Here is a 72,089-nt window from a genome sequence, read left to right as displayed (position 1 = left end):
ATTGAATGGCACAACACATGAAAAATACATCGTTAACTATTATTGATAAATTTTCTTAGATTACAAATATTCCAGGAGTGAGGAATGACTCGGCCATCTAGCTTGGCCAGCTTATAAGACCCTGGGTGAATAACCTTTGGGACCCTAAATGGTCCTTTTCAATTTTCGTCCAACTTACCAAACTTAGCATCTATTACGTCTATTCTTTTAAGGACTGAGTCTCCTACATTAAAGACACGTGACCTTGCTCTACTACTGAATTGCATTTCTTTAGGACTTCCTAAGATCTCGAGGTGCTTACATGCGCTTGATATTGATGATACCTCTAGGCAAGTTCTTTTGCATCATGCATTATCATGGGCCAGTAGTATCCTTGTCCTAATGCTTTTTAGGTGATCGTCCGATCTTCTTTGTGATTTCCATGATTACGTTCATGAATGTTTTTAAGGATTTCTCAGCCCTCATCTTCCATTATGCATCGTAACCACAATGAGTTGGGGATCTCCTGTACAACCGACCATTGATTAGTACATATTTAGAGGATTTATTTATTACCTGTTTAGCCGACCATTCATCAGTTAGCAGATTATCCTGTGTCAAAAACTTATACACGGGTGTCATCCACAATTCTCCTTCCTCTGCCGTCGCCATTTTAGCTAAAAAATCGGCCTTTGTTATCACCTCTAGCCACCTGGTGAAGTTCGCAGTTGCTCTTATTGGTAGTAACCTTAGTAGTAGCTCATGAATCGCTAACTGTTTTGAGAGAGAGAAAAGAAAATATTTCTTTTTAAGAGAAAGGGAATAAGAGACCGGTTTTAGTTCAAATGAACATGAAAAATTCAATTGGCTTTCCGGGAATGGAGCCAAATGATGCAGCTGAAAATAGAGTTGTACTGTAATTAGTCAATCCTGCAAGAAAGAGAAAGTGATGTGGTTGGCGCCTACGATAGCCACTCCAATGCTCAAATCAGTAAACTGGAGAGAATGAAAAATATAATGTAATACTCTGAACTTAAAAATAGTTGTGTAAGAATCATGTACATTTGTTTGTGTACTCACTAGTTTTTATACTGTAAGAGAGAGTTAATTATAATATTTTATGCTAATCTAGCAATGATGTGCTCGGCTAATTGATGAGGAGTCTTGCCGATTAATCGGCTGGGGATCCGCAATTATAGGCGTAATGGAGATCTACTAGATTACCTCTAACTGTAACCTTAATTTATCTGAATGAACGATCAACTCTATTAACTCTTCAACTATCAATTCTGACTTATTGATTTTCTCGTGAGGTCAAACCTTGATCCAAGTGTCCTCTCCTATTGCACTCAATGAATCTCAGTTCGTGAGTATTCTTTTTTATATAATAACATAGACTGAAAAGCCTTTTTCTCCCCTTCTCTTCTCGCATAGTTGCGGTTTTTAGAACTTTTATTTGATGTAATGATAAGAGAATCACAGTTGATGGATTGAAATATATCATCAATACTGTCCTTTGCACCAATTGATTATTTAGAAATATTTTAATTTTAAATGAATATTTATGTAATTTTATAATATAATACCCTAAAAATAGATTATAAGGAGTATATTAAGTCAAGAGATGACAATTGCATTTATCATGGCTAGTAGAAATTAAGTTTGAAAAGGAAAATTTATTATTTAATTTTTATAATATTAAAAAACTCATTAATTAATATATCAGTGTTAAAATATATTAATATATTTTAAAAATTTTAAAAAATCTATTAATTACACTCACAAATTTAATTTGGTAATAAATACATCTGAATAAATATGAGAAACTTCAGATTCTATTTTCCAAATTCTTAATTTTCAGATAAAAAAAATTATTAATTATATTTATTATTAATTTTAATTATTAAATATTTAAAAAAAATTTAAAATATAAAATAATTAATAAATATTTTTATAAAATTAATTAATCAACTAATGATTTTTTTTTTTACATAGTACGGAGGGTATGTATGATTAGAATTAACTATTAAAATTATAAAGTAATTAATAAATATTTTTATAAAATTAATTAATCAACTAATGATTTTTTTATATGATTAGAATTAATTATTAAAATATTTAATAATTAAAATTAATAAAATAATTAATTAATATTTTTTAAAAATTTAAATATATTTTAATATATTTTTTAAACCGAAAGATTTCACGTACTATAAAAGAAACATTTTTTACAAGATATTAAGGAGTTGGTATGGATGAACCGTACCCGTACCGAACCCGACACCCACATAATCTTTTATATTTTGCAGTTCTCTTCCCCACACGCACACCATTCCTCGTTTCTCCGTTGGACTAGATCGGTTCAAGCCATGGCAGACGAGGTAAGATTTTGATTCTATCTCTGAACGCTTCGTTCAGTTGCCGAGAAAACGCTGAGAAAGAAACGGTAATCGAAAGGAAAGTGAGGGAAAGAATGTTGGGAATCCTCACCCGATAGATTTACGTAAAGCATAAACTATTTTTGCGAGATTTCAATTTTCTCGTTAATTCTCTAGCGGTTTCTCAAAATGATGCAGTCTGATATTTAAAAGCTATTTAAGTTACTTGTACACGATAGGTTATTGGGATCTTTGGTGATTATTGTGATTCTGTTTATCTGTTATTATCATTATTCTGTTTATGTTTTAATGTATAGTTTGCCCTCATATATTTTTATACATTCTTTTTCACTATGTTACTGAAAATTTTGTGTGAAAATTTTGTTATTGGCAGTTATTAAAAATTGATTTTAAGTTCATTTCAATTCAATTATACTATTAGAATATAATGTCTTTAAATCCTTAGTAATGTCTTTATTTTGTTATTTAAATGGACAAACTCATCGCAAAAAGGGGTATTATTTATTGCTTGATCATATTGAACTGTATATCATTTAAATTAATGTAAACAATGATTGAACTACTATACAATAATTTTGTTGGTGTGACATTAGATAGTTGATTAAAACGGATAATAGCCAAAGTAATGCTTTAACTTGCAAAAAGCTTTTGAAATATCTATTGTAATTTCAAGTGTTCTGATCTCAAGGTAAATGTTTTTGATAAAACTAGAGTCTAATTTCTAAAGGGCTGAAAATTGGGGGGGGGGGGGGATGAGTATGTCTTTGACAGCTTTTGAGTAAATGAGGATACTTTTTTGGCAAAATAGAAAAAAGTTGAATTTTTTGATTTCTGGTTGCTGAATTAAAGTTGTTAGAGGTCTTTGAGGATAATGGATGAGGCAGTAGTAGGTGAATTAGTAGAAGATTGGCTACTTATTACTGGTATTGTAGTGGCAGCGGCAGAAGGTTTGTTTAGCTGGTCAGAATTGGGTGGTCTTGGGGGATATTGGTAGGGTTGATATGGTTTAGAGTACTGATGAAAGGAGTTGGAATATGCCAATAAGGATTGGATGATTGGTTATGGGTGAAACCTTGAAAGTTTTAAGAGAAGCATTAGAGTTTTTTGGTTTCTTGCTTTCTAGTAACTGTTCTTGTAGTCTTGCTACCTCTACCTCTTGAGAAAGGGAAACACGTTTCATCATTCTCCACATCAATCAATTTCATCTTTCAATTCCTCTAGTACAACCAAAACGGAAGTATAGTTCCCCTAGCTCAGGCATCAACCTTTCCATTCTTATTCTCATATTCTCAAACTCATCCTGATACCCCACAATACCTTCTTTCCTCAGTTTCATAAACCTTTCCACAATATCATCAAATCTCTCATCTCCAAACCTACTACAAATGCCCTTCTCAAGCTCTTCCCAAGTGTGAGTTCTTCCTCTGTTTCAATTATGAAACCAGGCAACTACCCTATTTGAAAGAAATAAACTTGCTAACTACATCCTTTGATCATTAGGAACCCTATAAACTAAGTATTTCACACATTTTCTCAACCAAGCTTTAGGCTCCTTACCCTCCAAAGTCACATACTCAATCTTAGGCAAAGTTTGAGCTAATACAGTGTTAATGAGGTTCCATGGTTATCTTGATTCTTGGTTTGATGATTCTGAGCATCTTGGGTTTAGGCAACTATTCATATTATCCATTGAAGCTGACTGAGAACCTCTATCATCAGCTCTGTTCCCTCCATCACTAGAACTGTTGGATCCTTTGTTCTTTTCAGCTACACAATGATATTTGATAATGAAGGCTCATGCTATCCCTGGAAGACTTCCTCATTTCCTCTTTGAAATCTCTCAGCTCCTCGACATTCTTCTTATTGGATTCATACTACATTCTAACTTGCTTCTCCACTTCAGCGACCCTCATAATCTCCTGACTAGCAATTGCATGATCTAGTCATGGTTCTGACCGCCAAGGACCAGCTATCCCCTGTTTTTCTTGGATAGAAGCTCTGACATGAAATGTTAAGGTTGCAGAAATCCGAATAGAGATTAGAAAGGGAGAAGCTCTAGAAGAAATTTATAGAGAGAGAGATCAATAGAAGGGAATATTAGTTTTAGCGAGAATTGAGTATTCTTGATAATTATTGGAATGAATTACTAGCTGGATCTCTACTGAGATTTGTACAAACTTCAGAAACTGCCTCTAATGTCAAGCAAAGCAGTTATAACTGAGTCAACTACTCTACATCTATAGCCACTCAACTACAATTCCCACCAGTCTTCCACTATATCTTCTAAACCATTATCACTAAATCTTTTACAGATTCCCCTTTCAAATTCATCCCAGTTACGCTTGCTCCCTTTTTTTCCAATTATGGAACCATGCATCAACCTTTTCCATTAGCTAATTGTACCCTTTGTTTAGCAGGAATCCTATAAATCTCAAAGTACTTTACAAACTTTGTTAGCCAAGCTCTCGGCTTCTTCCCCTCAAATGTGGCTAGCTCTATCGTAGGGAGCATTTATGTCATATCATTAAAGAGAGAAGTTATGGAAGGAAACACAGGTTGAAAGCCCAAATTACCTTTCTCTTTAGCTTGAGTGGACTGATTTTGTGCTAACAACACTACTTTGTCATTTCTAGAAATAGCTTGCGATGCTCTGTTCCCACCTTCACTGGAACTGCTAGCTTCTTTACCCTTTTCCGCTAGATGCTTCATCATCAAGGATCACAACTCAACCATGATCACATTAGTATCCCAAGAGTTCTTTCTTACTTCCTCTTTGAATTCTTTTAGCTCTTTGATGTTCTTCTGGGTATTTTCATGTAGCACTCTGAGCTGTCCTTCTATCTCCGCAACCTTAACCATCTCTTGACTCACTACTGCTAATCGAGTCATAGTTCTGATCCTCAGGAAGCAATCACCCATTGTCACGCTAGCACTGATGCCAAATGTTAGAGCAATAGTTCCAACGGGACTGAAATAAGGATAGAAGAAGAAGAAGAAGAAGAAGAAGAAGAGGAGAAGAGACTGATTTGGATAGAGAAGAGAGTTTTAGAGGGAAGCCTGCTATATTTGTATTAATGAATTGGAATATCCTTTATTGTGTATTGTGCTGAGATATATACTATTTCTTAGTAACTAACTTGACAGCTATACACTCGTAGTTGTAACAACCTCACTAACAGCTAATAACAGCCTATACTAGCTATAATATTTCCTGCTATATATTTTAGTCTCTTTTATTTCTATATTTCTTCCTAAAATACGTGACAAGCTATACATTTTAGTCCCCCTTATTTCTATATTTCTTCTTAAAATATGTGACAATGTATTATAAAGTTACCAAAACCCAGATTTGTGAAGGGTATATACATATGCAAAGGGCACAATGTATTATTTACCCATTTCATTTTTGTAAGAGGGATTAACTTTAAGGACCTGTTTAAGGAATTATGTTGGTTAGCAAAGATAAAGCCTTTTTTTTTATCAAAGTACAAACAGCCAAGATAAAGCTGCTGCGATGAAATCCTTAAAGTGTCTTCGCCACTTCTTTGAAACAATTAATGACAAATTTATAATGAGTCATATTATACATATTGTTGTCTCAAATTTTACACTTACTAATTATTTCACCATCTTTTCTGTTAGATCGAGCTGAAAACTGCCCCTGCTGATTTTCGTTTCCCTACGACAAATCAAACTCGGCACTGTTTTACCCGGTACATTGAGTTTCATAGGTAAAGCCTTAATTGTTCTAGATTTGCGTACTTCTACAAAATTGTTTATTAGGTTTCTACCAAGCTGATCCACCACCAAAACAAACAAATAAATAGATAAATAAATCTAAAGCTGAACTATTCATTGCAGGTGCGTGGCAGCGAAGGGTGATGAATCTAATGAATGTGAACGATTTGCCAAATACTATCGTTCCCTTTGCCCTGGTGAATGGGTGAGTAATCCTAGCCCTTTTATATAGTTGCAATTGACTAATAATAAGTGTATTTTAGTTGTGTGATTTCATTACGCTCTATTGTAGCTTATGTTCACTTGAGGACACATAGGCCATATTTTATCCTTGGAAAACATTTTCTATTTCCATATTTTAGTTTGCCGTTTTGTAATTTTCTAAATTTTAATTTTCTGAATTACAAAATTGGAAAAATTAGAGAACATGTCCTTTTTTTTTTCTTCAATTTTCTATTCTTACATGTCCACTTTAAAAATTATATTTTTAGAAATACAAATTATTTTATTGAAAATATAAATTATTTAAATTTAATTATCCACTTGTAACATACATAAAGTGAGGGGTGGGGGGAGGAGAGGTAATAATGGAATTGCCAAAGCCATTGAAATTAATAATAACAACTTGCTCTCGATTTTGATTGGTCAATAAAATAATATAGCAATTTATTATTACTTAAAATACCTTTAATTTTATTGGCTAGATTATTTGAAGAATTCTATTATATTAAAGAATATAATAATATTAAATTTAGATGAATTACACTTTAGTCTCTGAGTTTTAACGTAATCAATGGATTTGTTTCTGTATTCCTAAAATTGAACACTTAAATTTTTATATAATCAGTCCGTCCAAATTGGAGGTCTTGCCATCCACAATTCTGTTAGTCAACCAGTTAAAGGGATAATAAACATTTCAAATATCTAAAATACCCTCATGAACACTTGAATCCTTTCCAATATAAGTGAATAATTTTATATTGTATAAACTATACTTTGGTTCCTAAGTTTTAGCATAATTGACGGATCAGTCCTTATGTTTTAAAATTAAATTATTAAATCTCTTTATATTTAATCAGTTTAAAATTATAGTTTTCATCTATTATAGGCATTAGTTCAAGTTAGTGGATAGTCAAACTTCTTTTGGTAGTACAATTTTTTCCTAAAATACTCTTTATAGAAGTTTATAATCTACTTAAAGATTACTTGGTACCATTTAAAAATAGCTGAAGTTGTAAGTATTTTCTGAAAGTTTTGAAATTATAGTTATTGAATTATTTTAATGAATGGAAATTGAAGAACAAAAAGCGTTAAAAATTAGTTAAATGAGATATTATATATAAAAGTTAATGGGAATTTAAGTGTTTTTTCAAATAAAAAATGAAATGAGGGATCAAAATGTTTAAATTATAATAGATGAGGAATGACTGATTAGAGGGATTTAAGTGTATGATTTTAAAAATATAGGAATCAATTCATTAAATCATGCTAAAACTCAAGGACTCAAGTATAGTTTATCCATTTAAAAAGTGTAATAAAGATATTTTCATACTTTTAACGGCAAAAATGGATGGAGAGACCTCTAATTTGAATGAACTAATTGTAGAGGGATTTAAGTGTTCGGCTTTAAAAATATAGGAATTGATCTGTTAAGTATGCTAAAATTCAGGGACTAAATTATAATTTACCCATTAAATTTTAAATTTCATTAAAAATTAAATTCATCAATATTTATAATGTAAAATGCTGAAGTATAATTATTATGTGCATATTTGTAAATTTGTATTTAAGTAATTTTTAATTATGTAAATTTATTCATATTATTAAATTATTACACACGCACACATGTACATATTTTCCAATATATATAAATATGGAAAATAATAAATATCTAAAAAATATGTGATTAAATTAACAACTAAGAATCATAATACTTTTAATTAGAGAAACTACAAAGTATAACCCCAGTTAAAATCAATAAATTGTAATAAATTATATTGAAATAGTATAAAAATAAAATAATCTAATATATTTATGGCTGAAATTACTTAAAAAGTATAAAATAAAAGATAATGTTCAATTATGTACATTCATATGTAAATATAACTTAGGTTATATATGTGTATGCAATTTTAATTACATATAAGTATATGTATAATTTATTAAATTTATAAATACATCTAAAAACAAATGTATAAAATCGGTTTTTTGATTTGCTTTTGGTTTGTTACAGTTTCGGAACAGTTTCGATTTAGTTCTTGATAAAGAACTGGAACTGAACCGAAACAGTAAATGTAAGTTTGGCTTGGTTCTTATGGTAGCAGTTCTTTTTTCGACTTGAAATGCCTCTAGTCTTCTTATGCTTCTCTTCACATTTCTCTCTCTCACTCTCTTGCTCCGTGCCTCATCATTGCCTCCATTGGCACTGCCTTTAAATTCCTGAAGCCCCTTTCATGTGAAGATCTGTACGCTTCTATGTTTATTTCATTAACTTCAATAGAATTCTCAAATATCCCCTTAAATCTCGCGACATTTTTCTCTTTGAAACATATCTTTGTTTGCTCAATCGCAAATTTGCATTTTTCTTTTACATATTGAATTTAAGTTCTTATGTTTAAAATTCATAATTGGTAGTGGCGTATCCCTTATTTGTTGTATCTTATACTCTTTACTATTGAGAGGAAATGACAAATTTGTAAAAGTTGAAATTTTGCTAAAATCCTTATGGGTACTGGCTTCGAGATTGTTACCATTACTAGCTTCTATTAAAGTGTGAATTAACAACGTTGAATACTTTGCAGAAGGCCTATCTTTACAATTCCCAATTTAGAATAAGGAAAATGACACAAAATTTTCCCCCTCTAGCTCAAGCTAGCAGCAGCAATAGATAATACAAGAAAATAACAGTCTAATCCCCCCTCAAAAAGAAAACAAATTATTCACATACCAGTGGAGCTCCCTCAGCTCAAATGGCTACCTGAGAATTCCTCTAACAGCTTAACCTCCTCCTTTGTCTTTTCTACAGCTTACATTTCTGGATTCTTCATTCAGATACCTCATTCCTTTTGCCCCTCCAATTTCTTCTATAGTAAACCGGCTGAGGTTCTCGGCTCAAATTGGTAGGAGTCTTTAATGGGCTTTTGCTATAAACAACTATGGTATAGACATGGGAACAAATGGGACTAGTCAAAATTGTTATCTAAACCCACCAAGAAAATTAAGGTAGAAACCAACACTTTCCATTCTAAATTCAAATTACTGAAAGCGGATATAATCTGAGAATTTAAATTCAGGTATGTTGTAGCTGAGAATCCTGATTTGTCCTAAAACTATTTAATTTTTTAAGATTAAAAATATGCAATAGGACCCCACAAACACCACCACAACATCTAAAGCCCTAATCCCAAACTAGTTGGGGTTGGCTCCATTCTTTTCCACAGAAGAACCCAACTTTGCTCTTTACATTCGAAAAAATAGATTATATTGACCATTCATATTTTGAAAAATAGATCAATAAACCTTACTTTCAAGTCATATCTTTTCATTATGTTCTACTTTATCTCTATGTGAATAGCATTCTTTCGCAATATTTTTGAGCTTTCGATGCCTATTCACCTCTCATAGAATAATTAGAATAATGTCTCTAGATCATAGGTAAATTGATAACAGTGAGTATGACAAAGACATTGAACTCAAATTAGCCTTTTGAACAATTCAACCAAATAATTTATCAATTTGCCCTAGGATGGAATAAATATCTATTATGATGTTGCTTGATATGCATGATAGCCGATGAGGACCTCATGCACTAAACCATTTCTGTGCAAGGACTTGACCGAAGTTATAATCTACTTTCTTTTGACATAATTTTAAAAGCTAAAGGATTTATTTGTCCTATTTTAAAATTTGAAGCACTTATATGTCTTTATTGGGTATATTTGATATATTTTTAAAATTTAATTTGAAATAGTTATTTGTTGGAGGACTTATGCTAGGATCCTTAGAAATGGGATCGAGTTATGGGACGAGGTTGAGGAATTAATGGTTCAATAGATGAAGAAGAAAGCTGTTTCTTTTTTGACCTATGATGAAGGTTGCACAAACTCATTAGGAGAGAATTTGAAAATATTTTGAGTTAAGTACTTAACAACTTTTGACAAATTAATCATATTTCTTTTATTATCTCAACTGAACTTAAATACAAAAGTAACTTCTTTCTATGAATAAGAGAAGCTATTAGTATGATCAGAACATGGAGGATCACCCTCCTACAGCTAAAAAAGTGAAAGAAAATAAAGCAAAACACTAACACCACTACTAACAACACTATTAACCACTAACACCACTATTAAAAGCACTATTAACCATTAACAGCACTGCTAACAGCACCATTAACCACTACCAACACTACTAACATCATAAGAGACAACACTACTAGCAAGTAGGATATCATGGGTAGTAACAACATATGGAGCTAGTTTTTCTCAACTGCATTAGTGATTTTGACTTGATCTTGCATTTCAATATTTTTATTTCTCCATGTGTGAATCTCTTATATATTAGCAAGGGTTTGCTAACAACTTATTTGGACTTCAAAAAGATTAAGAGCTTATATGACTATTTAACCATACTTTAAAAGTCAAAACAAGACTTTTGCCTTTTAGAACTTGCCAAAAAGAAAGTTTCTGCCATCAATGATCCAAACTTAGATTCAACTTGAAATTTTAGAATGACTGCAGATGAACCGACCTAATCTTTCTAGTTTAACTACTATCTTGACAGGTCTATACCTTCTTATATATAAATATCTATCTATATATATACATATATATAACCCTTGATCAAGTAGAAACCTTTTCAGTATCAGTTTGATGGATCATCACTTTATGTTTCTGTTTGCACATAATATTAATGTTAGCGTGGGATATGTTTGCAGGACTTCTTCAATGAAGTTCCTTGTTCAGCAGTCGGATTTTACTTTTCATTTGGTTGGAAATTTTGAATCTTCTCACATGGATAATGAATTGTAAAGCATGGAGATTGTGGTAGTGTGATGTGATGAAGATACTGATGGGTGGAGGGGATGAATTTGGGCATTTATTGAGTTTGGAATCTATCTCTATTTAATTGCACGTTGCATCCCGTGTTTAATTCGTGTCATTGTGTTCATTCTCCCATGCAGTAGTTTTATCATTGGATTTATTGCAGAAAAAAAAGGAGAATCTATTCCGTTATAGTAATTAATCTGATATTTAAAATTGTAAATTGTTGCAGATTGAGAGGTGGAATGAGCAAAGGGAGAATGGGACTTTTCCAGGTCCTCTTTGATCTTCTTTCAGAAGCACCTGAGCTCGATGTCTTTGTCAACGTTGGTCCTGTCCTTTAGATATTTTCATTTAATAAAACTGCGATGGGATGCGGGAATTCACTTGGGCTTATGAAACTGACAGTTTTATTTTGGATAAATTGCACAAATATCTGGTTTCTGGTTGTGATTCCTTTTCAGGTCGTCTCATACATTTAACGAGTGCAGGGCTGCAACCTTTAGGTGAACTGCTAATTTGTGCATTTTTTTTTACTGTCAGCATTTGAAGCCCATATAGGGTAGATTACATTATATTCGGGGAGGGAGATAGGAGGCTCGAACTCAACACTCTCTGATTACGTGATACCGTTGACCATTAAACTACGAGATCGTTGGCATAATTTCTGCAAACTAATTTGCTTATTATCAATTTATATTAAAATATATTGAACATTTATCATGATATCAAATTGAATGCACAAGATAATTGATAAAAACTTCATGCTATAGAAAATTTTCGTGCGTGATCATGGTTGGGCTAGCTTTAATCATAAGCAAGTTATAGTCTAGTATCTTTTTATTTAGGTTGAAAAGTGATGGGACTTATTTTTTTCAATTTAAGTGAACTGCTAATTTGTGCCTATTTTTTTTCACTGCCCATATACAGTAGATTACATTATATTCGGGAAGGAAGAGAGGTGGCTCGAACTCAACACTCTGTGATCATGTGATACCCTTAACCTTTAAACTTCGCAAACTAATCTGCTCCTTATCAATTTATATTAAAATACATTGAACATTTATAATGATATCAATTAATGCACAAGATAACCGATAAAAACTTCATGCTATAGAAAATTTTCGTGCATGATTATGGTTGGGCTTTAATTAGAAGCAAATTATAGTCTAGTATCTTTTTATTTAGATTTAAAAGTTAAGAGGGCTTATTCATTCAATTTTAAAAATTTGAAGGACTTGTTTATTAAATTTTAAAACTTTAATGGCATTTATGTCTCTTATATTATATTTGATATATTTTAAAAATTTTAAAAATTTTGTTGGAAATTAAAATGGATCGATCAGCCTAATTTTATCAAAACACATTCTTATTGAGGGACATGCTTAGGCTAAACATAAATGTTACATTTTTCAATAAAACTCTTGAATTATATATATGATTAAGATGTTATATCATTTCACTAAAAATAAAAATACATGAAAATAAAGTAAAAATGACATCGTATTTGATTTTTGAATATCTTTTGAGTTTCGAGCAAGTGTGTAAGAACACGTAGTTTAGTAAATAAAATATATATCTTAATTAGAAATATTTATATAAATTATATTAAATGTATGTGATTATATTTGATATTAGTAATATAAATGGTGGTATTAGAATATGATGTTTTGAATATAAATTATGATCCATGTATTCAAATGCATGTGTTGAATAGTTTTTATGATTTTATTCAGATTTATTTAAATTATTTTAATAATTAAAGTTTTTGTTTGAATTAAAAAAAAAAAAAGGTTTTGACTCATATTTTGATGTTCAAAATTTACCTTTTAATTAATATCACAAGTTAGAAAATAATTGAATTTTAATCTCAGAAAAATTAAAGCTTGAACTTATATAGATATACACACTAAAACTTCCCTTTCTTTGAATTTTGGCAGAAGTATCCATATTTTTAAAATTAATTTTTATCCAATTTTGCAATTCAACTCGGGGAAGTACGTATAAATCGACATATTAAAATGACCATCATTCTTTATCCTTTATATATGTATATATTATTATTAAATTATTTGTTTGTGCACTCACAAATTTAGTTTAATGGTAAATGTATATGAATAAATTTAAAAAATTTCATATTTTATTTTTTAATTCTCTATCCCTATTTCAAAAAAAAAATATTTTCTTGCATTATTATTAATAACGCACTTATTATTGTTTTTATAAATAATATTAGCAGCGCATCCATTATTTTAGAGTTTGACCTACTTTTTATTTCAGAATATTTTTATTTAATTGCATGTATTTTATTATTTAAAAATTTTATTATTTACCTTTTGTGCTATAATAAAATAAATTAGTTGATTATTTAATTTTAAAAAATATATTAAAATATTTTAAAATTTTAAAAATTTTACTAATTAATTTTCATTAATTTTAACTATTTATTATTTAATTTCTATAACATGAAAAAATTTATTAGTTGTTGTTTTATTTTTTTAAATATTTATTTTTTAGTCTTTTTATGTTGAAAATGTTTTAAATTTTTTATAACACTTGACGATTAAATTAACGGATAAATTAATTAATATATTTTTTTTAAATTAAAAACGTCTCATATATTTTTTTAAAATTAAAAAATTAATTAAAATTTTTTTATATATTATAAACACTAAATAATAATTTCTTTTCTATGTAAATAATATTAATAAAGTATATTAGTTTAGAATTTTTATTTTGTAATTTTAGAATAATTATATTTACTTAAAATATATTAATTTTTAAAGAAGTTAATAAATTTTGGGTTTTGTTGTTATACTATTAAATAACTTAATATTTTTGTCTATCTTATTATCTTCTCTTTTCCAAATTTTATATAGTAGAGATTTGTATTTAGAAAAAAATTCATATAAATAATTAAAACAATATATATATCAATTTAATATTGTAAATCAGTAGATGATAAATTACATTCTATTACATAATGCTATTTTATCTTCGTAAATTATACTAAATAATTTATTAGATAATCAATGCCAATTAGTTTTTAGGTTTTCAAGTTAATATTGCATTATGAGTAAATCACAATCCACCTTAACCTGTTAGTTTCATATTTCTTTACTTTTATAGTATTTATATTTTTCTTAAAATATTCTATTTAGTATCTAATAAAACTCGAGTAGTTATAAATAATTTTTATAATAAATAATATTAATAAATAGTGATGTGCTCGAAATGAAACTATGTTATAATTGGTCAATTTGCAAGAAAGAATAAGACAACCACTCCAATGCTTAAGTCAGTAAGTTGAAGAAAAATGTGAATATAAAGAATTATTTAGAATTCAAAAGTAGTTATGTAAAAATTGTGTACCTTAATCTTTGCGATTGTTAGTTTTTATACTATAAGAAAATAGAGTTAATTATAGTATTTTTTGAAAATCCGATTGGTACCGACTAATTGATAAGAGATCACTCCGACTAATTGATAGGAGATCTCTCTGCCTAATTGATTGGAAATCCTGTGATTACAGGCATAACAGGATCTACCTGCTAACGACAACTTTATATGAAGACTCGACCTATTCAAGAGAGGGTAAGTCTTAATGAAAAATTGAGTGTCTGGATCTTCATTTCTATAGGTGGGACCATGTATCGACTTATTAGACTCTTGTCATATGGCCCTGTCTTATGGTGACAGCTCACGACTTACTTTGAGCGATTGTTATGTTACATCAAAAGTCCTCCTGTTGATTTTTTATTCTTTAGATTCGAAGATAACAATTATCTTCACGTTATAGAGCACGTGGCTTATTTAGATTGGTTTTTTACTACTCACGTTACTTTGTCTGCTCTTACCTATAAATAATGACTGCTCCGTTTCTTGAGCTGCATTTAAAACTTGCAGGTAAAGCCGCCATATAAGAATCCATCTTCTCCTCTAAGTATCACTTTTACTCTCAACTGACTTCTATGCTTTAGAAAAGATTTGACCATGCACTTTTTTTTCATTCTTAAGGTAATTCCTATTTATTTTCAGTTTCGTAGAAATGAATAGGAACACTTCTTCTTCTTCTTCTTTTGGTAGAAGTTTTACCTCAAGCTTCTCCTCCAACAGTCCTATTCGTGCTGCAGTTCATGAAAGTGAAGGCGGCCTGATCAGCGACATCCCTTCCATACTAACTGAGAAATATGTAGACCGCTTACACGATCAATACCTCATCTCTTGAGAAATCTTCTGCATATTTGCTCCATCTATGAGCATTCGTGTAGATGACCAGATCCCTGCGGAGGATACTATCATGGTCTATAAAGAGCACCTGAAGGCGGGTCTTCGGTTCCCCATGGATCCTTTTTTCACTGAGGTTTTATGATTCCATAAACTGTCAGTCGACCAGCTGCACCCCAACAGTTGGAGGATCTTGATGGCCTTCCGATTCATTTGTTTTAACAACAATATTGAGCCGAGTGTTGCGCTATTCTCCAAGCTGTACTAGCTAGGTACCCAAGGGAACGAAGAATCCTGATACTTCAGTGAGAGAAAACATCATATGCTCTTCGATCGGATCCCCTTGTGATGTAAGCTTCCGCATCACCTTGTCTTTGAAACGCTAGAAGAATAAATTTTTCATTCTCTGCATCGGGTGTCTGGAGTTTTGGTCCTCTTTGAATGAGCTGGAACATATATGTGAAGCTGAGAAAGAATGGGATCTAGCCTCGAAGGAGTGAGGAAGAGGCTCTAGGCTTCCTCCATACGATGGCCAAGTCCTAAAAGATAGACATCCTCTGGCCAGCGAGCGTGATATTTCTCTTTCCAACCCTTCTTGTATTTCAAACTTTCTTACTTATTCACTTTTTTGTTTTATGCAAATATGGCTAGGTCAGGAAAAAAATTTACCGAAGTGGTGCGTGTTGCACGTAAAGACAAGGCTATTGCTAAAGCTACCGCGCCTCCACCTAAGTGTGCTTGTTACACCGAGGAGATCATCATGCTTCCTCCTCCTTCACCCCCTCTTATAACAGAAGAAACGATCCCTACTCAGCTTGATTCTTCTACAAGGGGTGCCTCTACAGCAATCCCTGTCACTATTGAGCCCAACCAGTGAATGCTAGGATCGTGGCCTCGTAGCATCCAACACTTAGTTGGCACTGATCCGAATGACCTCTCTTCTTGAGGAACTCCACCTGTCATTCCTAATAGCTAAGAGTGCTTTGAGGCTTGGGGACCGTCATCGTCTGAATGAGGTCAAGATAGACGACCTCTTCGACAACATCATGCACTCAGCCATGGAGAATCCTCTGCGTATACATGGCCAAAGAGCATAATAAGGCTCTAAGGTAAGAGTTTGGGGCTTATGTAACACTCCCTAATTAGCTAAACCATTAGCTAACTAGAGAGTATTACCTAATATAATTACATGTAACATTTAATTTCTCCTTCTATTATTATTTACTTTATTTATTTTAATATATGTACAAATTTACACTTTCAATATTCCTATTAGAGTAGTGATCCTTTTAGAATAATACAATACATAATAGGTTAATTAAATATTAAATTGACTCCTACAAAATATAATATTTTAAAGTTACTATATAACATCACATGTCATATTACATTATTTATAAAAATATTGTCACTGTTATAAAATCTAACCAACGATGATCTGATTATTGTGACTTGATGCTTAGCAGCTCTGCAGATCCAATCTAACTTTATCTACTTCATGACCTGCGCGTAGGAAAAAGACAATCCAAACGCGCTAAGTTCATGCTTAGTGGTGCACACTTTCCTTTAGATGACTAATATCATCATTGTCTATAAAAAAATTTCATAAAATAGGAAATAAAGTAATAACAATACAATACAAATAATGGCAATTATTAAATAGATAAATTTATTCACATAATAAGTCTCAATAACTTATCATACAAATATCAAGTATCAACTATGAGGAAGGAATCATGGAATGAATGATCATCTTATTTAATAACTTTTTTTAAGTGGTAATTTTATTTAGTCTGCTAGTAAATGGAGATTTGGGATGGCTACAACACTGTCTTTCAAATGTTGTCTTATGCCTTATAACTAGACTACGACATTGTCTTTCAAGTGTCGTCTTATGTCATACATCTTGACTACGGCACTATTTTCAAGTGCTGTCTTATGTCATATAAATATATTATATAGTTTCATTCATGATATTTCCAAGCTGCAAGGCCTTCTTTCAAACTCCATCTTATGCTATCTTACGGTACTGTCATAATTTGCCCTTATTGACATGTCAATCCCCCCTCTCTTCTACTAGCTTCCAAGTTAAGCATTTTAGGTACTTTATGTATGCTTATATGATATAATTAGAACAATGCCAACTCATAGAATAATTATCATTATTTTTATTTTTCATCTCATTTACATATTGGACAGTTATTCATATATTCTCATACAATCACATGCATACATTTAATGTGAGGCATCTCAATTGTTCAATACAAAGCCAACATCATATTTTCCCTTATTGTACCTTAATTCAGCAAGAAAATGGTCAATTAAGCATGAAAGGTTGCTGGCCAACTAAAATAGACACATTTCATAACATTTAAACGCATTTGCCATGCAAATTCAATGTCCATATCTTCAAGGCAGATTTCTATCCTATGTTATAGTCACATTTTCAAAATTTTAAGGGTCTAATTCAGTTATAGTCTCTTTATGAAAATTGTTTTTCTATATCTTAGCTTTTCAACAAGCTAATATTCACCCCATTTAGACCACTAAAACTCATGTTATGCTCTAATATATCAAGGCTGTCCACAGACCTAGGTAACCAGTATCAATATTCTACTATTCACGTATTCTATATTTGACAACCAATTAGACAAAACTAAAGACAGAAATAGGTAAAGTTGTCTTATAATAATTTTTAGCCTATGTCTTAAGTTTTCTTTGAATCTAGGTTCAGGTGATTTGGACATCTAAAACTCCTTTTATGACTCAATAAATACAGACTGCCCACAGGACATGATCTCAGTGTTCAAACAGTATATGTAATTATAACTTATGATTAAATAACATAGACCTGAGCTTTACTTCCTTCATTAAAGTTTTAAATTATTCTCTTAGCGTTTTAAAGAATCTAGAATCATGCAATTTGGATATTTATAACTTAACTTATGTATTTTCTTTGCTGACTGCCATATACTCACTATAGGATCTAATTGACCCAAATTTTAAATCCAAATTTTGCAATATCAGAACCAGTCCCTTCCTAACAGAATTAGGCCTATGTGTCTCATAAAAGTTTTAGGTCTATGTTTCAATTAGACAGTATTGCATCTATCACTTTATCTTCTAATTCACTTCCTTTTAGTTCATATCATTCATCTTCCACCCTTTCACCATCCTTATCATTTGTATAGATCACATTTAGTGTTTTGGGTTTACATTAGTGCCCTGAAAATTATTTATCCCCACATCTATAATAAGGTTTGATTTATTTTTGATATGTGGGTTGGTTATTTTGAAGGTTGTTGTGGCTATAGTATTAGAATTGAAAACAGAAGAAGGATTACTACCTTTAGTAGCAATTAAGTTTGTTTTCTAATCAGTATTTGGTGGTCTAGGTGGATGTTGGTATGACTGGTATGGCTTGGTATATGTGTTTGCAGGGTTTTTTTTTTTTTTGCTTGTTTGGCTATTGGTAGCAGTGTTTGGATAGGTATTTTTGAAGAATTTGAAAGTATTAGAGCTTCCCCCTTTATTGGCTTTTGGTTAGCAATTGTTCCTTTAACTTTACAACTGTAACGACCCGAAAATCGGACCGCTACCGGCGCTAGGATCCGGGTCGACTTAAGGCCGCCGGGACCCGTAGCAAGCCAAACATACATCCTGGAAACCTGTTTAATCCCATACATGATCAAGAAAATACATAAAAAATTTAAAACCTTTCTTTCAAACATCCAACTCAACCTGAACATATACTGTACATAGTCATAACTATGATCCCTCTGTGGGACCTCAACGATGCCTCAATGGGCAAATACATCATGAGATGAGTTGGCTTCCATAACATTATAAAACATTTTGATCATGTAATAAAAGGGATACCTCAATACATAATGTCAAGCACAATATCTAATCCTCAATATCATTATACATAACATAACTATCATAATACAACTGTCATGTCCACAAACTAACTATTACATACACTCTTCATATCTCTGGCTAACCTCCTGGTCTACCCTGTACCTGCACATCTGGGGTTAGGGGAGAGGGGTGAGCTACAAAGCCCAGTGAGCAGAATAGAGAAAACATGTATTAAAATTTTATGCCATTATGTAATGCAACACATCACAACAAATCACATCTCGGATGGTATTGTCACCAATAGTCCTCTACATAGTCCAACTGTGCCGGGACGTAGAATGGGTACAACCGGTCTTTCTCTTAACATAACATATCATACAGTCCAACTGTGCCAGGGACGTAGAATGGGTACAACCTGGACTTCCTCTTACATCGTGCCAGGGACGTAGAATGGGTACAACCTGGACTTCCATACCATATCTCATGCCGTAGCATCATCATATCATATGAGGACTAAAGGGTCATCCAATAACCAATCCACATCAACATCATAAATGCAATGCAACATATTCGTGAATACTAATGCAAGCAACCTACTATATCTCATGGCATTCATGATGCATGGATCATGCTCAAAATTCATATTTCATTTATTTTAAAATTTAAAGTTTATTCCACTCACCTCTGGCTAGCTCTGACAAACTCTGTAGCAGCTGGCTCACTGCTGGGGTCCTCGGTTCCTCGGGTCCGAACCTACACAGTTGGACTCCAATGAGGGACCAAACATACATAAACATAACTCTAATATACTCCCCAAAAACCCCCTATAACATCATGAAATAATCATAGAAATACATGCATGAAATGGCTGAACAGGGCACTTTCGGCGGCAGGTTCGGCGGCCGAAAGTCCCTCCAGAGCCGAAAGTCAGGCAGGTTCGGCGGCCGAACCTCCCAGACAGATCCGAAAGTCTTCTTTCGGGGGCAAGCTTCGGCAGCCGAATGCTGCCTCCACAAGGGGGTTCGGCGGCCGAAACTCCCTTCGGCGGCCGAACCTGGTTTCTGCCAGAAGGGCAGAAACTTGGTTCACATGAACCCCTTGCCTCCCAAAACCTCAAATCATGCATAAACTTGTTCTAAAACATGCATAAACACCATATATCACACCTAGGGGTCTCAAACTATCATATACCCCAACTACAACACTTCAAACACACAAAATCAACATACATTGCTCAAATCATCATCAAAACCCATAAACTCAACTTAAAGCCTAACATGCATTTCTACCCCATAAAACAACTTAAAACTTACTTAAAACATATAAGGAGCTTAAGATCGGCTCTTACCTCTTAAAGATCGAGAGGGAGACGACCTAAACTTGGAGATCCACGAAAATGAGCTCCTGAGTTCCCAAAGCTCCAAAACTTGTTTCAAAAGTTCAAAACCTTCAATGCAAGCTTAAAACTCAAGAAAAATGGTGGGGATTTGAAGGAAGAACACTAGATTTGGGAGAGGGAGGTCGGAAGCTAGCTGTGGCCGAAAATGGGAGAAAGCTCGCCCATTTCGGCTAAGTGCCCCTTTTATAGTAGCTGGCCAGACCACGTTCGGGGGCCGAACTTGCCTCCGCATGCATGCCATGTTCGGCGGCCGAACTTGAGATTCGGCGGCCGAACCTGGACTGCCCTCACTCATGCTTTCGGGGCCTAACGTGCCTCCAAAACGCATGCATGTTCGGCGGCCGAACTTGACTTTCGGCGGCCGAACCTGGGTTTTCCTCCAAGGACTTTTCATGCAAAAACTCATTTAAAAACATACTTAAATTTATTAAAAACATGAAAACATATCATAAAAACATACTTTTACCCTTCTAGAGGTTTCCGACATCCGGGATTCCACCGGACGGTAGGAATTCCGATACCGGAGTCTAGCCGGGTATTACAACAACCTCCATTGCTTGAGACAAGGATACATATTTCATTATCTTCACCATCAACCTAATTTCATCTTTTAATCCTCCAATGAACCCTAAAGGAAGCAAGACTCCCCTAATTCAAACATTAATCGCGCTAATATAATCCTCACATGCTCAAACTCACCTTGGTATTCCTCCACAGAGCTTGCCTTAGTTTCATAAATCCCTCTACTATGTCTTCTAACCAATCATCCCCAAATCTATTACATATTCCCCTCTCAAATTCTTCCCAAGTATGTTCCCTACCCTTATTCTAATTATAAAACTAAGCATCTGCCTTATCCATCAAGAACAAACTAGCTAATTGTACATTCTATTCACTATGTACTTTGTAGATTTCTAAATATTTTACACACTTTCTTAACCAAGCTCTGGGTTCCTTCCTTTCAAAAGTGGCTAACTCGATTTTAGAAAGCATTTGGGTTACATCATTAATAAGAGAGAGGGTAAGAATAGTGCCTAAAATACCTTTATCCTTTGCTTGAACAATATGGGCTTATTTTGAATTAATAGAGATGGACTGAAGAACTATGTTTTTTGTTCTGTTTTCCCCTTCGCTAGAATTGCCCACTTCCTTGCCTTTATTCACCACATGGCTGAGCATCAAGGTGTGCAACTCTTCCCAAATTCCATTGGCATCTTTAGAATTCTTCTTTACTTCCTCCTTGAAGTCTCTCAACTCCTCGTTATTTTTCAGGGATGTCTCCTATAACATTCTTATATGTTCTTCTAATTTTGTGATCTTACCATCTCCTGACTTACCACGATGGATCAAGTCATGTTTTCAACTCCAAACAACAATTAACCAGACACTTCAAGGATACACAAGCTCTGATACCAATTCTCAGAGCTAATGCTCTAATAAAGAAATTCAAGATAGAAAAGAGGAGAAGAAGAAGAAGAAAGGATGAAAGAATAGAGAAATAAGAGAAATAGAGTAGTAGAAGAGAGAATAAAAATTGGAATTAAGGGATAGAAGCAATGGCGTTTGTATTGAAATTTCTCAATGCCTTACATATGGAATATACTTAGATTTTATAAATCTCAGCTAATAACTAACTCTAGTTATCCTTATATACAATTGTAACAGCGGGTGGTTATTTGTAACGTAATATTCTATATTCTCTCCCATTACATTCCTTTAATAATTTTCATATACTTTTTCCTATAATATGTAATACACATCATGAATCATGAAGCTTGATATTTCTTTCTTTAGAAAATTGTGAATCATGTATCGATTTTAAGTGATGGATATTTGCTAAAATTTATAGCTCACTTTACCCTATGTTGTTTAAACGTACATGGATACTAATTACCTTTTCATGTAAGTTAAGTTGCTAGTCAATTTGATTTCTCTTAATGTTTATCATTATTATGAGTTAAATTTTAAGGAGGCATAGATTACATAATTACTTTTGGTTTACAAAGATCATTACTTTCAATCTACTTGGCTTGCTGGTCAAAACCATTTTGTTTGTTATACTTAGTAGCAACATTGAGTAATTGACAATAGTATTTGACCATGTTATTGAGATAAGCATTAAATTGCTATTTTTGATATTAAAGAAATTTATTGAATTCTACACCTCAAACTATAGTTGAAGCAATTGAAATAGTTAAGGTCAATTATCATGTTCAATATACTTATATTTCCAAATAGATGATATTCTTTCATAATTTGAGGTGTATATATACCGGAGCAAATCCTTTCGTAAGCAATAATTAGACTATTGAAGGTGTAGCTCATACGCTTGCTTGAGCTAGTCATGGTATTTTGGGCCTGGTTAAATTTTTTCCTCACCTCCTGATTATATTTCTGAGTTGGTCATTCTTGAATCTTAATGAAATTTACGTTTTTATTCAAAAAAATAATTAGACCATTGAAGTATGTGCTATTGGTTGAAGGTGCCTTCAATGAAAATCATGCTTGCAAATTCCTGAAAAAAATCATGCATGTTTAGGAAAAAATATTTTTTATATTAATTTTTATGAAATTTTATATTTACTTTAGGAATAAACTAGAACTTGCAGAATCTGCATGTTTGTGACACCTGCATAATTTGCAGGTTCATTAATTGCATAATTTGCAGGTTTAAACCTGCAGATTCTACCCTACACAATCTTAAAATATTGAGAAACTTCCACGCTCAAAAGAAAGTTCAGGAATTGAAACTGAAGTAGGATGTTGACATTCAAGATCTTTTTCATCTTCACTGAAACTATATGTGTGGTATCACACAAGTCATCATGCACAAGTTTAAGACTCTCAATTGTCCTTCTAGACTTTCGAATAAGAAATGCTTTTTCACATTGTTACCTATAAATACACCCTTCACAGAAATCTAGAGACTATTTTAGATAACTTAAAACTATTTCTTTTTATTTTAACAACTGGAAACCCTTTACATGTGGATGCCCATACCATAAGTGCCCTAACATGAACTCACTACTTTCTTTAACAACAAGAGTATGCTTGTCAACACTAGAGACTTCAAGAGGAAACAATTTATTTTAAACATAGAAACAGTGACTATAATCTAATCTGATTTTTTATCCCAATCATACAGGATTCATCATCAAATAAGATAGAATATCCACTACCCATGAGTTATCTAATACTCAATAAATTTTGTATCGAACTTGGAATAAAATAGAAATCATACAGGGGCTTCACATTACTGTGGCTATTTTTAATTGCTACAGTACCTTTGCCTTCAACTTGTATTTGTTAGTCATCACTAAGCCTCATTGTCACCTAAAGTTATTCTGCTATCATTCATAAGTCATGAACAACTTGGTCTCTTCTTCCTCTTCTGCATAATTAGCTTGATGATTTCGTTTCCAGCAATTTGCTTTTATATGCCCATATTTTATGCAGTAATAGCATTGAATATTACTTCTGCTAGTTTCCTGATTCTCTATATTTTATTCATGCTACTCACTTTTTTGTCCATCGCCTCTACCACGATCGTTTCTGTCACGACCTCCTCTACCTCGATATCCTCCTTTTTCACATCCTCTGCTAACTGCTTCACCTGTTTATAAGAAAGGGTTTCTCTTCATTCTTTTCATCTAATTAGCATAATCATGCTTCATGAGATTGCAAGGATCTCATTAATTCATCAAATGAGTATGTGGCTAAGTTTTTAAACTCTTCAATGGCTGCCAAAATATGATTAGACTTGGATTTAGACTCCTCAACACTTTTGTAACAAAAGTTTGATCCGAGATTCTTTATCCATAAGACCCCATTTAATTAATAATTATAGCTACTCTTGAGAGAAAATCTTACACTGTCTCTCAACGCTTCATTTACAAGGTTCCAAAATCACAATGAAAGGACTAAACTTTAATTGTTATTATATTAGAAAAGCCTTAGTACACCGTCTACAAAGTCATCCAAGAACCTTTAGCTGCAGGTGATGCTACAATTTTTGAAAATATTGACTCGTAATAATGCTTTAGAATCCTTCTTCTAAATTTTCTTTAATCTGAACTCTTCTTCTAGTTCAAAATACTTTTTCTCAACCAAGTTCCACAAATTTTGAAACTTAAATAGAGTTTTCATCTTGATACTTTAGAATTCAAAGTTTTCACATTTGAAAACATGAATTACCGGTAAATAAATATTCACGACATTATCATTTGATGCCATGAGTTTATATTCATTGTTTTGAACGAACAAGATTTTGATACCACTTTTATTGGAAAAATAATATTAAGGATCGTAGAAAGCATAAGACTAAATAGGAGTGATTTAGAAGACTTTTTTACCGTTGGAAGAGGAGGTGGTCAACTGCTAGCTTTAGAGTGTGCGTGTTGTTTTTATTTTTAGAGATAAGCGAACCTAGTTCACTTAGAGTTGGACTCCTACTCACTTCACTGTTTTTAACCGCTCTTGAGCTCCCCATATCCTTAAATTTTATTCTCCTTTTTAAGTACTTTTATCTCACAAATATAACCCTAGAGCTGTAGGAAATTAAAAACTTACCCTATATGGCATGTCAAATAAGATGATAAATTATAATTATGACTATAAATATGGACATTTATAGAAATCTCATTTTATAACAAAAAGTTGAATTAAATATATTTAAATATTTAAAGAAATCTTTAAATAATTTAAATTTAAATACCAATCAAATTAAATTTTTAAATAATAATAATTATTTATATTATTTTCTAATTAATCAAATAAAAAGGATGAATTATAATTATTAACCATGAGTATCAGAATTTATAGAAAGACCAAAATTGTAATTTTCTAACAATGGAATCTCACAAAAGCAATATTAGTGAAAAATAGCATAAATTAGTAGTTAGTAAAGAGTCAAGTCAGTTATATGTAATTCTCTTTTATGTATTTATTTTGGAAGTTGTGTTATATGAGACATATTGATGTCTCTCTATCGTAAGATATTTTGTTTCTAAGGTTATTTGAGGGAGTGACTAGTTCGCCACTGGTAATAGTTGTGCCTTGCTAGCCATCATGGGGTTAAAAGTGTTCTAGAATTGTGTCTCCACTCTTTATAGACTATCTCCTTATCTACAAGCGATGTGAGGATTATTATAATGATTATATTAATGTGAATGTTCAATTATGATTTTACTCGTAGAATAAAATAAGTAGTCTGTCATTAAATTTTCATGTTCAATTTTTATTTATTGTGACCATTGTGAGGCTTACGAATATATGTTGTTTAAAGATTTTGGTATTGACTGATGTTATCCTGACTATCGAGATTGTCAAGAATTATCAGATGATTTTTAAGGTTGACTTAGTTTGAATATTGCTTTTGGAAAATTTTATTGTTGGTAAATTATAATTTTAGTCTTTAAAGACTCTATGTCCATAACGACATATTGATGTCTCCTCTTGTCATAAGTTATTTTGTTCCTAAAACTCTTGAGGGGAAATGACTAGTTGGCCACCAATGAAAATTGTTTTGCTAGCCATCATGTGTTTGAAGTGTTCCCAAGTTGTATCTCTACTTCTTGTAGACTATCTCTTGTCTACAAGTAATGTGAGAATTGTTCCAAGTAATGTGAGAATTATTGTAACAATTGCGTTGATATGTATAATTGTAATTTTACTTCTGAAATAAAATAAATAATATTATGTAATTACGATGCAATTTATCATCTACTGTTTACTATATTACATTGATATATATATATATATATATATATATGTATATATATGCACAAAATTTGTGTATATATATAAGTTCAAATTTTAAATTTTTCTGAGACTAAAGTTCAACTATTCTTTAACTTTTGATATTAATTAAAAGCTAAATTTTAACCCTTAAAATATTTACTAAACAATTAAATTCTTTTAGCAAAATAAACCTAAAAAAATCATAAACTGATAAATTATCCAAACATATAAATTTAAATACATAAATTATAAATTTTAGCATATTTTATTTTTTAGTAGTGAAATAACTTTTTAGGAACACATATACATCGCATTCAAGGGTTATATTGAAAAATTAAAATCTTTCATATTTAACTTAAAGACATCCCTTCGAAAAGAAGTATCTTTTAATGAAAATGAATTTTAAGCTGAATTACTCCAATTTTCAACAAAAAAAATCTTTAAAATAAAACAAAGATACTCTCCCAAGCCTCATACGGGCTTCATGTCTTCATATGGTATTAGACATGGTAAAAAAAATTGTGCAAAAAATAGCAGTTCACCTAAGGGTTGGGGCCCCGGATTCGTTAAATTTATGATACAATCTGAAAAGGAATCGCAACCCGAAACCAGAATTTGTGCAATTGATCCAAAATAACAACCGTCTGTTTCATAAGCCCAGGAGAATTCACACATCCCCTTGCTGTTTTATTCAAGGAAAATACCTAAAGAAAAAGACCAAAGTTGCCAAAGACTTCTGAAAGAAGATCAAAGAGGACCTGGAAAAGTCCCATTCTCCCTTTGCTCATTCCACCTCTCAATCTGCAACAATTCACAAATTTAAATATCAGATTAATTACTATAATGGAATAAAGTTTTCCTCTCTTTTCTTCTGCAATTAATTCAATGACAAAACTACTGCATGGGATAATGAACACAATGACATTAAACATGAGATACAGCTAAATAGAGATCCCAGACTCAATAACAGCCCAAATGCATTCCCTCCACCCGTCAGTATCCATCACACTACCACAATCTGCATGCTTTATAATCCATGTGAGAAGATTCAAAAATTCCAACCCAAAGATTCAGAATCTGTTGCTGCGCTAAAATTGATTTTATGGTGCAAACAGAAACATAAAGTGATAATCCATCAAACTGATACTGAAAAGGCATAACAGTCTCTACTTGATTTAGGGTTATATATATATATATAAGAACGTATAGACCTGTCAAAATAGTAATTAAATTAGAAAGATTTGGGTTGAATCATTTGATTCCAGTCATTCTAAAATTTCAAGTTCAACCTGAGTTTGGGTCATTGATGGAAAGAACCTTTTTCTTTTTGGCAAGTTCTTAGAAGGCAAAAGGCTTGTTTTTACTTTTAAAGTATGGTCAAATAGTCATATAAGATATATATATATTTTTTACATCCAAATAAGCCCTCCGACAATTTAAACAAATTAATAAGTATTTCAAATTTTTAAAATAAATCAAATAAACCCTCAGAGAAATATATGCCCTTCAAATTTTAAAATAGGACAAATAAGTCCTTTAACTTTTAAAATTATGTCAAAAGAAACTGGATTATAACTTGCTTCTAATTCAAACAAGTCCTTGCATAGAAAAGGTTTAGACAAGGACCCCATCGGCTATCATGCATAACAAGCAACATCATAATAGATATTTATTCCATTCTAGAGCAAATTGATAAATTATTTTGCTGAATTGTTCAAAAGGCTAATCTGAGTTCATTTTCTTCGTCATACTCACTTTTATCAATTTACCTATGATCTAATGTGAAACAATTCTAATTATTATATGTGAGGTGAATAGGCATCGAAAGCTCAAAAATAACAGAGATAAAGTAGAACATAATGAAAAGATATGAATTGAAAGTAAGGCTTATTGATCTATTTTTCAAAATTTGAACGGTCATATAATCTATTTGTTAGAATTCACAGAGCTTCTATATCCTTTAAGGGTATATTTGATTAATTTTGAAAATCTAAAAGAATTATTTAATCTATATAAAAAGTTGAAAGATTTGCTTGGACTTAAAAAAAGTTCAAGGATTCATATGATTATATAATCAAGAGCCAAAGTAGGCCTTTTGCCTTCTTAAAATTAAAATTTTTAAATTTTTTAAGAAAGTGCGCAAGAATGAAAAGTGCAAAGCCCGGGTTCTTCTATCGAGAAGAATCGAGCCAACCCAAACTAGTTTGGGATTAGTGATTTAGCTGTGGTGGTGTTTGTGGGGTCCTATTGCATATTTTTAATCTAAAAAATTTAATAGTTTTAGGACAATCAGGATTCTTGGCTACAACTGATAGCAGCAGCCCCTCTAGTGATCTAGGAAGCATCAACCATGGGCTGAAACCCTTGAGAGTTTACTACAGAAGAAATGTTAAAGGAAAAGGTAGCATGATTCTCAATTGAAGATTCCAGACTTGCCAGGCTGGACATGGACAAAATAAGTGGTTTCTCAGATAGTACCTAGAGAGAGAAAGAATCTTTATTGTTTTATAAATAATTAGTAGTGGCAAAGGAGGAGGGTAAGTTGTGATTTTCTCTTTTAGAAAGCCATTGCTGGGCTAGTGTATTTATGTTTTCTTGTGCTGTGGAGCCTTTTTCAGAAGGAAATTGCCATTAAAATCCAAATTTAGTTTATCTTCCCATCTCATTATTGATAATTGATCTTAATTCTATCAATTTGGTGTGATCTGCTGGATCCGAAAACCCCATGACCAAAACTCAAATGGAGAGAATAGAAACATGTAACAGGTAGAGAAGAGCATGGGAAATCTAAAAGAAGTTATTGCTTCTATGAAGCTTGACCAAGAGCAAAGGATCACTGCTCTTAAAATGGAGCAGGAACAAGGTTAACCAGGTTGCAGACGTTACTTACATCCTTGGTGAGAGGGAAGGCACATATGGATGAGGCTGAAGCTTCCACTCGATCACCGACAAAAGGTACCCACTCTAATACTTTATTTATTCAACAACCAGTAATACTAGAAGATAATTCCTTGGCCAACAAAAAGGTGGAAATGCCAAATTTTGATGGAGTAGGCCCTATAGGCTGGTTAGCTAGGGCAGATCCGTATTTTGTATTAAACAACACTAGGGAAGACATGAAGGTACAGTTAGCCCTGGTGTGTATGGAAGGACCAGCTCTTCATTGGTTGAGGTGGATTAAGCAACGTAGTCCTAATACTTCTTGGGCTCAGCTAACCCAGGAGCTGTTGCGACGCTATGGTGGGGACATGAGGAGTAATCTCTATGAGCGGCTTGCAACTCTTCGGCAGAATTGCTCTGTGGATGAATATAGGAAGGAATTCTAGCCAATTGAAGGAATTCAGTTGATGCTTTTGTAGCATTAGCATCTCAGGTGGAAGGGTTAAATGACCAACAATGTTTAGATTATTTTTTTATCAGATTACCGGATGAAATCAAGGCAAGGATTCGCTCTCATGAAGCAGGTGATCTTCAACACACTGGCTGTCACGAGAGAGATTGAGCTGGAAATTCAATTTCTACGATCATCAAAACCTCGGGTACAAAGCTTTGGAGATGGCGGACCTCGTTGGGCTTCTAGTTTCGAGCTAAGAATTGAACCCGTCACTACTTATAGACCCACTAGCCCTTTAAACGCATCATCCCCAACAAATAAAACCCATTATCCTGCACTTCCAGCCCCTAAACCACCTAACCGATCTTCTTTAATCCCAAAAGCCCTACCTTTGTCTTCCTCTTCAAATACCAAAATTCCACAAAACCATCACCGCAATCGACCTACTAGACAGTATACGCATCAAGAGTTTTTTGATTTGAGAGCTAAGGGACTGTGTTACAAATGCAAGCAGCCCTTCTCGCCTACACATAAGTGCCTAAATAAATATCTTCGGGCTGTAATTGTCGGCGAAGATGATGAGCCCCAAGAAGAAATGGAAGCCGATGCGGCGATTCTGGAGCCAGATAGTCAGGCGATAGTGATTTCAGACAATGCCCATTTTTCAAAGATGGAGCTATCGTTATACTCTGTGGGCGAAATATCTTCTCCAAAGACTACAAAGATGCAGGGAAAAATAGAGAATCATACCATTAGTATCATGGTAGATAGTGGTGCTAGTCACAATTTTGTGTTTGGTAAAATGGTTTCTAAATTAGGGTTGCCTATGGAAGATACCTCTATTTTCGGCGTGAAATTGGGTGATGCGCATCGGGTTCAGTCTTCAGGAGTTTGCCTAAGTAACAAAATTGATGTGGGTCATTTGGAAATTAAAGCCGATTATTTTCGATTTCCTCTAGGTGTGGATTTAATTTTGGGTGTTACTTGGCTCGAGACTCTCAAAGAAGTTAGAATTAATTGGTTAATCATGAAGATGATTTTCTCTCACTCAAGACGGTTGGTAACGATCGAATGCAACTCAGCTTTCACACAGGCTTCCGTTTGCACAAATTGAATGAAGGATGTGTATGCCACTTTGCTTTTATGGGAAATTTCTCAACCCATAGAAAGCTCTTGAGAAGGTACTGAGATTAATAAGGAACAACAGTTTCAAGTACAGCAACTGCTCAGCTCCTTTGATAAAGTGTTAGGAGAAGTTACTAGTCTACCTCCAAAAGGATGAAATTAAATAGTTGGTTAGGAAGATGTTAATTATAGGAATTATCCCTTCTCAAGTTCGATTCTCTTGGTTAAGAAAAAAGATGAAAACTAGAGATTTTGCGTGGATGATCGGGCATTAAACAAGGCAACCATTCCTCACAAGTATCCTATTCCAGTCATAAGCGAATTGCAGGATGACTTACAGGGGGCAAAGTATTTCTCCAAGCTAGACCTGAAATCTGGGTACCATCAAGTTCGGGTCAAGGAAGCTGAAATTCCAAAGACAGCCTTTCGGACTCATTCAGGACATTACAAGTTTGTGGTTATGCCATTTGGGCTCTCCAATGCTCCAGTGACCTTCCAACCCACTATGAACAATCTATTCAGGCCTTATTTACAGAAATTTGTATTGGTCTTCTTCCACGATATTTTGATATACAGCATAACTTGGGAGGAACATTTGCAACAATTAAAAATAGTTTTGCAATTGTTATGCAATCAGCAGTTTACAGTCAATTAAAAGAAGAGTTCTTTCGGTCGAATAAGAGTGGAATATTTAGGCCATGTAAGGATCCTGCAAAGGTGTCTAGTGTGCTGAACTGGCCAATTCCAAAAATCCTAAAGGGTGTTCATGGATTTCTCGGGTTGACAGGTTATTACCGTAGATTCATCAAAGGGCATGGAACCATGGTTTCAAATAACGGCCGTTACGTAACGTAACGGCCGTTATTTACAGGTAACGGAGGCAGCCGTGGCCGTTACGGCCTTTAAACAACGGCAAAAAAAAAATGTTGCTGTAACGGCCGTTATGGCCGTTACGCAATGGTAACGGCCGTTACCGGCCGTTACTTTCCTTTACAGCAAATCACCAGGAATCCTGCATTATTTTGTCCAGCCAGCAGCTCCAGGAATCTTGCAGAAGTTGTCCAACAGCTCCTCCAGCCTGTTTCACGTGAAAAACAAAATATGCAATTTGCAAAAATGTTTTTCTATCTTTTCTACTTCTTCTTTTTATTCTTTAGCCTTTACTTTACTCTCTCCTCTCTTTCATCCAGCAGACCAGCACCTTGAGTCTCTTATCCTTCTCCATTTCCTCCAGCCTCCAGCAAGTCCTTCTCCATTTCCTCCAGCCTCCAGCAAGCAGCAGCCTCAGCAGTAGCAGTGTAGCACTTCTCCTTCAGTCCTCCATTTCCTCCAGCTGTCCAGCAGGCAGCAGCAGCAGCATAAAGAGAGTTCTCTTCTTCTTCCATAAATCCATAGTGTTTTTCTTCCATAATCCATACTTATTTCCAGCTTTCATTGAGGTAAGTTACTAATTACTATATATAATGTTTAAAATTTATGAATTTTATGTTTATTTGATATATTTGTACTTATTATTAAGTTATATAATTTAATTTTAATTATATCTTTTAATTTCATGAACTTTACAAATTATAAGTTATAACTTATAAGTTATAGCATACAAGTTACTTTATTATAATATATTTTTTGTTTACACATTAATTTGAGTTTAAGTTAATTTGCACATTAATTTGATAATATATTTTTTATTTTATAGTATATTATTTGATAATTTGAAAATGCCGAGAGAGGGATCTGATAAACCAAGTCAAGATATTGGATGGAATTTTGCCACTCCTTCAGGAAAAAAAAAGAGAAATAACGTGTAATTTTTGTGGTAAAAAAATAACTGGGGGGATAACTCGTTTGAAGCAGCATTTGGCAAATATACCAGGGCAAGTTGCTGGTTGTCAAAAAGTTTCTGCGCAAGTAAAAAAAGATATGGGAAATATGTTGAGGGGTTTTGAAGCTGCAAAAAGAGATAAAGCAAAGAGGGCAAGGGAGTTGGAAGATGAAATCATGAAAATGACAGAAGTTGAGGGTTCAGATTCAGACGAAGAAGATATTAGAACTAGAAATTGCTAGACGCGAAAGCATGCGGCAGTTTGACGAAGATGCTTATAGAAGGAGAGCTTCTCATTATGAAAGTGGTGGGAGTAGCCCTCAAGCTCCTCCTCGCTCGGGAATTAGTCGTTCAGCGACCGTTCATGAAAGAGGTAGAGAAGCATCAAGATATATTGAGCAAACATCAACACCTGCTTCTAGATTAGCAGCAGCTGAAATTGAAATAGAAAAGAACAGAAGTCTGAAACAACCAAAGATTAAAACCAAATGGCTTAAGTCACAGAAAGAAAAGTTACTTAAAGCCTTTGGTAATTTTGTCATCCACAACAGATTACCTTTCAGTGTGGTTGAGTCACCATGGACAAAGCCATTACTCAGAACGGCCGCTGAAGTGGGACCTAATGTATCACCACCTTCAGCATATGAGATCTCTGAAGTATATTTGAAAAATGAATACAAAGAAATGAAGAAATATATTGCTTCATTTGAGGGCATGTGGAACGAAAGAGGAGTTACCATTATGTGTGATGGAAGGAGCGGACCAACCAGAATGAGTATAATTAATTTTCTAGTCTACTCTCCTCGTGGAACAGTGTTCCATAAATCCATAGATGCAAGTAATGTTGAGCGAAAAGATGGAGAATATTACTTCAAGATCATGAAGGAAGTGGTTGAAGAAATTGGCCCAAGCAAAATTGTCCAAGTGGTGACTGATAATGAAGCTGCTATTAAATTTGGTGGCAAAAAGTTGATGGAGAAGTTTCCAAATTTGTATTGGACAGCATGCAGTGCACATTGCATTGATTTAATTTTAGAAGATTTTGGAAAGAGGAAGAATATAAAGACTGTCATTGAGCAAGGAAAAATTATCACCCAATTTATTTACAATCATAATTGGGTGGTAAATTACATGAAGAAATTCACTGATGGTCGAGATATAATTCGCCCCGGGATTACTAGATTTGCAACTAATTTTATTGCATTGGAGAGTCTTCTTCGATGTAGAACGGGGTTAAGAAATATGTTTGAATCCGAGCAATGGATAGGAAGTAAATATGGCCAGGCTACCAGTGGACCAGCTTATGAAACTAAGAAAATTGTTCTTAGCTTGGATAGAGAGGGAAGAAATTTTTGGGAGAAAGCCGAGCACATTATGAAAATCCAAGAGCCATTGCTTAAAGTGTTGAGATTAGTGGATGGTGACGAAAAACCAACAATGGGATTTATATATGAAGCAATTAAACGAGCAAAATGGCCATTAAGCAAAATTCCAGAAGTTACATAGACTAATGGAAAATTATTGATGCTCGTTGAAATTTTCAATTACATCATGATTTGCATGCGACTGGTAAGAAGCACATAAACTTAATATTTAATACTTTAATAATTTCTATATCTTATAAATTTTAATAATATTTTTATGATTTGCAGGATATTTTTTGAACCCTCAATATCAGTATGGTCCACACGATATTGGAAATGATAGTGAAATTATGGCGGGTCTTAAAAATGTTATTCAAAGGCTAGTGAGTGATTTGGTAAATCAAGGCCATGCATTGAACCAAGTATATAATATATACCTAATTTGAATAATTTTAATAAATAATTTTAGTACTATAATAAAACAAATAATTTTTTTTATTGGTGTAGACACAACTCTATAAGCATAAAATGGAGAGTTTTGGGTCCGCCTTAGCACAAAAAGCCATTAAATTTACTGATCCAGGTAAAAATATAAGATTTACACATTATGTTATATTTTTAGTGTTCTAAAATATAAAATCAAATATTTGAGAAAATAATCTATATTATTAAAATTATTATGTTTTAATGCAGCTGAATGGTGGATACATTATGGTGAAAGTGCTCCTGAACTACAAAGAATTGCAGTAAGAGTGTTGAGCCAAACCACTTCTGCATCTAATTGTGAAAGAAATTAGAGCACTTTTTCACTTATACATACAAAGACGAGGAATAGATTACGGTATCAAAAATTGCATGCACTCGTCTTTGTTCACTACAATATGCGGCTGAAGTTGAGGAATTTGAGCAGAAAGAGTCAGCATGAGCTAGAAAAGAGTTATAATCCAATTAATTTGGATTACATTTTCGAGGAAGATGATCCACTAAATCCTTGGTTGGAGGAAAGGGAAAATCCTGTGCTTGATGGTGAGGAAAATCCTTGGCTAGAGGAGGATGAGCCAATCACAACACAACAAGTTAATGCTCCAAGTCATGGACATAATATTGGAGGCAGTGGTGATGCTGAACCTGAAGATTCTTTTATACTATCTAGTTCCAGTGATGATGATGATGGTGGTAGTGGTCAGGGTGGAAGAGGTGAAGGTCATGGAGCTACTAGTTCATTACAATCACATGATGATCCCTCTTCATATCAGAGGCATAGTCCATCTCCATCTCCATCTCCAGCTCCAACTTTGCAACATACATATCACAGATCCCGTGGTTCTGATGGTAGCAGTGATAAGGGAAAAGGTGTTGCACATGGAGAGTGTTCTATGGATACAGATAATTATGGATATGGAACTTATGGTACAAGTGAATCTTCAATGGAAGCAACCTCTACTAGTGATTATGGATATAGAGGAAATTTTCAATGGGAATACTCAAATCCATATCCATATCAGCCTCCTCCATCGTATTCTGATTTATCTTTGTCAGAGCAATCATTCTCCCACACTCAAACCCAGTCCAATCCTAGTGATCAATTTGGTATGGGTTCATTTTTCAGCTTTGATCCATCACAATACTATCAATATCATCAAGATCAAAGCTCTCAATCACAAGATGAAGGTGGTGGATCTACTCAAGAACCTGCTAGACGCTCATTCTGGTGGTAATTGAGGTAAGTTACTACATATAATGTTTAAAATTTATGTATTTTATGTTTATTTAGGATATTTGTATTTGTTTATAAGTTGTATAACTTAATTTTCATTATATCTTTCAATATATTTTAATTTCATGGACTTTACAAATTTTCTAAAAAATTTTGCGCCGCGACAGGCCGTTACCGTTACGTTATGACCGTTACAGGCCTGTTTCCGTTACCCGCGACCATGACCGCGAACGCGGCCGCGACCGCGATTTGAAACCATGCATGGAACCGTAGATTCATCAAAGGGTATGGAAGCATTGCACAGCCATCGAATCACTTGTTAAAAAAAGAACACAAAGGGAGACTTCAGTGAACACAAAAGTACAGGAGGCATTTCAAACTCTTAAACAAGCTCTGGTGGCCATTCATGTTCTTGCCACACCTGACTTTAATAAAACATTTGTGGTTGAATGTGATGCGTCAAGAACAGGACTGGGGGAGCTGTGTTGATGCAGGAACAAAGACCAATTGCCTATTTTAGTAAAGGTCTGTCTCACAAAAATTTGTCTAAATCTACTTATGAGCGTGAAATGATGGCTCTTGTCCTTGCAATTAGACACGGGAGACCTTATCTATTAGGGCAGAAATTCTTGGTGCACATTGATCAGAGTAGTTTGAGACACTTGCTGGAACAACAGATTAACACACCTACACAACAATGTTGGGGAGCAAAACTATTGGGTTATGATTTTAAAATCCTGTACAAGCCCAGGTCCTCTAATTTTGCAGCTGATGTCCTATCAAGAATTGAAGAGAAAGCCGAATTGCAAGCCTCACTTGCTCAAACTGGCTAGACTGGGATATAATTGAAAAGGAGATAACAAACGATTCTTTTCTACAAGGTATAATTCAGAAGCTGAAAAAAGAGGGAAACTCTCATGGAGCATATACATTGGTGCAAGACAAACTGTTTTATAGAGGAAGGATTGTTCTGCCATCAAATTCTTTCAGCATTCCCAAACTCTTGGCCGAATTTCATTCAACACCAGCGGGGGGCACTCGGGTGCATTCCAAACTTATAAGAGACTGGCATCCAATCTCTTTTGGCCAAGAATGATGAAGATGGTGCAGAAATTTGTATATGAATTCCTTGCATGCTAGACACACAAATATGAAACACTTTCCCTGCCGATTTATTACCTCTTCTAATACCAACAAGAGTTTGGGAAGACATAGCAATGGACTTCATTGCTAGGTTGCCTACTTCACAGGGGTTAATGCAGTTTTAGTGGTAGTTGACAGGTATACAAACTATGCACATTCTATTGCATTAAAACATCCTTATTCGGCGAAAATAGTAGCCGAGAAATTTATGAAAGAAATTGTCCGACTACATGGTATGCCACGAACAATTGTAAATAATCATGACCCTGTTTTCATGAACCATTTTTGGACTGCGCTTTTTCGTCTTCAAGGCACCCAATTAAGGATGAGCACTGCTTATCCCATGAAGCGAATGGACAGGCAGAAGTTTTGAATCGTGGGTTGGAAACCTATCTAAGGTGTTTTTCATCTGAGCAACCGTAGCAGTGGCAAAAGTGGCTATGCTAGGCAGAATTCTGGTACAATACAAGCCATCATACAACTGCTGGAATGACTCCATTTGAAGCAATTTATGCGAGAGCACCACCAACACTACACCAGTTCTTACCAGGACAGACAAAGGCCGAAGTAGTAGCACAAGAGCTAAGCACTAGAGATGAGTTATTAAGCAACTATCTTACAATCTCAAACGTGCTCAACAACGGATGGTCAGAGCTGCAAATAAAAAGCGCAAAGAACTGGAATTCCAAGAAGGTGATTTGGTATTTTTGAAAATCAAACATCATCGACAAACATCTACGAAAGGGGTAATTCATACTAAATTGGCAGCTCGTTACTTTAGGTCATTTAAAATTATCCAAAAAGTGGGAAAGGTGGCATATCGTCTGCAATTGCCCGAATAAGCAAGACTACACCCTATTTTTCATGCATCACAATTGAAGAAAGTGGTCGGCTCTCACCCCATCACCAAAGAACTACCCAAAGACTTGTCAGTTGATGAGCTTCCAGTTGAACCAGAGGCAATCTTGCAAAAGAATTCAGATGTGAAGGAGGGATGCAAAATGGATCAGTTGGTTAAATGGAAAAATAAGCCCATTGAAGAAGCCACCTGGATGAACTACTATAATTTTGTAAATCAATTTCCAGCCTTCAGCCTTGAGGACAAGGTTGTCCTTCAGAAAGGAAACATTGATAGCAGCAGCCCATCTAGTGATCCAGCAGCTCATCTAGTGATCCAGGAAGCGTAAACCATGGGCTGAAACCCTTGAGAGTTTACTACAGAAGAAATGTTAAAGGAAAGGGTAACATGAGTCTCAAATGAAGATTCTAGACTTGCCAGGCTAGAAATGGACAAAATAGGTGGTTATCAGGTTTGAGAGATTCTCGGATAGTACCTAAAGAAAGAATCTTTATTGTTTTATAAATAATTATTAGTTGTAGAGGAGCGTAAGTTGCGATTTTCTCTTTTAGACAGCCATTGCTAGGCTAGCTTGAGCTAGAGTGTTTCTGTTTTCTTGTGCTGTGTAGCCTTTTTCAGAAGGGAAATTGCCATTGAAATCCAAATTCAGTTTATCTTCCCATCTCATTATTGATAATTGCTCTTAACTCTGCTACAACCTACCCGAATTCAGAATTTTCAGACTATACCTGCTTTCAGAAATTTCAATTTAGAGTGGAAAGTGTTGGATTTTGACCTTATTTTCTTGTTGGGTTCAGATTACAATTTTGACTACTCCCATTTGTTCCTATGCCTACACCATAGTTTTTGATAGCAAAAGCCCATTAAAGACTCGTACAAGTTTGGGCTGAGAACCTCTGCCTTTGAGAGTTTACTACAGAAGAAACTGGAAGGGCAAAAGGTATGAGGTATCTGAATGAAGAATCCAGAAATACCAGCTATAAAAAAGTCGAAGGAGGAGGTTAAGCTGTTAGAGCAATTCTTGGGTGGCCATTTGAGCTGAGGAAGCTGCCACTTTTATATGAATAATTTGTTTTCTTTATAAGGGGGGATTAGACTCTTATTTTCTGGTATCAGCTATTGTTGCTGCTAGCTTGAGCTAGTGGAGGAAATATTTCTTAGTAATTTTCCTTATTATAAATTGGGAATTGTAAAAATAGGCTTTCTGCCAAAGTATGAATTCAACATTGTTAAATTAAGCATTTTAGTAGAAGCTAGTAATGGTAACAATCTTGAAGCCAGTACCCACAAGGATTTTGGCAAACTTTCAATTTATACAATTTTGTCATTTCCTCTCAACAGTTAGAGCATAAGATATAATAAATAAGGGATAAGCCAATACCCATTACCAATTTCAAACATAAAAACTTAAATTCAATATATAAAAAAATGCAAAGTCGTGATTGAGCAGATAAGATATGTTTTGAAGAGAAAAATCGCTAGATTTAAGGAGATTATTTGAGAATTCTATTGAAATTTATGAATTAATAGGTCACACAGAAGTGTAAAGATCTTTCAGATGAAAGGACTTCAGGACTTTAAAGGCAGCAGCAATGGAGGCATTAATGAGGCAAAGAGTAAAAGAGTGCGAGAGACAAATGTGAAGAGAAGCATAAGAAGAGTAGAGGCATTGCAATATGGAAACTGTGCACGGTTACTGGGAGTGCCAAACGGAACCGAAAAACTATTTGCAACCAAAAAGAACCGTTACTATAAGAACCAAACTACATTTACTATTTCAGTTCGGTTCCAATTCTTTATCAAGAACTAAACCGAAACTATTATGAAACCATAACAAACCAAAAGCAAACCGAAAAACCCATTTTATGCATTTGTTTTTAGATGTATTTATAAATTTAATAAAATTACATATATATACTTATTTTTATTAAAATTGCATATAGATATATAACCTAAGTTATATTTACATATTAGTGTATATAATTGAACATTATCTTTTACTTTATACTTTTTAAGTAATTTCAGCCATAAATGTGTTAAATTACTTTATTCTTATACTATTTCAATCCAATTTATCACAATTTATTTATTTTAATTGGGATTTTATTTTGCATTTTCTCTAATTAAAAGTATCATGATTCTTAGTTGTTAATTTAATCACATATTTATTAAATATTTTATTATTTTCCCATATTTATATATATACATTGGAAAATATGTACATGCATGTATGTGCATACATATATATAATATAACAATTTAATAATATGCATAAGTTTACATAATTAAAAGTTACTTAGATATCACAATGAGATCTTTTAAATTTGCAAATATGCACATAATAATTATATTTTACATAATAAACATTGAACAATTTAATTTTTAATAAAATTTAAAATTTACTAGAATTATATTCTTTAATATAATAGAATTTTGACTTTAAACGATCAAGCCAATTAAATTAAAGAAATGTTAAATAATAATAAATTTCTATATCATTTTATTGACCAATCAAAATTGAGAGCAAATTGTTAGTATTAATTTCAATCAGATATGGCTTTGGCAATTCCATTATGACCTCCCCCTCCTCCTCACCCCTCACTTTATATATATCATAAATAGATAATTAAATTTAAATAATTTGTATTTTTAATAAAAAAATTTGCATTTCTAAGAAATAATTAACAAAATGGAAATGTAAGATACAGAAAATTGAAGGAAAAAAGGACAGGTTCTCTAATTTTCCAATTTTGTAATTTAGAAAACAAAAATTTGGAAAATTACAGAAAAACGAACTAAAAATTGGAAATAGAAAATGCTTTCCAAGGCTTAAAAAAAGGCCTAGGTATCCTCAAGTGAACATAAGCTACAATAGAGCATAATGAAATCTCACAACTAAAATAGACTTATTAGTCACTCACAACTATATAAAAAGGCTAGGTAAACTCACCCATTCACCAGGGCAGAGGGAACGGTAGTATTTGGCAAATCGTTCACATTCATTAGATTCTTCCCCCTTTACTGCCATACACCTGCAATGAATAGTTCAACTTTAGATTTATTATCTATTTATTTGTTTGCTTTGGTGGTGGGTCAGCTTGGGAGAAACCTAATAAACAATTTTGCCAAAGTATGCAAATCTAGAACAATTAAGGACTTTACCTATGAAACTCAATGTACCGGGTAAAACAGTGTCGCGTTTGATTTGTTGTAGGGAAACGAAAATCAGCAGGGGCAGTTTTCAGCTCAATCTAAGAGAACAAATGGTGGAATAATTAAAAAGTGCAAAATTTGAGACAACAATATATATATATATATAACTTAATATAAACTTGTGATTTTCAAAGAAGTGACAAGACTCTTTTAGGATTTCATCCCAGCAGCTTTATCTTGGCTGTTTGTACTTCATCAAAATAGAAAAGGAAAAAAAGATTATCTTGGCTAACCAACATAATTTCCTTAAACAGGTCCTTAAATTTAATCCCTCTTACAAAAATGAAATGGGTAAAACACATTGTCCCCCATGCATATGTATATACCCTTCACAGAGTCTGGGGTTTTGGTAACTTTAGAATACATTTCACAATAACTTATACATGCACAAGCACTGTAAAAGTTATTCATGTCACATTGATTTCTAATGTTGTGGACCTTTGCCTAAAACATAAAGACCTTTCTTTTTTCTTTTTGCAGATTATTCTGAAATTGAAACCAGACATGCAAGCTGCAGAAGGATATTATTAGTCAATTCAAATTTTACAGAACTGCCTATATCATACTGTTGTCAAAGGCAAGCGAGGCACTTGCCAAGTCTTGGAAAGGAAAGGTGCAACAACCTAAGTGCCTCGCTTAGGTTCAGGTAAGGCAACTTCACCTAGGCACTTGCCTAATCTATTTTACTGATTATTTCATTAATTTACTTTCTGATAGCCATTAAAACAACTTCCTGAATGCAGCAATGGAATATGATGATGAAAAGAAGATTGAAAAGGGTAAAATTATTAATATTAAGGTACGTATTTTGTTTTGATGGTGATAAGAGAAAGTGCAAAGACTTATAAAGCTGTAAATGTAAGAGAGGAAGAACATTCAAAAAATAATTATTTTTTTGAGCAATGCAAATCTGATCACAGAAATTTGGAAGAGGTTTAAGAAGATTAGAGCATCTTTCATGCTAAAATTTCATTAGATTCATTACAATTTTGAGTTTTGAGATGTTTTGCTTTCAATATTTGATAAAATATAACACTCAATAGTTCATATATTAACATAAAGAATATATTCATCAGTGAAGTCTCGAATATAGATGATATTTAGTGGCTAAGCCATGATAACTTGTAAGGTATAATATGTAATTTATTTTTTTCATTAAGCATAAATGGATAGACCAATTTGCACCTATAAAGTGATTAAGGCACCAATACAGAGTAGTTAGATTCACAGCCATGCAGCCATATCACCTGATATGTGTAGTGCAGGAGTTAAGACCAATGTAGTCTGAATATGCTCACCATGCAGCAGCTGTATGTTACATATTAGCGGAAGAAATAATAGAAATAAAATGTGAAAAGATTCTGGAAAAGAATGTGAGAAAGATTCTGGATGTTTCTGAAAGAGAATAAGTAGTTTGGTAAGGGGAAGACTGGCGGGAGTTGTAGTTAAGTGGTTGTAGAGTAGTTGATTCAGTTGTAACTGCTTTACTTGACATTAGAGGCAATTTCTGCAGCCTGTATAAATCTCAGTAGAGATCCAGCTAGTAATTCATTCCAATAATTATCAAGAATACTCAATTCTCTCTCAATCTACTCTTCCCTTCTATCTCTCTTTCACTCTCTCTACAAATTTGTCTACATCTTCTCCCTTTCTAATCTCTGTCAGGATTTCTGCAACCTCTAACATTTGGTATCAAAGCTTCTATCCAAGGAACACAGTGGATAGTTGGTCCTTGGCAGTCAGAACAATGACTAGATCTTGTAATTGTTAGTCAGGAGATTATAAGGATTGCTGAAGTGGAGAAGCAAGTCAGAATGTTGTACAATTGTCAAGGAGCTGAGAGATTTCAAAGAGTAAATGAGAAAGTCTTCCACGGATAGCAATGTGATCTTGGAGGAGCTATGAGCCTTCATGATCAAATATCAATTGTATAGCTGAAAAGAACAAAGAATCCAGCAGTTCTTGTGATGGAGGGACTGGAGCTGATAATAGAGGTTCTCAGTCGGCTTCAATGGATAATAGGAACTGTTGCCTAACCTGAAGATGCTCAGAATCATCAGACCAAGGATCAAGGTGACCATGGAACCTTTATTAACACTGTATTAGCTCAAATTTTGCCTGAGATTGAGTTGGTGACTTTTGAGGGTAAGGAGCACATAGCTTGGTTGAGAAAATTTGTGAATGACTTGGTTCATAGGGTTCCTAATGATCAAAGGGTGTAGCTAGCAAGTTTATTTCTTTCAAATTGCGTAGATGCCTGGTTTCATGATTGGAACAGTGGATGAACTCATACTTGAGAAGAGTTTGAAGAGGGCATTTGTAGAAGGTTTGGGCATGAGAGAAACTGAGGCAAGAAAATACTGTAGAGTATCAGGATAAGTTTGAGAATATGAGAACAAGAATTGAAAGACTGATTCCTGAGCTAGGGAAATTATACTTGCCTTTTGGTTTTATTGGAGGAATTGAAAGATGAAATTAGATTGACGATAAGAATGATGAAACGTGTTTCCCTTCTCAAGTAGTAGAGGCGGCAAGACTACAAGAGCAGTTAATAGAAAGCAAGAAACCGGAGAAACTCTAACGCTTCTCTTGAGCCATTCAAGGTTTCACCCATAACCAATCATCCCATCCTTATTGCCATATTCCAACTCCTCTTATCAGTACTCTAAACCATATAAATGCTACCAATACCCGCCAAGACCACAACCTTCTGCTACAAGTAGCGGCAACCCTTCTACTGATTTACCTACTACTGCCTCATCCACAGCTTCAAAGACCACGAACAACTTTAATTCAGCAATCAGAAATCAAAAAACTTGAAACTTTTTTTCTATTTTGCTAAAAAACTTATCCTGACTTAATCACTAGCTATTAAATACCTATTCCCCCCCCCCCCTCCAAATGTTCAGACCTTTAGAAATTAGATTCTATGTTTACATAAAAAACATTTACTTTGAGATCAGAACACTTGAAATTACAAGAGATTTTCAAAAGCTTTTTGCAAATTAAAGCTTTACTTTGGCTATTATCTCACCCCAACAAAATTATTGCATACTTAGTTCAATCGTTGTTTACATTAACTTAAATAATATACTGCTCAAAATGATCAAGCAAAAAATAACACCCCTATTTGCGATAAATTTGTCCACTAAAAAACAAAATAAAGACATTAATAAGAAAATGAAGACATTATATTCTAATAGTATAATTAAATTGACATGGATCCAAAAATTAATTTTTATTAACTATCAATAACAAATTTTTCAAATAATATTTTCAGTAACATAGTGAAAAAGAATGTATAAAAATATGAGGTAAACAAAGCATTAAGACATAAAAAGAATAATAATAACAATAACAGATAAACAGAATCAAAATCATCACCAAAGGTCCCAATAACCTATCGTGTACAAGCAACTTAAATAGCTTTTTATTTATCAGACTCCATCACTTTGGATGCCGAGAAACCGCTAGAAAATTAACGAGGAAATTAGAATCTCGCTAAATAGTTTATGTTTTCCGTAAATCTATCGGGTGAGGAATCCCAACATTCTTTCCCACTTTCCTTTCGATTTCCGTTTCTTTCTCAGCGTTTTCTCGGCAAATAAACGAAGCGCTCTGAGAGAGAATCAAAAGCTTACCTCGTCTGCCATGGCTTGAAGCGATCTAGTCCAACGGAGAAACGAGAAATGGTGTGCGTGTGGGAGGAAACTGCACAATATAAAGTATGAATTTACTATTTAGTGATATTCCTTGTTTTCCAAAAATACCCTTTGGTATTATTAAATGTAAATTTAAGATTAATTAATTGTCAAAATTAATTTAAGGGAAAATTATTTTTTAGTCCCTGAGGTTTAACGTAATTAACACTTCTGTCTCTCTATTTTGGCGACCCAACACTTAAGTCCCTCACTTTCTCTTCCGTCCAAATTCGTAGTCCTTCCGTCCATTTAAACCGTTTGGTCAAAGAGTCAAAAGTGAGAGGTAATAATTTTTTTCAAAAATACCCTTCTTTTAATTTGAAATTTCTATTTTTTTTCTCTTTCATGTTTTCTCCAGTTGCAAAAAGAGTAGAAAGAAGAAGAAGAAGAAGAGGCATTTGGGTTTGGATTTTGTGATTTTGAAATAGCGGGATTTTTAGTGAGGGTTAATTTTGTCAATTCACGTGTCCCAAACGGTTATTTTGGACGGAAGGACTACGAATTTGAACAGAAAAGAAAGTGAGGGACTTAAGTGTTGAGTTGTCAAAATAGAGGGACAGAAGTGTTAATTACGTTAAATCTCAGGGACTAAAAAGTAATTTTCCATTAATTTAATTTAAATTTTATTAATTAAATTAATCATAGAGCGTATATATTTTAAATTTTTAATTTTTTTGTTAAATTTTTATAATTAATTTTAGGGAAAAGTAAAAAAAGGAAAAAAATTTTAGTCTCATCCACGCTCGAAAAGGAAAAAAATGAAATAGTACATTTAAGTGGAAAGCAGATAATTTCTTTTACTCTCTTCATAAATTGGAATAAAAGCAATAAAGCTTATGAAATAACTTTTAAAAACAACAACATACATAAATTCTGAATTTCAGTTAGAAAAGAAGAATATAAATACAAAAGACATATGATTGAATGTTACTTGAAAAAGCAGATGAGAAAGATAACACAACTAACTATAACAAAGAAAAGTATTTATTTGGTGGCTGTAAAATCTCAAATCAGCAACTAAAAGATCAAATTAATTCTAACTCTTTCTATATAAGATTTGCACTAGATTCTTCTAGGGGCTCTTGGGTATGTAGAAATTATTTTTAATAAACATTATTTCCTCTAGTATGGGTATGAAGGATATCATATCTTAAATGGTTTTGAAGAATGACATATATATTTAGAATAGAGAAAAAATATTTATTCTACTCTATTTTTCATTAAAAAAGCAGAGCTTGCATATAATATGATTCAATACGATTCATTACGAAAATTGTTCTATGAGAACCACCTTCTCTGTTGAAATTTTCACTTGACCATCTAAGTAAAACAAAAGTTATTTATTAACAATGGATATTCATGCCCTTAATTCTTTTATGAATAGAAGAATATAAGTAATACTACCTTTTAGCTTCAAGCTAAGAATTCTATAATTGTGCTCCGTCTTCGAGTAAATACCATCTAATATATTTTTTTCTTGCTTGTTAACATGATTTTGGATATAGTATTTGTAAGTCATAACTCCATTGTCCTTGCTAGGGGTGAGCAGTATTTGGTTCAAACTGAAAAAATCGATCGAATCGAATTGATTTGAAAATTTAGTTTGATTTTTTATAAATTTCGGTTCGGTTTGATTTTTAATTTTAAAAATTTCCGTTATTTCGGTTCGGTTTGATTTTGATCAGAAAAAACCGAACCGATTAGTGATAATAATGTGTTTTTTCAATAATATAGAGAAATTAAATCATATTAAGATTAAAATATTTTAATTAAATTTTAAAATATTAAAAATAAAGTGTAAAAAATAAAAAAAAAATTATTAAAAATTAAAACCGATCAAACCGAACCGAATCGAACCGAATTAGATCGGTTCAGTTCGATTCGATTTCTGACTAAAATCAGTTCGGTTCGATTTTTATAAACACTAAAATTTCAGTTTTCAATTTATTCGGTTTGATTTAATTTTAAACCGAACCGACCAAATGCTCACCCCTAATCCTTGCACAATAAGAAGCTGTGAATAAAATGGGGAGGGATGAAAGAAAATGAGAAGAATGGATAGTTGATAGTTGAGAAATAAACATTTTACTTTAAATGGATCCCATATTTATAATTAAAATTTATTTTAATAATAATAATAATTATCACATCCGTAAATATTAATGGTGTTAAGGTAAAAAGTTGTCATTTGTTAATAGCGTGTAATCACAAGACCTATTTTGTTACAAACTTAACCTCAGACTTGACTTGAAAAAGCCGTTAAATCACAAGGTAATTTTTTATACTTTTATTTTAATATTTTTTATTTTTTTTTTCAAAAAAGTAGTTCTAACTGTTCATAAAAATAGTAAAAAAAAATCTTTTTTCCATTTAATTAATAGGGTTTCATAAAATATTCAAAGGTTTATATTGAAAAAAATAAAAAAAAATTCTACCTATGTATGTACAAATTGATTTATATCCGATCAATGAAAAGTGGAATTTCATATTAATATGTGGGTCCCATTATATTTTAGATAATTTTTTTTTAATTTTAAATTACGTATCATGCTTTTATTAATAAGATTATTTAAATAATTAAATATAATCTATTAACCATTAGTTTTTGTTAGTCGTTCTATTTTCAAAGAGTTAGAAGACATAATGACAAAACGTACTTATACAAAACGCTATAAAATGTCCATAGTCGTAAGATATCTCATTAAGAATAATTCATCTAAAGTAGATTGTTACCTCAATCTGTCTCTATTAATTAATATAATGATATTAGTGATAGTAGAGTAGTGAATCTCATGCTATAGAATATATTATATCTAGGCAAATATGTGGGCAATCATGGTGATGAATGGACTGAACTAGTGACACTTAGATGAAGAACACATGGAGTTTACTTTTGTCAATTCCGTTCAATGTTCATTCTAAATCATAAAAATGCATATAGTCCCTAAACTTGAGACTACATATAACATCCTCAAATCCATAGTTATGAATAGTGGCATCATTAGGTATGAGCTAGGCATTTCACTATTAGAGAAAGTGGCATTAGTGGATGTGCTAGCTTGCTCTTAGCTACTTAGGGAATGTGCTAGCATAACTCTAAACTGATAATAATTGAATCATAGAAAACTCAAATAAAGAAACAGACATATTCAGAAATAAAGTAGACAATGTGATTAGCGGGTTGGAAATGAATCACTTTCGAAAGTACTTAGGGTTTCCCAACGTACTCGCTTGAGGTGCTTGTTAAAATCCGACATACTTACCTAAGTGAAATAGATTTCTAAAAACTAAAAACATAATTTAGTAGGTCAATCCATGAATATTTAAAGTTTGAAAACTAAATTGAAACATGTAAAGAGTTTAGTAGGTTAAGGTGTGAATATGGAAAGTTCAAAGGCAAAATTCAATTTTAGTCCTTCATTTTTCCATCTCTTCACTTAAACCCTCCATGTGTCATCTAATTAAGAATGAAAGAAATGAAAAAACAAATAAAAAATGGGTTGTCTTCTTTCAGCCACCTTATTGCCGAATCTTATGCCAATGAAAAACAAATATCTTGTTTTTCTTTCTTCCTCCAAAACTAAGCCAATCTCTCACCAAATCAACTTTTTTCTTTAACTAAAATTCACCATAAGATCAAAAGCTAAAGAAAGAGACATATATTGAAAGAATTAAAGAAGAAAATTTTTAGGGTTTCATATGCACCAAACTTGAAAATCAAAGGTGAGCTTAGAAATGTGTAGGAAATAGCATCTTCTCATTTCTACATGCATGAATTTAAATTATAAAGTCTTAATTTTAAATTTATTCAATCCTTCCCTAAGATACAAATTTACCTAAGTGAAGGAACATAAAATAAAAAGGAGTTAGCTAGAGAGTAGAAGTGGAAAAGAAAGAGAAATTCAAGAAAGGTTTGGTATTTGTATAATTTTTTTGTTTTCCTTTGATTTTCTCATGAATATGTGAAATTAGCGATTGATTTTACTTACTATAAATTTTGCTTTGTATAAATATATAATATAAATGTTGAAATAGTGTTTGAAAGGTTTAAAGTAAAGAAATTTAACATGAAAGTTAAAAATACAAACCTAGAAGCATAGGTTTTAATAGGATAGCATGTGTTAGTAGCTTCATAACTCATTATGTAGATATTGAAATTAGGCCTAAAATATACCAAATGAAAACTGAGATAAAGAGTTAAAACTTTCATGAGTTGGCTAAATTTTAAGTCTTTAGGTAAGATTATGTAAATTACAAGTAGACTTAAAATGGTCATTGTGATAGAGCATCCGAAACAGACTGTATTGATTATACCATAACTAATTCTATACATAATAAAATTAGTTAAGACCAATGCCAAATGAATTTTAAGAAGTATACCTAGAATTTTGTAGAAGACACTTAAACTTGAACTTGTATGAAAATACATGAATCTGATATGTTTTTTGATACTATAAACAAATACCAATACTGGACTAATTAAAACCTTATTGAGCAACTTGTAAAGAAAAATTCATAACTTAAAATAGTGAGATCAGATTTGCATGAATTATACCTTTTTGGAAAAATAAGACATAAAATACACATTTATTATGAAGAAACTTAAGTCAAATTGTAATTTTAAAGTGTTTGAAAAGTTTATCTAAAATATGGCAGGATACAGTACTTTTGAATTAGAATGCATAAAAATTGACATACTTACTTAATCGGTAAAATTACGCATGTACTTACTTATTGTACTTGATTTTCGCACGTACTTGCTTGATAATAAAACTTATTTGTGCATGATGATTTGAGTAAAATTTACCATTCTCTACTTATTAGTTGTATGAAATGCAAAAGTGAATTGACTTGATGCACCAATGGAATGCTACGTCGATAAAGTTTTGCACTATTTGCTAGGAGTTTCTCATCTTATTAACCTTAGCATATGATATATGTATTTTGGAAATGATTTCCAGTAGCTTCAAATGACATGCATTTACATTGAACAATTGATACATTGAATTAATGATATTTGGCCCTGGTAAACTTAATAGGAGTTGAGGTTAACTTAAGGGTATGACATGCCATATAAATATACAGAGTTCGTAGTACTGCTACTGATACATTATCTATATTTGAGGTTACATGTCATATATCTCATAAGTATAGCCACGGATCCCTGTTATCATAGTTTTGACCTTTGAGTCTACCGTTTGCTACCATGTGCCCATCATTATAACTCCTTATCTACCTAGTCAGCCCTACTATGTGTTTATAAGGGTTGAGAACCTAATAAAGATTGATACTTGATTTTTATAAAATTATCAGTGAATGTTAACATCTTTGCATCTATTGCATGCACTAAACTATGGTGATTTGCTATAAATATAAAAAGTGCAATAGTGGCAAAAGAAGATGTTTTATTGAATCTAAAGGAAATTATTGGCTTGCACAAGCATACATATTGTACTCCTATCTTTTACTAAGAAGTTTGACAAGTATGATTTGTATCATGTCAACTACATTTGACATGTTTGTAATTATTTATTTAATTATCTATATACATGAATATGTTTGCTCTATTTTATTATTTCTTTGCAATCACCCACTGAGTATTAGTTCAGCATGCTGGTTTTTACCTCATGCAGGTTGTAGTAAAGTAATCACCGCAGAGGTTATTAGAGTTCAACATTGGACATCAAGACTATTATCATAGCTAGTTGTTTTAAGTCTCCGAGTCATAGTATAGTTATATTTTGGCATGTACATATTAAATAGGGTGGGTTATGAAGGTTATATAACTTAAAATAATATAATCATATATGGATAAAGAAAAAGAGCTAAACGTTTGCATGTGATGATATTCATGAAAAAATAAGGGATGATGTTGTTATAAAATATGTGCCAAATTAAAGAATAGTAAGATATCAAATGAATGTTAAAAATTATAAATATATTTTTCATATGTACTACAGGTTGAAATACTGATAAAATAGAGAAAACTCTACCAAAGTTTTTGTTTAAAATCTTACATTTACTTCACTCACTTTATGAAATTTATATGAACTACCTAATAATTTGGTAATTACACATAAAAAAAATGATTTAGTTTTGAAATATCTAAGAAAGTATAGTTTGTGACAATCCTTACTCTGTCTATACTTTGACAAGGTAAGGAGTGTTACAATTAGTAGTATGAGAGTAAAGGTTTAGGCGATTCTAGATTATAGTATGTATGTGTATATGTGTAATATATGTACCTGCCAAAATGAGTTTACATGAATTACCTAATAACTTGGTAAAAATGGTTTAGTTTTAAAATATCTAAAAAAATATAGTTTGTGGCAATTCTTACTCTGTTAATACCTTGACAGGATAAGAGGTGTTACAGCATATCATACATATCACATATATAAACATACCATTCTAATTGGATGATTATGGACATTTTAAAAATAATTTTCTTGAGCCATAAAAGGAATTTAATACTTTAAAACATAGGTGGCAGCTTCTCTTATCTTCAGAAGTAAAAAAAGATTCCTCCAATGCACCACATCCAATACTCCTTGTAATTTTTCAATGTCTCCTTTTCTTCTTGGGTTTATAAAAATAATCCTATCTACACATCCTAATTACATAACAACTATATAAGTAAAAAAAAAAAATCTTAAGTTACATTCAAGGAGAATTAAATGAAAAGAGAATTTTACACCTCAGAATAAAAAAGAAAGACAGGACGCGCAGACCCTATTTAAAAATTACCAAAAAGCTTTAATCCATACACAATGGACCATCCACCACGAAAATAAATAATCTTAAATGTATATAAATTAACCATTAATATATTTTATTTTTATTATTAGTCTTGTGTTAAAATTAAAAATTAACAATTTAATATTTTAATTTTGGTGTCAACCAAAAAGAATTCACGAATAAAATAATTTTATTTAGACTTCTAATTATATTAGAACATTAATTTTAATAGTAAATTATAAAATTAAATTTAATATCATTAAATTTCAAAATTAATTTAATGAATAAAATAATTTTATTCATGTTTCTAATCAAATTAGAAAATACACAAAATTAATTTTAATTACAGTTAAAATATTTAAACAGTTCAAATTAATAAAAACTATTTTAAATTAAATAGCCATTTAATTTATAGATTGAAAATAATTTTAAATTTACTTTTTACCTAAAAAGGACTACTTTGAAACTTTTCAAAAAGTGCAGAGACCAAATCGTAATTTGGCTTACAACTTCTTCTTCTTCCTCAGAATAACCCTAGCTGCCGCCCAAGTCATTATAGCAGCCGACCAAGTCATCATAGCAGCCGACCAATCAGCCCGCTCCCCGCCGCCAGCCTGGATCGCCGTCGACAGCGCAATACTTGCGCTTCGACCGGTTCCGTCGCTGGCACGCTGATGATCGATGGATTCGCGAGGGAGGTGACCGAACCAATTCGTCCAACACTCCCTCCTCTATGGCAACATCGAGCTTATCAGCTCCCACCCGCGGCAGCCTTGCAGTTGTTGCGCACGACACGCGTGCATTGCTGGCCACAGGGACGCGACACCGTCATCGGACGTCATCACGAGGAACTGCTTCAGCCTTTTCCATTTGCTTCTCATTGCCCGCCCACCGCCATGCTTCAGTCATCGACAATTCCTTCAATAGGCAATGATAAGAAGATCTTCGAGCAGATCGAGATGCCCGACAATGATCTCAACAGCCACAAATGCTGCAGCTGCACACAGCATGCACGCGTCGCTGGCCACAAGGATGCGACACCCGTCGTCAGACATCATCGAGCTGTCGCCGGACATTCCAGGAATTGCAGATCATCTTCCACGATTCCCAGAAATCGATGAATTTACCTTTTTTTTTTTAATTTTTAATAAAAAAATTAAAACTATTTTAATTTTAGATTAAAAAAATAATTTTACAAGAAGAATTTTCAAAAAACACCAAATTTTATTAGTACATAAAATTTAATTCAATTAATTTAATAATAAATATAATCAATTATTACATTTTAATTATTTAAAAAAAATTATAATGTTATTTTTGAGTTTTAATCATATTAAATGCAATAAAAAAATAAAAAAAAATAAAATTTTTTATTAAATTATAATTAAATGAAAAAAAATAATATTTTAAAAAAATAAATATATTTTATTTTATTTACGGTAAAATACGGTACCATTCATGTTAGTTGGATTATTACAAATCACAAATCGATCAATTATCTAGTCTCTAATGATGTCTAGTCTCTAACAATGTCCATATAGCATAGCAATAGAAAAATTTTAATGAGAAAGGTTTTGAATAATAGTTCTCTGTGTCTTTCCTATAAATTTTGGAGGTTTTAAAAATGTTTCTGCATGTTTCTGCTAGAAGCACAAACTCTCATAGGACAGTCATTTTATACTCAAATCCTAAGTTTTAATATAATAATAATAATTATTATTTATTTAATTAAATAAATAAATAAATTATAACTATGATCTGAAACTTTAATAAATCAGCCATATAAATCTTAGATAATTTTAATTAAGTCACTACTTGATTAATTATATCAAAATTATAATTTTTTCAAATTATAATTTTCTCCCAATAGTAATTATATGTAATCAACTCCTATTTGACTTAATTTCTTATTTTATTTTCTTGTAATTTTTTACGTATACGACCTTGTAGATTTTAAATATATTAGCAATAAATATAATTAATTAATTAATTAATTTGAAGGTCAATAACATTATCTAGCAACATGTTAAGACTATTCAAATATTCAAAATATTAAAAGTGGTTTGACTTAGTCTTTTAGTGCATGGTTTGTAAATGTAATTAATATTCCTTTATCATAAATATTTAACATTTAATATATAGAACGTGTCTGTAATATTAAATCATATTAGTTCTTATCTATTAGCTATTGATCGATTAAATGAAATTCTAAATCTCATTTACTAATTTCATTCTATGACAGGCGTCAAATCCATCAATTAAAACTTATTTCTTTTTTCCTGTTTTAAAAGAATTTGTAAATAGGGCAAATGAATATCGATCTCACATATACCTTAACTTTGTTTAATTTAGATGACTAGTAAAATAAGAAGAATATTTTAAAATAAAAAGAGAGAAGAAGAGAATCATTGTTTGGAGAAATTGATTTAAAAATAGAACTAAAAGAAGAAAAACAATGCAATTAAGATGATGAAATAAATAATCAAATTAAAGTTCAGCCGAAGGTAATCAAAATTTAGAGGTCGGTAGTTGATCATTGATTAGAAAGATAATTCATTTTATTATCTATTATTTGGTTATAGTGTTCAAACACACGAATCCCACCAGTTATTCCTTATGATTAAATTAATCTGCTACGCGCTTAAATTAATTTATAGTTAACTAATAATCCCAACACGCGTGTTGATTTAATTAGTTAACTGCTTTAAGAGAGAAAAATATAAACTTGATCAATAATAATACGCGAATTATTTAAATCAAATCAATTAATACTTTAATATAAAAAGAATTCTAATTACTATTTGTTATTAATCCAATTAAACAATTATGGATATAATTGGGTTAATTAGCAATATGTTGTCTTCCAGGAGATTCAATAGGCCTCTTAAATTTCTAAAATGGCAACAATAGAGGTGGTGTTTCTCAAAAACAAAAATTAATTGAAAACAGAAATAAGATGAAGAAAAGTCAAGAATGTAATCTTACAATTTTGAATAAACCTCAGTTTTTTATTAACCTTCAACTGAAAAGAAGAATTTAGCCTATAAGACATATAATAAAATTGCAAAGGAATAAAGAAAAGAGAAGAAGAAGAGGGCAGCTAGAGTGGACTGAATATGAGAGAGGAGGAGAAGAAAAAAATATGAGATGCCTAGATTAATTCTAAAGCAGCCTTTATATAAGCTTTTTCTCAAGAAAAAGATAAATATTCACAATTTAAAAGAAAATCTACTACTCCTTTCTTATCTCAATTCTAATATGATTATGTTTGCTTCAATCTAAAACTGATTTGAACTTTATACCGCTGAAAAAATCAGCATTACAGTTGGCAAATTCAAATTCTAGAGTCTGTCCATCGCCGTGGGCTACAACCTTAGGCAAGACTATATCCTCCGGTCAGAAAATTTTTTAATTCAATCTCTTTTTGTTTCTTTTCTCAATTTTTGCTTAAAAACTTGTCCAAAATCAAATTTCAAGTAGAAATTGATTGTTTATATCAAAATCATAGGAAAATCGTGGATTTTAATAAGAAAGAAGCGGTGAGTTTTGCAACTCATCATTTTACCCTACGCAAAGATTTCATGATTAATGCCAGCAGATAACAAGTGGAATATTTCCGAATTTAACATAGGGTGATGAATCATATCTCAATCACATAAACAACTTTTACGATTCCTAATATATCCAATTTATCATCATTTGTTACTCATGAACCAATTAACGTGTAAGATAAATTAAAAACATAAAAATCCCTATATAAGATTATTTATTGATTTCAAATCAAAATATCATTTACACAACAATCACTTGAGTAATCTATACACATTGGTTATTTTTTATATAGATTTCTCATGTAGTTTAGTTCAGTGCACATATTTATAAAATAAGTGTCTACATATTAGTTCTAGATATCTCATACATTTTAATTTATGAAATCAATTACTTCATCTAAAAGGGAAAAATATAATATGTATCAGTTTCAACAACTCTAAATATTATTATTCAATCATGATAAGAACATTTAAAAATATTAGTTAAATGCAATAGAAATCTCATAATTATAATCACATTATAATTTTTCTACAGTAATATAATTTTATAAACTTTATTTTTACTCGTAATTCAATTAAATTAACACTAAAAATTGCTGCAGTGCGTATTACTAACAATATTAATATTTATGAAATTTTTATATAATATAAATTAATGAAAAATAAATTTATTTGGATAACTTTAGTTTTATATGATTGTTGTAACATTGCTTTAAAAGGAGGTACGGTTCATATTGTAATATGCTTAAACTAAATGTTTATCGTGTCAAGTTCAAATATTAGCATCACGTTTCCCTTGTTTTAGTTGAGTTTAATTAATTCTCGATTTGAGTTGAAAGTCAATTTTAAATCTGGCTAGTTCTCCAGTTAAATTGACTTTTCATATCAATTCACATTGATTTATTGCAAATACAGGTTTTACGTATAAAGTGGATCAAATTAGATATCAATTATATGTGTATTAAATCAAATCGATTATTCGTTTTGGTCCATAGTGAAGCCAATGAAATCGGTTCGATTCGAATTTAAGGAATTATATTTTATTAATATAAATAAATAAATTATTAATTTATAAAAAATTAAAGTAACATGCATAACTGAGTTGGTATGTGTAAAAGGAGTAGTAAATTTTCTTACAACTTGTAATGCTTAATCGATGAGAGAAAATCTATAGTTTGAGTTTTAAGTTTTGAAATTTATTTTAAGAAAATCTGGGGGTAATGATATAGAAATATAAATTTTGAATCAATAAAAGTATGCAAATAACTCTATTGATCCATATTTAATACGGGTCCTTAAAAACGTTCCTTTTTCTTTCATTCTGTTGTTCTTAACATTACGAGTACAAGTGAGCAATATGCAGTTAAAATTGAAAAAAATTAACCAAATTGAATTAATTTAAAAATTCAGTTCGATTTTTTTATTTATTTCGGTTCGGTTTGATTTTTAATTTTAAAAATTTCAGTTATTTCGGTTTAGTTTGGTTTGGATCAGAAAAACTAAAAAAAAAAACCGAACCAACTAGTAATATTATTATATTATTTTCAATAATATAGAGAGATTAGATCATATTAAAGTTAAAATATTCTAATTAAATTTTAAAATACTAAAAATAAAGTGTAAAAAATAAAAAATTTATTAAAAATTCAAATTGATCAAACTGAATCAAATTGAATGGAATCAGACCAATTTGATTTGATTCATTTCTGATCAAAATCAATTCGATTCGACTTTTATAAATATCAAATTTCAATTTTTAGTTTATTCAATTCGGTTCGATTTCAAACCGAACCGACCGACCGAATGCTCACCCCTACATAGGGGTGAATTATTCAGTTTAAATAAAAAAAATTAAGCAAATCAAATTAATTCAAAATTTTAGTTTAATTTTTTATTTATTTCGATTTGGTTCGATTTTTAATTTCAAAAATTTTGATTATCGATTCGATTTTGATAAAAAAATCAAACTGAACCGATTAATAATATTAATATATTATTTTTAATAATATAAAAAATTAGATCATAATCAATATTGAAATATTTTAATTAAATTTCATAATATTAAAAATAAATTTTAAAAAAATAAAAAATATATTAAAAAATCTCAACCGATCAAATCGAATTGAATTAAATCGAATCAGACCAATTTCATTCAGATTGATTTCTGTAATTTGTTCGATTTGATTATCAAACCGATCGAATATTTACCCTAGTGTAATTTTCTTTTGTTAAGTTTTCTTTTGAAACCGAATATTCTTTTATCATTTTTATCTTACGAATCTCTTAATTAAATTCTCATTTAAAATAAAAAATTTTATAAAATTTTAATTCAATTAATTTTCTTTGTACCATTTCACTTATTTGAAATAAAAAACTTTATTTTTTATAATTAAAAAATATTTTTAAAATGAATTGAAACATATACCTTTTTTAAGAATTTATTTAATTTTTTTATTATAATATTTATCATTAAAATACCAAAAACGGAAAGAAAAAGATACACTTTATCTAATAGAAAACAGTAGCAAATCTTTATTCAAATTTAAACTTGCTCTTAATTTGTAAATGATAGAACAGAAGGCAGAGGCCACGCACTAAGAAATGGTACTATTTTTATCTGTGATCAGCAGATTTGAGCGATAGAAGTGGTTCTTTCAAATCATCAACTTTGCCATTCTTATTCTCTAAAGATTCGTCTACTATCACTTCTACAGTTCTTGACTCATCTTCTTGTAGCTTCTCATGCATTTCCGTTTTACGTTCTTCAAAATCTATGGCTTTACCCCATAGTACAACGTATAGTCCAATAATCACAGCTAATGCACCAATCAAGCTGATGGATGAGGAAGAAAGGAAAGAAAATATCATAAGTTATATGAATTATTTTGAGAAATAATATGTCAAATTCATTACCTCCCAACGTAGGTCGGTTCATGTAGAAATATAGCAGCAACTACGGTCCCTATAACGGTGCACAAAGGGTTGAACATTGCAGTGAAGACGGGGCCTCTTTGAGAAATGCACCAGGCTTGAACAAAGAAGGACAGAGCCATTGCAATTCCCTACTCCATTTGAAGAAATCACACAAATCATGTATCCGAAAAGGGATACTTTCATAGGAAAACGATGAACTGCTTACCGCAAATAAACAACATCCTATTTCAAGAAATGAATTCAGATGCCAAGCTGCAAGATCTTTTACGAGAAAAAATGCAACTATTGCTGATTCTATTGTAGCCAATAAACCCATTAAAGCAGACGAAAATAAGTGGTCAGGACAACTTGCTGAAATTGGGATCTGTTACAGATAGTAAAGAAGTTGGTTAATCAGTATATGAATAGATCATCGTGAGAGTAGCTAAAATAGGATCTACCTGAAAAAGCATCCAGAGTGACCAACAACTACTGCTTCCAAAGAGAAGTAGACATCCCAGCAGCCAGTTCTCTCCTTCATTGTTGGAGAAAGAATTTAGTGGTAGCAGTTTGGTGTTTAATAGTTTAGGGCCTTTGAGAAGTGCCATGGAAATGGCTCCACTTACACAGATTACAGCGCCCAAAATCTTGGCCACGCTTCTCCAGCTGTGCGTAGTTACTTTCTCCAATCTAGTCAATTTTTCAAAAAAAAAAAAAACAGCAAATTGAATGTGAAAACGATTGATATATGACCATAGCTATTTAAATATGAATAAAAGCAGCAGCAAATCATTTGATTTTATTTACCCCAAAATGATTGCAAGTACAAAGGTGATTGCAGGGGTGAGATTAGACGTTGCGGTTGCTACAGTTGAAGAGGTTAAGTAGAGACCCTCGAAGTAGAAAATTTGGTAGGCTGTACCCCTTCAATTCAAAGAAAATTACACCTCAAACTCTGAGAATATACTAATTAGAACTCATAAAAAGAGGAGGAAAAATAAAGTGATTATACAGGCATGTTACCCAATAAGTGAGGCAAGAAATATCCAAGCGAAGAACCTTAATCCAGAAGAGAACCAGTATGAATTTCTCCTGCGGCAGATATGAAGTCTGAGAAAGAGGATTTCAAAAGGAAAGATAGAGAGAGAGTTTGCTTGTGGCAGTACCTTCTTGAAAGGCAAACTAGAGGTGCCATGATCAAAGTTCCTATGCCTTGCCTGTAAACTATAAAGACCCAGGGATTCAATCCTCGTAAAAAAGCAGCTCTGCTTAAGAGAGCAACCCCTGCATAAGCGATCTGGATCCCAACCATTGCCATTACTGGCTTACAATCATCAAAACCTCCCATTAATTCTTTTTGATCAGTAACCCGGCAACCTGGAGACGTATGAGAAATTAAGTAGAGAATATATATCATAATTTTTTTCTTTACGTGATATTATCTTAACTCCTTATATTCATAATTTATAAAATATATTACAATATATTAATTTTAATAACTAATAATATTTAATATTATAATTAAATAAGTAGTAATTATTTTTACAAAAAAATAACTTTATTGTATTAATAGAAGGAAATAAAATATTAATAATTAAATAATAAAAAAAAACTTTAACCTATGATATTTAATTATGAATTAACAAAACTATTAGAATTATTATTGTAAAATTTTATATTTTTAAGTTAAAAATTATAATAAATTTTTGGTGTAAATTATAATCACTATTAAAATAATATTTCAAAATTTTTTATTAACTTTTTTGAAAAGATTTTATCATATACTTATTAAATTCTAAAGTTTATTATTATATTTGGTCGCATAAATTTCTAAAACTAAATAAATTAATCTATTTTAAAAAGAGACTCAAAGAGTTTAATAACAAATCTCTTCAATAATATATATAAATGTTTGAAGTAGAGGATAAACAATCTAAATTTATTTAAGTAACTTTCATCAGATTATTTTAATTTTATTAATAAATTTAAAATAATATTTAAAACATATTATTTTAATTTTAAAAATTATTCAAATTTTAAATTTAATATTATTTAAATAATAAAAAATAAAACACTTAACATATTAATACAACATATTACTTAAATATCTTATAATTTTACTATGAGATTATTTTAATAGATATTCTATATTAATTAGATTTAATAAAAAATAATAATTTTATTAGATAAATAATTCAAAATTTTAAAAACATTCAAACTAATTTATTTTAAATTTTATTAATTAAATTACTGGTAGAGTTTATATATGAAAGATATTATTTTAATTTTAAAAATTATTATAATTTAAAATTAATTTTAATATTATCTAAATATTTAAAAAATAAAATAAAATATTTAACATAACTATTATATCATATTACTTAAATATTTTTATAATTTTACTGATGAGATTGTATTAATATATAATTTAGATATTTTATATGAATTATATTTAATAAAAAATAATAATTTTATTTGATAGATAATTTAAAATTTTTAAAAATTCTAAATAATTTGATTTAAAGTTTAGTAATTAATTTAATTATAGAGTTTACATGGAAAATATATTATTTTAATTTTAAAAATTATCTTAATTTTAAACTAATTTCAATATTATCCAAATAATTAAAAAATTAAAACAAATTTTTTTTAATATAATTATTATATCACGTCACTTAAATATCTTATATTTTTATGCCTTATAATGTTTTAATAGATAATTTTAGTTATTCTATGTGATTATATTTAATAAAAAAAACATTAATGTTAGATAGATAATTCAAAATTTTTCAAAAAATTCAAATTAATTTAATTTAAATTTTATTAATTAAATTAATAGTAGAATTGATATAAAATTTAAATTCTTAACCTATTTCTGTGTAAATTTTTATAATTATTTTTATTATAATTCAAAATTTTTCAAAAAATGTGGTTCCAACCAATTGAACTATAATTTCCTTATAAAAAAAGTTTCTTTTAATTAAGTGGGTTCCATAAAAAGTATTAAAATATTTATAACAAAAAGTAAAACTTTATGATATATTACATTTAAAAATGAAATAAATAAAATTTATTTAATCAAATATTAATTTAATTATTATCCATAATAAATTCATATATTTTTTTATTTTTTTAAATTTACCTATAATTTATATTATATATCAAAATGAATGGAGTAACAAATAATAAAATTATAAAAAATACTTATATTTATTAAATTATTTTTATTTTGATTAGTTAAAAAATAATAAATAAATTTACTATTATTTAAAATTTTTAATTTAAAACTAATTCAAAGATATAATAAGATTTATCAGTTGTAATTGATGTTACATAACATCTACCCAAAATAAACTATGAGTTGTCATTATAAAATAAGAGTCACGTGATAAGAATTTGACAAGTGGAAGACGTGGTCCCACTGTGAAAAGGGAGATCTGGACACTTTAACACCCGGACTATTGTCAAGACTCGCCCTCCCCTAATAAGTCGAGTCTTGGCATAGGATTACCGTTACTAGGTATATTTCTGCTTCGCCTGTGATCGCGGGATCACCAACTCATTAGCCGATGATATCCATTATTGAGCAGCCGGCTACAACATCGCCGGATTCTTAGAAAATTCTATATTTATCTCCATCTTCTTACAGTATAAAAGGAGAACGATCACAAAGGTAAATGTACGCTATTCTCTAACACTAAAGTTCTAAGCAATTTGTTGCATTCTCTCTACTTATCACGATACTGACTTGAGCATCGGAGTAGCTGCTGTGGGTACCCACCACCACCTCACATTTTCTCCCTTGTAGATTCTAGGCAATCACAACATAGTCTCATTCTGGTCACATCATCAATCTAATCTCAACTATATCATTTGGTTCTGTTGCCGGAAAACCCATTGAATTCTCTCTATTCATTTGAGTTTACGCTAGGCCCTTGCTCCCTTTTTCTCTCTAAAGAATGAAATTTTCTTTCCTATTCTTTGAAATGGCTGGAAGTGTACATGTCATCACCGAAGTACCTGACAAGAATAAGGAGAAAAATAAGCGGGTAGTAAAGGATGTCATATCTGTCCATCAAGAACCGTGGACCAGACAAGAAGTAAGGTTCGGCCCTGCAGACAAGGCGATCAGACCCTTTCAAAATGACCCATTGGTTGTTAAAATCCTCCTAAACGGTATTATGAGATTAAAATCCTCCTAAACGATATTATGAGGTAAGGAGGGTACTGGTGGATACAGGTAGTTCTGTTAAACTTCTTATTTTAAATATTTTCAACAAGTTTAGCTTGGATAAGAGCAGTCTTGTCAGAGTCTCCTACCCCTTGGTAGGATTAGGAGATAAGACCGTGGTAGTATTGGGTACTATCAATCTTCCCTTGGTACTCGGGGATGAAAAGTATAGGCAAGAACTGTATGTAGAGTTCACGATGATAGATATCCCATTTGCATACAACGTGATACTCGGGCGTCTGGTCCTGAACTGCCATGATATCTTTATTAATATGGATGCTATGTGTCTTAAGCTTTTAGCCCCTGAGAAAATAGTAGTGGTTTGAGGCAATCTGAGATCAGCCAAAGAAAATTACGGACACCCTGCAAAAAGCCTCAATAGATTTGGCTCTCGTCATCCATAAGTTATCCATTGATAAGATCGTTAAACCAGTCCAACAAAAGAAAAGGAAGTTTTCACTAGAGAGGCAACAGGTGATCAAAGAAGAGGCTGATAAGCTTTTAAGTGCAGGATTGATAAAAGAAGTCCAATATTCCATATGGCTAGCCAATGTTGTCGTAGCAAAGAAGGCTAACAGAAATTGGAGGATATGCGGAGACTTCACTAACTTAAATAAAGCATGTCTGAAAGATCACTACCCGTTACCGTCCATTGACAAGTTAGTGGACTCGACTTCAGAGCATGCAGTGGTCTCCTTCCTTGATACTATTTCAGAATACCACCAAATCATGATGGATACCGAAAATGTAGAAAAGACCGCATTCATAACAAATGAAAGATTTTAATGTTATAAAGTAATGCCTCTTGGATTAAAAAATGCTGGGGTGACGTATCAAAACTGGTGTCAGGAATCTTCAAAGAATTGATGGGATCAACAATGGAGGTGTATGTGAATGATATGGTGGTAAAGAGTCGATCCTTGTAGGACCATCCAGAAGTTATTCAAAAAGTTTTTGACGTCCTGGATAAGGCAGGCATGAAGTTGAACCCTGAAAAATGTACATTCGTAGTAAAAGTTGGGAAGTTTCTGGAATATATAATCTCAAAAAAAGATATAGAGGCAAACCCTAGATTCTATTATACTATCATGCTGTATTGAATTGTCTACAAGTAAATACTATTCAAGGCTAACACAAGAAGAATTAAAAACAAAGGAAGATTTTGACATAATGAGGGTTAAGGAGCAAAGACAGGTATATATTAGGCAATAACTCGCAAGTAGGTTTCATGTTTATTAGCATATTAGATGCTAAGTTGACTTACTTCAATCTATGACAGAAATTAAAAAAAAAAAGAGAATGTCCTACAAATACTATAAAAAAAATCAATAAAAGCTACATATTTGCTACTATGGCATTGTTTGCTACCGTTACAAAAATTTGTCTGTAAGGATTGCAAAAAGAGATAAAATAATAGTTAATTTTTGTTAAAATTTATTTTTCAGTATCAACAATGTCTCAAATAGTCATATTTAGCTTTAGAATATAAATAATTCATTCTAAAGTAATTTTGCACTTAATAAAAGCCTTGAAAAGTTGCAAAACTTTTGAAATGACATTTTTACCTTGCTTTCATTCCAAGTGCTCTTAAATCATTTATTGTGTTTTATTGGCAAACCAATTCTCTTATTTTTTTTAGATTCAATTTATATTCAGTGAGCTTAGTGAAAAACCAATATTAATTACTATCTGTGTGGATTGTTCAAGCACTTAGTGAAACTTGAAGAGTCTGAGTATTGGAAAGACACTTATAAAGGGTTTCGAGCACCTAGTAAAGCTTAATGTGATAGAATATTGGAGAGATATTTATAAACGATTGCAAAAACTTAATAAAATAAGGAGGATGTAAAATGTTTATCTCTTGCAATTTAAAAAGTGATGATAATAGAAGAGAAGACTCGGAGATTATTTTTGAGAGAGTGAACGTAGAATAGTTAAAACTAAACCATTGTAAAATCCTAATATTTAATTTAATCTAAATCCTATGCTCTTTACTTTATTGTATTATATTAAGTTATATTGAGTTTGTGAAAATATATATACTTGATTGAATACTTAATTTTGAGTTGAGCACTTAAAATTAAGCTTATATTTGTGTTGACATGATTTAAATTGCTTCCATTGTGCTAAGTTGAAGATATTTATAAAATATTTTTATTTGAGTATTTCAATTAACCATAAATAAGAGCGAGCATTTGGTCAGTTCGATTTAAAATCAAACCGAACTGAATAAATTAAAAATTAAAATTTTAGTATTTATAAAAATCAAATCGATTTTAATCAAAAATCGAATCGAACCGAATCAGTCTGATTCGACTTGATTCGATTTGATTTGATCAGTTTAAATTTTTAATAAATTTTTTATTTTTTACACTTTATTTTTAGTATTTTAAAATTTAATTAGAATATTTTAACCTTAATATGACCTAGTCTCTTTATATTATTGAAAATAATATACTATTATCACTAATCGATTCGATTTAATTTTTTTGATTTTTTCTGATTAAAACTGAAACGAATCGTAATAATTGAAAATTTTGAAATTAAAAATCAAACCGAACCAAACCGAAATGAATAAAAAACCGAACTGAATTTTTAAATTAATTCGGTTCAATCGATTTTTTCGATTTGAACTGAATATTACCTAGCCGTAAATAATACTCTTAGTTGAACTAAGCAATAATTTTTTAAAGATTTCAAGCTAAATGCCGATAAATTTGTTAAACCAATTCATCCATCTCTTGAACTATTTATAAAGACAACACAACCTCATGTGGTCACGTGAGGTCTGATGGTCTTATTGCAGACTTTATCAAGTGAAACTCAGTATTTTTTTTATATTTTTTAAAAAAAATTTACAGGGGCTTATATACTCTAAAATAATTGACTAGTATTTATATGACGTTTTAAAAATTTCTCATGAGCTTAAAAGACCCTTTCACCTTTATTTTAATATTAAAATATTATTATCAAAATTATCTAATATTTAAATTGATGACATTTATTATTTATTATTTCATACTCAGTTTTATAATCATTTAATATTTAAATAATAATATATTTTAATGTTTAATAATTAATAATATATAAAAAATGAGAGGGGAGGGAGAATAGGGAGAATTCTAAGATTATTTATATTATTTATAATAAAACTAAATTTTATTGGCTATTAAAATTAATTTATTTTAATTTTATTAAAAATTTGTTTTAGGGTTTCAATGCATTTAATTATTTTCCTTATTTAAATACTATTTATTCATAAATTTGGATATTAAATTTAATTTGTTGTTAAATTTATTTAGTTAAATTAATTGTAGAAATTATATAAATTTAAAATTATTCAATTCTATTTATATTTAAATTATTTTTAATTAATACATAATATAATTTATTTTAAAAAACCTCACTTCATTATTAATGAAAAATTACAAATAAAAACAATTTTTTTCCTATTAATTATTTAATTTTTTAAAATAAAAAATGTATATTATTGATAAAAAGTTTAATATACTAAAATTAAAAATTTACAATTAAAATAAAATAGTTATTATTTAATTAATTAAATATTAATGGATTAAATTCAAGAACATAGTCTACAAGGCGTTCTTATATTAAAATAATGATAACTCATATAATGATTTAAATAATATAATAAATATGTATTCGGAAGCCAATTACTCTGAAATATAAAAATTATAAAAATTAAATGTGACTTTATATTATTTAAATTGATAATTATATTTTTTAATGCAAAAAATTATATCACATAAAAAGATAATTATATTTTATCAATTATATTTTCTTAATGCAAACAATCATTAAAAAAATTATATCATATGAAAAAGATAATGTAGTATATATATATAAAATATAATTTTAATAAATATTATTAAATTTTAATAAAATATATAATAGATTTTGAATTCAAATGAAGAGTATTGTATTCATAGATTTATATTTACAAATTTTAAATTAAAAAAAATTAAAAAGTTTAGTGCATTTTTCACAATAATATTATTCCCTTCTTTGTTGCTGCTTTTTTAGATATTATTAAAAAATCATTTTAAAATTATTAAAAATATGATCTGAAAAATTTTTCTTGATTAAAATATAATAAAATGCATGTTTTAGTTATTTTTCAATTAATTTGACATAAACATAATTTTGCATTATTCAGACATAAATAATAACAATGTAAACAACATTATTCTTATTCGATTAAAAAAAAACATTATTCTTATGATACGGTAAGGATAAGAGCATGAATGTTCTGGAAATAACATTTTTTTTTTTTTCTTCCTTTTTAGCTGGAGTTCGAATTTGAGAAGACACGTTTATAAATATATGGTAATTAATGCGCAATTTGGTGATGCAAGGAAAGGTTTTAATACTAGTAACGATAGAAAATGAATGGAAGACGCATGCATCAAAAGCGTTAAAAAAGAAAAGATATGCATTTTACTGAAAGAAAAACGGTTGTTTTCTTAAAAAAAAAGAAGACGTATAAATTATTTTTTTAAAAAAATTATTTTAAAATTTTTCACTTCCTCGGAATATAAGTTTAAACTTTTAAACTTCGAAAAACATTTCATTACCTTAAAAAAATCGACCAAATAGATCATAAAAATTTAATTTATAAAAGTAATGTCTAGGTATATAATTTGCTATTTTGACAACGTCAATCAAAATTTTACTATTTTGAGGTGGTATTTATAATAAAAGGATGTAAAATAATTTGCTAAAATAAATTATCAAAAAATATATTTAAACATCTAAACTACTTAAGTTTTGTCTATCACAGTTATGTACTAAAATCGTGATCTATCAAACACTTAAATTATTTAAAATTATTATATTTAAATACAAAATTACACAGTTCAATAAGTGTATTATATGCGCGCTAACGTGTATAAATAATGTAAAATGTTAAAAAATAAACTGATATGACATTATATCTAGAGAATTACTCATAATGATTCAAATATGAATCACGTTTTATTTTATTTCCACTCACCATTTCTTATTCTTTTTCTTTTTCAACAACCGTTTCATCCATTTCACTTCCACTCTAGATCTCCAACCATCCAAACGCACTCGATTCAGCTGTATTCTCTTCTATGTCTTCCAAATTCTTCGCCTACATTCCTTTAGCCTTCTTTTCTCTACAAGTTGCCCTCTCTGCAACACCACCATTGGAATCAAATTTGTCCTCGAGTTCGTCTCCTCAATTACCTATCGGTTCACTATTGCTTTCTGCTGCTTCTCCTTCACCGGACATGGATCTCCCTCCTCCCACAAATTCACCAATGGCTTCACCACCGGTGTTGCCGCCTTCAGATCTGCTCGGTCTTGGTGCTTCTCCTACTTCGACTCACTCGCCTGAGAAATCTAGAGTTCCTATGCTCGGCTTCTATGGAACCGAGTGATATCAATCACACTGACAATGTAGAAGCAAGCGGCAATCAGTCTAAGGAATCATTTGGAATGAACGGTAGAAAAAAAGCTGGGATTTCAAATAAAATTTCTTAAATGTAAAATGAAAAGAGGCTAAAAGCAAAACTAATAATCTTGTTTAACAGAAAAAGAAAATATAGGTTGAAGGAGTCTTGAATTAAAGCAAAATTAATGAAGAAGAAAAGGAAAAGCAATAATCTGGAAGTTGAAAATGAACTTCAAATGAGAAAGAACGATGATCGTTTTATATAAAGTATAAAATAGCCGATATATATGCCACATCATCATTTTAAAATTAACTCTCTCCCTTTTGATCGCGTGAATGAATCCTTGATTTGGCAACTATACTTACATTTAGCTACATTTTTTTTTATAACTGAATAATAGAATCCTTGATCATAAATATTATAAGGTGGCAGATTTTTATACACTTAGCCACCATCTCTGTTATTTTTGTAAGTAAATAATAAATTATTTTGCTACAAACATAATGGAGTTAAAACTTCTTATTTTTAGCTATCATAAAAGTTTTGTAATTAAATTATTTTTTTTTGTCTATGTTTATTTTTTTTTAATTATTTTAAAATTATTTTTCACTTTTCATTTTTAAATTATAATAACATATAAATTGACTATTGTAATCTTATTTAATTTTATTTTATTATAAAAAAACCTTTTAAATATCTCTTAATATTTAATATGAATATAGTTTGAAGTTAATAAAAAAAATTTTATTTTTTAAATATATGTGAAAAAGTAAAATTATGATACGCAAAGAATATAAAATTTTAAGATAACTACAATATTATGATAAAAATTGTATTTATATTTTGCCACATTTTTTTGGTAACTGAATAGTAGAATCTTTAGCCACAAATTCATAAGATAGCAAGCATTTTTATTTTAAGCCATTTTTATTATTTTTTTATGACTAAAGTATAGATTATTTTATCACTAACATAATTATTGATTCTAAATTTTGTAGCACATCTGAAAGGGGTGAGCATTCGGTCGGTTTGGTTCAAAACTGAATCGAATCGAATAAATTGAAAATCAAAATTTTAGTATTTATGAAAATCAAACCGAATCGATTTAGTCAGAAATCACATCAAACTGAATCGGTCTAATTCGGTTCGATTCGGTTCGATTTGATCGGTTTCGATTTTTAATAAAAAAAATTTTTACACTTTATTTTTAATATTTTAAAATTTAATTAAAATATTTTAATCTTAATATGATTTAATTTTTCTATATTATTGAAAATAACATATTATTATCACTAAATCGGTTTGGTTTGATTATTTTAATTTTTTTCTGATTAAAATCGAACCGAACCGAACCGAAATAATTGAAATTTTTGAAATTAAAAACCGAACCGAACCAAACTGAATAAAAAATCGAACTAAAATTTTAAATTAATTCAATTCGATCGATTTTTTCAATTTGAACCGAATATTGCTCGCTCTACAAAGCAGTAAGGTTGGATCATGAAAATCACATTATAAATTTGATATATTTAAAATTAACTTTTAAAATTATTGAGATATTTTATATTATAAAAAAAGTTAAAAATAATAATAATAAATAATAAAAAATAAAAAGTGAAAATTAAAATAAAAATAAAAAAGAAAAAGCCAAATTAAAATAATTTATTTAGATAATAAAATTAATTAATTGATTGAATAATTGAATTGAAAAAATATTAATTAAAAAAAGAAAAGAAAAAGCAAACGGAGAGGCGTCGGTCCCCACTAATAATAATAATAATATATTTTTTTATTTCTCTTCATATTTAAATTTTTTTCTTTCTAAAAATTTTAATTAATAATTATTTTTTCTCAACTTTTCCTTATGACACTTATTCCTCTTTCTTTAACTCTCCAAATTGTCTCAATTTTTACTTTAAAAAAAAAATTTTCAAACCACCTCTTAGATTTCTCTTTTTCTTCCTTTTTTTTTTTAATTTTCAAAATAACCTATTAAAATTATTGTCCTTTAAAATAGCTCAAGAAGAGGGTGATTAATTTTATAAAAAATTAAAGGCTAAAATCACAAATTAAGAGATTAGAAAGAAAGGTAGAGTGATAATGAACACAACGATTTATAGAGGTTTAGCTATCCCAATCCTATGTTTTTTTCTTAAAACCCTCTTTGAGAATTTAACTCCACTATTAATTTTTCTTAGGATGAAGATTAAAACTCCTTACAATTTTAGGGCAAAACTCTTTTTTTTTTTTTCTCAGAAGAGCAATCATTTGCTCAAAATCACACCTAATATAATAAATTCACTCAATTTCAAACCATAAATCAATTACAAATCAAAACTAACTTTCAAAAAATTAATGTTATGACTCAAGATTTAGAGAGAAAAAGAGTATGAAAAGTTTAAATCTCAATAAAATGTGTGTTTAGATGGTTGTTATAACTTTTTTCATATTAAAAACACATTATATTTATAGTTACAACATAAACATGCCCGTTGGAGATGCATTAAATGCAAATAGAGTCATTTGTGTATTGAAATAGCCGCTATTTCGTTCTTAGAAAAACTCAAGTTCGGTGGCCTGCAGTTAAAGTTCGGCGGTTGAACATTTAGAGGTGAAAACACAACTTCTTGAAAATAGACTTTCGGTGGTCTAAAGTTTCAATGTTCGATGGCCAAACATTAGAAGTTTTGCCTCTGCTTTTCTACTTTCGACAGCCTAACATTGACTTTAAGGACACAAAAATATTTTATTAAATCTATAAAAAATCATAAATTAGGCTATAAAACTCTGATTTCAATCCATTTGAATCCTTAAAACCTATATTTTAAGATCTTAGTTTGATAAAAAATAATTTCAAAAGCACTCCATTTGAAAATTTTGCTTAAAAAATGACTTGAATGGCATAAATGACATCTATGTCTATTTGATTTGACACAATACATTATATTAAATGTGCTTGACCCTAATAAACTCAGCAAGCGTCGTTGTCAGTATAAAAGTATAATATTCTATATACACAGATCTGCAGTATTGCTACCATTTATTTGACTTGGATTTAGGGGCTATAGTGAGGTACTCCACTAGTTCGGCTTATGAGCCTTGCCATCATAGTTAGAGTTTTGACTTTCGAGCCTACTGTTTTGTATTCTGTGTCCACCATTATAGTTGCTTATTTACCTAGTTGATTCTGCTATGCATTTATAGGGACTGAGAATGTAACATCTTCAAACCCATAGCTAGAATAGTGTCATCATTAGATATAGGTTAGGCTATTTCACTACTAGAATAAGTGGCATTAGGGGAGGTGTTAGCTTACTCCGAGCTACTTAGGGGAGGTGCTAGCATAACTTTAAGTTGCTAATAACTGAATAATAGAAAACTCAAATAAAGAAACGGACATATCCAGAAATAAAGTAGATAGTGTGATTAGCGAGTCGAGAATGAGTCACTTTCGGGAGGTGCTTAGGGTTTCCCGACGTGCTTGCTTAAGGTGCTTGTTTAAATCCGTCATGCTTACTTAAGTGAAAAGGACTTCTAAAGGCTAAAAGCATAATTTAATAGGTCAATATATGATTATTGAAAGCTTGAAAACTAAATTGAAACATGGTAAAGAGTTTAGTAGGTTAAAGTGTGAATATGGAAAGTTTAAAGATAAAATTCAGTTTAGTCCTTCATGTTTTCCACCTCTTCACCTAAACTCTCCATGTGTCACCTAACTATGCATGAAAGAAATGACAAAGCAAAGTGAAAAAGGTGGGTTGTCTTCTCCACCACCTTATTGCTGCAGCTCGCACCATTGAAAAATCAAGATTTTATTTTGTCTTTCTTCCACCAAATCCAAGCCAAAATCTCACCAAATCAACTTCTTTCTTTAACCAAAATTCACCCTAAGATCAATAGCTAAAGAAAGAGCCAAATATTGAAAGAATTGAAGAAGAACAGTTTAGGGTTTCATATACACCCTAAGCGCCTCCTGTTCCTCCTTAAGACTATCCCACACCTTCTCTTTTTAAGCTCATATCCAAACTTTCATCTCTTCTTTGATCATCGCCCACTACTTCCCTGACATCTATAGACATCCTGCCCAAATATGTTCTTCTTTTATTTACATCAAAAGACCTTATAGGGCCCTTTGATGCTTATTCCCTATTACTTCTACTTGTCCATGCTCTTGATGGAGTGGTAGGAGAAAGAGCATCTATACTCTCATTTTCAGGTGGGACTCCTGTAAATTGTGCAGATCGATGTGAGCCACGCATCCTATCTTCTGAAAAAAAAAAAACAATATCAAACACATAAACATTAACATCATATAGTTCATATGGATACACATGAACCCACAACATACATGTCATATCATCAATATACATGCATATAGTCATGGCATTTCACATCATCATACATACATCAAGACAAGAATCTACATCCTATCCCTACTATACATGAATTTTCCTAATTGTGCTTGCCCTCTATAACATCTATGAGTCCAACACTCTAGGTCAGACCATATGAACCTAGGGTTCTAATACCATTGTGTAACGACTCGAAAACTG

The 72,089-nt window shown here is 31.0% G+C and overlaps 4 protein-coding genes across 5 annotated transcripts; 2 read left to right on the top strand and 2 right to left on the bottom strand.

Moving 5' to 3' along the window:
• The first annotated feature begins 2,230 nt into the window (after positions 1-2,230).
• On the top strand, positions 2,231-11,669 carry LOC110630902 (cytochrome c oxidase subunit 6b-2). The gene is made up of 4 exons (XM_021778542.2): positions 2,231-2,360; positions 6,021-6,109; positions 6,240-6,321; positions 11,391-11,669. The coding sequence occupies exons 1-4, from the start codon at positions 2,235-2,237 to the stop codon at positions 11,442-11,444; spliced, it is 351 nt and encodes a 116-aa protein (XP_021634234.2). The 5' UTR covers positions 2,231-2,234; the 3' UTR covers positions 11,445-11,669.
• Positions 11,670-26,805: 15,136 nt separating this feature from the next.
• Positions 26,806-44,729, bottom strand: LOC110600282 (cytochrome c oxidase subunit 6b-2). The gene is made up of 4 exons (XM_021737099.2): positions 44,603-44,729; positions 40,911-40,999; positions 40,699-40,780; positions 26,806-27,185 (listed from the first exon to the last, which is right to left on the bottom strand). Exons 1-4 carry the CDS (start codon positions 44,612-44,614, stop codon positions 27,132-27,134), a joined length of 237 nt encoding a protein of 78 aa, XP_021592791.1. The 5' UTR covers positions 44,615-44,729; the 3' UTR covers positions 26,806-27,131.
• Positions 34,083-36,052, top strand: LOC110600281. Of its 2 annotated transcripts, XM_043950410.1 has the most exons (4): positions 34,083-34,451; positions 34,537-34,612; positions 34,723-35,752; positions 35,914-36,052. In XM_043950410.1, the coding sequence occupies exon 3, from the start codon at positions 34,911-34,913 to the stop codon at positions 35,745-35,747; it is 837 nt and encodes a 278-aa protein (XP_043806345.1). In that variant the 5' UTR covers positions 34,083-34,451; positions 34,537-34,612; positions 34,723-34,910; the 3' UTR covers positions 35,748-35,752; positions 35,914-36,052. The 2 variants fall into 2 exon arrangements, with proteins under 2 accessions (XP_043806345.1, XP_021592790.1); XM_021737098.2 differs by having other exon boundaries at positions 34,084-34,451; positions 34,723-36,000.
• A 12,758-nt stretch (positions 44,730-57,487) lies between the features above and the next one.
• On the bottom strand, positions 57,488-59,215 carry LOC110630762 (WAT1-related protein At4g28040). Its single transcript, XM_021778330.2, has 7 exons — positions 59,031-59,215; positions 58,888-58,956; positions 58,672-58,788; positions 58,326-58,554; positions 58,091-58,249; positions 57,865-58,013; positions 57,488-57,784 (listed from the first exon to the last, which is right to left on the bottom strand). Exons 1-7 carry the CDS (start codon positions 59,210-59,212, stop codon positions 57,565-57,567), a joined length of 1,125 nt encoding a protein of 374 aa, XP_021634022.1. The 5' UTR covers positions 59,213-59,215; the 3' UTR covers positions 57,488-57,564.
• Positions 59,216-72,089: the final 12,874 nt, after the last annotated feature.

Source organism: Manihot esculenta, chromosome 14, assembly GCF_001659605.2.
Source record: "Manihot esculenta cultivar AM560-2 chromosome 14, M.esculenta_v8, whole genome shotgun sequence".
NCBI classification, from domain to species: domain Eukaryota; kingdom Viridiplantae; phylum Streptophyta; class Magnoliopsida; order Malpighiales; family Euphorbiaceae; genus Manihot; species Manihot esculenta.
The sequence above is the reverse complement of the archived record's forward strand: the minus strand, read 5'-3'. Positions and strand labels throughout refer to the sequence as shown.

Excerpts from the sequence above, each read along its gene's own strand:
- LOC110600282 (XM_021737099.2), bottom strand. Across the intron at positions 40,781-40,910 it reads CGGTACATTGAGTTTCATAG|GTGTATGGCAGTAAAGGGGG; the intron begins GTAAAGTCCTTA and ends TATTCATTGCAG. Across the intron at positions 27,186-40,698 it reads CCCTCTGCCCTGGTGAATGG|ATTGAGAGGTGGAATGAGCA; the intron begins GTGAGTTTACCT and ends GAATTGTTGCAG.
- LOC110600281 (XM_043950410.1), top strand. The coding sequence starts at position 34,911 with ATGCGGCTGAAGTTGAGGAATTTGAGCAGAAAGAGTCAGCATGAGCTA.
- LOC110630902 (XM_021778542.2), top strand. The coding sequence starts at position 2,235 with ATGAACCGTACCCGTACCGAACCCGACACCCACATAATCTTTTATATT. Across the intron at positions 2,361-6,020 it reads TTCAAGCCATGGCAGACGAG|ATCGAGCTGAAAACTGCCCC; the intron begins GTAAGATTTTGA and ends CTTTTCTGTTAG. Across the intron at positions 6,110-6,239 it reads CGGTACATTGAGTTTCATAG|GTGCGTGGCAGCGAAGGGTG; the intron begins GTAAAGCCTTAA and ends TATTCATTGCAG.
- LOC110630762 (XM_021778330.2), bottom strand. The coding sequence starts at position 59,212 with ATGGGAGGTTTTGATGATTGTAAGCCAGTAATGGCAATGGTTGGGATC. Across the intron at positions 58,555-58,671 it reads GTACTTGCAATCATTTTGGG|ATTGGAGAAAGTAACTACGC; the intron begins GTAAATAAAATC and ends AAAATTGACTAG. Across the intron at positions 58,014-58,090 it reads TAGGATGTTGTTTATTTGCG|GGAATTGCAATGGCTCTGTC; the intron begins GTAAGCAGTTCA and ends CAAATGGAGTAG.